Source organism: Bos taurus, chromosome 28 (genome assembly GCF_002263795.3).
Source record: "Bos taurus isolate L1 Dominette 01449 registration number 42190680 breed Hereford chromosome 28, ARS-UCD2.0, whole genome shotgun sequence".
Classification (NCBI taxonomy): Eukaryota; Metazoa; Chordata; class Mammalia; order Artiodactyla; family Bovidae; genus Bos; species Bos taurus.
The window spans coordinates 45,485,200-45,557,288 of record NC_037355.1 but is presented as its reverse complement, the minus strand read 5'-3'; the positions used below and the strand labels follow the sequence as shown (position 1 = coordinate 45,557,288).

The window sequence follows — 72,089 nt, the reverse complement described above, 5'->3', positions numbered from 1 at the left end:
TGCTGCTCTCTGGACCTGCCATGGGGGCAGCTCAGATTCCAACTTGGTCCTACTCCTGTGTGTTCTTGCTGCCAATGCCCACAGTTATCAGAGCTATCCTTTTTTATTTTTTTGTGGGAGCTCTCAATGACCTTTTACATATTCCATAGACATAGAATCTGCTTAGTTGATCGTGTGGATTTAATCTGCAGCTTGTACAGCTGGTGGGAAAGTTTTGGGTCTTCTTCCTTAGCCACACTGCCCCTGGGTTTCAATTGTGGTTTTATTTCCACCTCTGCTTGTGGGTTGTCCACTGGGGTTTGCTCCTGAGGCTGCCCTGGAAGGCTTGGTTTGCCCCTGTGAGGGCCAGGTGTGGAGGTGGTGCAGCTGCCTGGGTCGCAGGGGTTCTGGCAGCACCAGGTACTCAGGGGGATTGGTGGCTAGGGCAGCAGGAAATATAGTGCTCCAGAAGGGTATGACAACCAGTATTGGCCGGTACGCTCCAGTATTCTTGCCTGGAGAAGCCCTCTCCCTGACAGAGAAGGCTGGCAGGCCACAGTCTATAGGATTGCAAAGAGTCGGACACGACTGAAGCGACCCTGCGCACACAGATGCAAGACGTTTTTGCCTGCGTCATCTCTGCCCCAGTGAGAGTCGAGCATGAAGGCGGCACAGCTTCTTGGCTTGCAGGGACCCTGGCGGTGCCAAGTGTGCAGGGACAGGGACTGCCTCTGCAGCAGGACTTATGCCCTATCGGAGTCTTTTTTCAAGCCTCTTGAGGCTGACGATCAGAAGGCCTCGTTGGCCAATCTTTCTCTGAAGCTTCTCCTATTCAGGCACTTAGAGCATTCCCTTGCCTGGGGCCCTTCTTCCTTAGTTTAAACAGTGTTGCGATGAGCATTCTTTTACATGTCTTTACGCACTTAGGCTAGTGGTTCTGTAGAAAAAAATCCTAGAAGGAAATTTTCTGGGTTGAATAGTACGTGTTTTTATAATATTAATAGATATTTAACATTATTCTTCAAAATGCCACACATATTTGGACTCTAACCAGTGCTGAATCATATTTTTTCCTGTTAATAAATCTATGACAATCAGTATCTCTTATTTTCCAAGTCAGTACTGTCAGAAGAAATATAAGGCAAGCCACATATATAATTTAAAGTTTTTTAGAAGCCACACTGAAAATAGTAAAAGGAAATGGGTGAAATCCATTTTAATAATAGCTATTATTTAACCTAATATATCTAAAATACTATCATTTTAACATATAACCAATATAAAAATGATTAAAGATATACTTTACATTTTTGCCACTAAGTATTTTAAATTCAGTGTGTTTTTTACACTTAGCACAGACCTCAATTTGGGTCAATTACATGCTGCAAGACACCACAGTGAACAGCAAAGCTCTAAACTGTCTTTGAGTCATTTGCCTGCTTTTTCATTGGGCTGGTTTTCTTTGCTTGTTGATTTCTAAGCAATTACACTTTTTTACACAAATTGGCTTTCACTTTCTTTTTGCACACATTCCTTTTTTTTTTTTTTTTTTTTAATTATTTACTTATTTTCAGCTGTACTGGGTCTTCATTACCGTGCGGGCTTTTCTTTAGTTATGTTGAGCTGGGGCTCCTCTCTAGATGCGGTGCTCAGGCTTCTCGCTGCAGTGGTTTCTCTTGTGAGATCAGTGGTTGCTACTCTCAGGCTCGAGAGCACAGACTCTGTAGCTGTGGTGCACAGGCTTAGTTTCTCTGCAGTCTGTGGGATCTTTGGATCAGGGAAGATTTCTGGATCATGTCTCCTGCATTGGCAGGCAGACTCTTTACCATTGAGCCACCAGGAAGTTCCCGACTTTCACTTTTGATCTTGTTTACAATCCACTGAAATACCAGTGGATTGACTGGTGAATGATTTTAATTTGTATGTAGACAAATTTAGTCTTCCTTTTAGCTTCTCGGTTTGCTTTCATACTCTAAAACCATCAAAACTGCATTTATGCTTTCATTTTTTCCTTTAAACTATTTGCTTCTCTTAAATATTATTATTACTATTATTCTGAAGAGCACATCATCACCTTTATTACTGATTAAAATCTGGTTGGAGGATGTAGCTTTAGGTCTGTTAGCCAAGGGAGCTTCTAATTCTGAAGTTCGGAATCTAACATTTTCCCCCCAGTCCCAGACAGAACTGCCCTCGAATGTGCTTCCCTAACCTCGAGTGAGCATCAGAATCACCAGGAGGGCTTGTGAAAACATGGACTGTTGGGCCTCAGCCTGAGAATTTCGGATTGAGTAGGTGTGAGATGAAGACCTCAAATTTGCATTCTCAAATGTTGCAGACGCTGCTGGTTTGGAGATCCCATTTGGAAAACCGCTGGGTCATGTCATAGAGGAACATGGAAAGGTGTGCTTTCTGTGGGGAGCCTTGCTCCCAAGATAGAAAACGCAGAGCTGAACAGTTTGGGAAACTTCTTCCCAAGTTTCCATCTCCCATATGGTGTGAGTAAAGATGGAGAGAGACCCAGTTCTCCCACAGAAAAAGGAAACTTTGGGAATCAGGAAGAAAGTTTACTAACACAGATATTCTACTTTTCAAACATATCTGTGTCTCAACATTAGCAGTTCTGTATTCTGGCTGCACATTGGAACCAGCTTGGGAAACTCCAAAAATAACATATCTGGCCCTCACCCCTAGAGGTTCTAATTCCTGGTCTGGAGAGGCCCTACCCAGTAATATTTTAAAAATCTCCCTGGATTGCAGTGTTCAGTCAAAGTTGAGACTCGTAACTCTGTAACTTTGCAAGTCCAGGCATCACCTGGTATTAATAGCTTGTTAGAAATGAATCTCTGGTCTCACGTAGGCCTGCTGCTGCTGCTAAGTCGCTTCAGTCGTGTCCGACTCTGTGCGACCCCATGGACTGCAGCCCACCAGGCCCCTCCATCCGTGGGATTTTCCAGGCAAGAGTACTGGAGTGGGTTGCCACACGTAGGCATACTGCATCAGAATCTGCATTGTGATCCACAGACCACAGGAGTTAGATGATAGCAGAACTTTGACATTTAGGAGAATTTACTTGGCTTTTAGGGTTGTGCTGTGGGACTGACAGGTGTTGGCAGTCACCTTTTTCTCTGTGGATGGCTTACCTCCCTCCGAGTTTCCTGTGTGCATGCTCTCTTCTCTGTCCACACCCATCCATTTTTTTTTTTTTTTTTTTACTGTGGTGACAGATACATAACATAAAATCGATCATTTTAAACCATTTTAAGTGCACAATTCAGTGGCATTAAGTGGCATACAACATTTACAAAGTTGTATAACCATCACCACTATCCATTTTCAGGACTTTTAAAGTATTTTGTTTTAAGGAATGAAGTAAAAATCCACTTTCACATTACTAGTCACCTGTCAAAATGCCAGTTATTGAATACACCATATTTTCTTTCATTGTTTTCAGTGGTACTTTGTCATTTATTAAATTCATATGTGTATTTGGATCTATTTCTGGCTTCGCAAACTTGTAACTATTATAGCTTTAGAATAAATTTTATTGAAATGTATGAAATCATCAATATTCAAACATTTCTTGATGTAAAATGGCAGTTTAATGTGGTCCAACTTAATATCAGGTAGGTTGAGTTCTGTACATTTCTCTTTTGCTACTCCATCACTCTTTTTTAAACAGTATTTTTTCCTGGTTATTCTCAATTGTTTTTCACTGACAGATTTACTCTTTGTCAGATTCGTGCTGTTACGGGTCTAATTGTGTCGCCCCAAGGTCCACTTGTTGAGCTCTGACTCTGTAAGACTGTATTTGGAGATAGGGCATGTAAGGAGGCACTTTAGGTTAAATGAGGTCATAAGAGGTCTTCGTCCTTTATAAGAAGAGAGAGACACTGGGAGGACATGTATTCAGGAGGAAGGTCAAGTGAAGGACACAATCAGGTGGCCATCAGCAGGTCAAGGAGGGACGTTTCACAAGGAACCAGCCCTGCCAGTGCCTTGATTTTGGACCTCCAGCTCCTCAGAACTGTGAGAAACTGATGTTTGATGTTTAAACTACCTTAACAAAGTCTATGGTATTTATTACGGCAGTCCAAGCAGACTAAGGTGCCCCTCTTCCAAGTATTTTTGTCATTTTTATTGGTATCATGTTAATGTCTAGATCAATTTAGGGAGAATTTAGACCTTAAATGTTTAGTTTTCCTAGAAAAAGACATGGTTTTCTATTTAATCAGATTTTCTTTCATGTTATTCGTTAAAGTTTTATGTATCAAAGATGTGCATATTTGTGCTAACTGATTTCTAGGGCTTCTCCTTTTTGGCGTGCGTTATTGTTGCTATTTTAAATGGATTTTTTCCCTACTATGTTTTGTTTATTTAAAAATTGTTTAAATACTTTTTAAAAAAGAGTGAGATAGTTCAAAGGTCTTGCCTTTCTTTTAGCTGCTTGTTTTGTATTTCTACCAAACACACTGCCTATTAGCCCCTGACTTTTTGCGTGTAAGTATTATCCGTTGACTTTTTGATGTGGAGGCTGAGATGCTAGCCATTTCTTTACTCCTCCTCTTGGATGAACTCATACTTCCCTTCATGTCTCTTCCAAATGTACTTACAGTATGTTATCTTTGGATTAATACCCAGTGTCTATATTGTTTGGGCTATGTAAACATTACTCACAATTGAGCCATTTTATAAATTAAGATGAATTTATTTTCCCTCTTGCACTGTTTTTCCCTGTAGTTAAAAACTATTTTGTTTGTTTGATTAGTTTTCTCTGGTATCACTAATACCACCCCACACTCTTCCTTAGATGTGTGTGTCTCCTCTGAATATGCTCTTACAAATTAGGGATTTCTCCATGAAGTTTTCTAGAGAATGCTGTTCCTGAAGCAGTAGGAGCTGCTCTGGTCTAGAAAGACGGCCTTTTCGGTGTGCTGGCATCACCATCTTGAAATTCCTCTCGCCTTCCTCTTGCTTTGAGTCTCCTGTGATCCATATTTTGCCTCTTCCTCTCTTTCGGCTTATTGCTTCATTTGAGGTGGCTCATCCTAGGAGCTTCCTGAAGGCGGCTGTGTGGGAGACACCTAGAGGTGCAGGAGGCCTGGCAGCATGGTTGTAGGCCAAGAGGGATTGTGCAGGGCAGGGAAAGGATCCACTGAAAACACCAACAGCAGTATATGACCAAGAAGAGGAGTGTGGGCTCTGCAATTCCACCCTTTCCAATGGTGGTGGCTGGGACGTGTTCCTTGATCTCTCTGTCTCTCTTTCATTATCTATAAAGTGGGAATTGTAATGCTACCTACCTCATAGCTCCTGGCAATTAATAAATGCAATATAAATATTGGCTGTTATTCTCAACCTTGGCTGTGTGCACATACCTAAGAATGGGACACAAATATGCTTATTAACAAGCTGGCTTAATTGCAGGGTGATTTGGCTGGTCCATTTTGATAGTCTTTCCTTTGGGGCTGGTAGACTAGCCAGAGAAGGCTCTGTGACCTTCTGTCTGCGGGCAGAAAGCCCTGGCTGCCAGAAAAAGGCAAGAGAGAGAAGAAGCCTGGGTCAAGCCTGGGTCTCAGCATTTGGTATTTAAAGTTTACTTAATCTCCTTGTTTTCAGTATGAGAAACTCACCTCTAGCTCTACATACTGTCTCCTGGCCTACACATCTTGTGTTATCCTCTCTAGGGCATATATGTCTTAATGCCTGCTGGGTTGGGGAGGACAGCTACTGTCACTTTTAATGAGAGATGAGATCTGTGGGGAGATGGGGACTAACTTTCTTTAAATAGACTTTCGATCAGTTCTCTTGTTGTTAGCCTATCATCACCCCACTTCACTGTCTTCTCTGGTGCTTTAATTCCTGAGCCTGTTTGGAGTTCAATGGTGTAAATCAGGTGGCATATTTCCAATCCCATGGCTGGCTTAAAAGTCACTTTTCTCAGATTCAAAAGTTAGTTACCAGTTAGTATCACCCTTTAGTTGGTAAAATATCATTGTTTTTGCCTTTTTTCCCTATTCTCTTTGTATTCATGGGTTTATGACATTAAAAGAAACCCCACTTTTAGTGCTGTTGCATAGATATTTCAAGAGGAAGTGTAGCTGGTGCCTGTTGAGTGCTTTGTCTCCTCAGCTTAGGGAGTCCATCTGATTTCCATCTCCCTGCCGTGGCTGGAGAGGCCACTAGTAAGCTGGGACAGTCGTAGGAAGCACCTCATTTCTTCCCTGTCTCTCAGGGACCACAGCCCTCCACCACCTGTTATATAGTGTCTTGGAAGTTATTGTTCCATTTTTTGTTGTTGTTGGTTCAGACAAGAGGTCAAGTCAAAGTCTTGTTACTCCCTGTTTGTCATAAGTGGAAGTCTACTTGTAACATGTAGATAATAATGGTGATTTTTTCATAGGAGTAGAAGGTGCTAATAATTGTAAAGGGCTTAGAGTAGAGCCTGACACATGGTAATTAGTATGAGATCACTGCTAATACTACTGCTGATACTATTACTGTTAGTAATATTAGATTCTTAGACAGGATCTGGCAGTTAGTATATACTCAATTAATACCTGGAGAAGGCCATGGCAACCCACTCCAGTGCTCTTACCTGGAGAATCCCAGGGACGGGGGAGGCTGGTGGGCTGCCGTCTCTGGGGTCACACAGAGTCGGACACGACTGAAGCGACTTAGCAGCAGCAGCAGCAGTTAATATCATTTCTCCTCCTCTTTCTGCTGTACTATTGCTCTGGCTGCTATGTCGTTACTACTGTAACTCATCATTACTACAATCTAACAAAATTGCCTTAGGAGAAAAAAATCTCGCTGGCATGAAAAGAACCTGACCAGTTTCTAGAGATTGTAATTAAGAGCTTACCTGAGAAGTGGGGGGAGCATGAACCCTCTAATCTGAGCCTAGATTCACTTGCCTAGGGAAAATCCCTGTATTGTATGGTCATGATTTTTACATTGGTCTGGGAGATATCTTTTCCTGAAAGTTATAAAACTGTTAACAAATTCAACTTCTTTGCTGTGTAGTCTCCTGAACCAAGTTTATGCCTTCCCTCTCTCTTCCATTACTTCATGAGTGTCTTAGAAAAGAGTGGGATAGGGAAGAGAGCTGGCTTCCATCTACTGCCCAGGGTATAACAGAAATGCTTTGTTGCTGTTGTTTACTCACTCAGTTGCCTCTGACTCTTTGGGATCCCATGGATGGCAGCACACCAGACTTCCCTGTCCTTCATTATCTCCTGGACTTTGCTCAAACTCATGTCCATTGAGTTGGTGATGCCATCCAACCATCTCATCCTCTGTTGTCCCCTTCTCCTCTTGCCCTCAATCTTTCAGGGTCTTTTCCAATGAGTCAGCTCTTTGTATCAGGTGGCCAAAGTTTTGGAGCTTCAGTTTCAGTCCTTCCAATGAATATTCAGAGTTGATTTCCTTTAGGACTGACTGGTTTGATTTCCTGCTTGTCCAAGGGATTCCGCTTTTAGATGTTAAAATGACTGTTTCACTCAACTTTTGAACAATAATTTTATCAACTATAAAATGGAGATAATAGAACCCATCTTGCAGAGTGCTTATAAAAATGAATTTTAGAAATATGTATATCAGAGAGTGTTTTGCCTATGTTCTCCTCTAAGAGTTTTATAGTTTCTGGTCTTATATTTAGATCTTTAATCCATTTTGGGTTTATTTTTGTGTATGGTGTTAGAAAGTGTTCTAGTTTCATTCTTTTACAAGTGGTTGACCAGTTTTCCCAGCACCACTTGTTAAAGAGATTGTCTTTTCTCCATTCTATATTTTTGCCTCCTTTGTCAAAGATAAGGTATCCATATGTGTGTGGATTTATCTCTGGGCTTTCTATTTTGTTCCATTGATCTATATTTCTGTCTTTGTGCCAGTACCATACTGTCTTGATGACTGTGGCTTTGTAGTAGAGCCTGAAATCAGGCAGGTTGATTCCTCCAGTTCCATTCTTCTTTCTCAAGATTGCTTTGGCTATTTGAGGTTTTTTGTATTTCCATACAAATCATGAAATTATTTGTTCTAGCTCTGTGAAAAATACTGTTGGTAGCTTGATAGGGATTGCATTGAATCTACAGATTGCTTTGGGTAGTATACTCATTTTCACTATATTGATTCTTCCGATCCATGAACATGGTATATTTCTCCATCTATTAGTGTCCTCTTTGATTTCTTTCATCAGTGTTTTATAGTTTTCTATATATAGGTCTTTAGTTTCTTTAGGTAGATATTTTCCTAAGTATTTTATTCTTTTCATTGCAATGGTGAATGGAATTGTTTCCTCAATTTCTCTTTCTATTTTCTTATTGTTAGTGTATAGGAATGCAAGGGATTTCTGTGTGTTGATTTTATATCCTGCAACTTTACTATATTCATTGATTAACTCTAGTAATTTTCTGGTGGAGTCTTTAGGGTTTTCTATGTAGAGGATCATGTCATCTGCAAACAGTGAGAGTTTTACTTCTTCTTTTTCAATTTGGATTCCTTTTATTTCTTTTTCTGCTCTGATTGCTGTGGCCAAAACTTCCAAAACTATGTTGAATAGTAGTGGTGAAAGTGGGCACCCTTGTCTTGTTCTTGACTTTAGGGGAAATGCTTTGAATTTTTCACCATTGCAGATAATGTTTGCTGTGGGTTTGTCATATATAGCTTTTATTATGTTGAAGTATGTTCCTTCTATTCCTGCTTTCTGGAGAGTTTTTATCATAAATGGATGTTGAGTTTTATCAAAGGCTTTGTCTGCATCTATTGAGATAATCATATGGCTTTTATTTTTCAATTTGTTAATGTGGTGTATTACATTGATTGATTTGCAGATATTGAAGAATCCTTGCATCCCTGGGAAAAAGCCCACTTGGTCATGGTGTATGAATGGGAGAAAATAATAGCAAATGAAGCAACTGACAAACAACTAATCTCAAAAATATACAAGCAACTCCTGCAGCTCAATTCCAGAAAAATAAACGACCCAATCAAAAAATGGGCCAAAGAACTAAATAGACATTTCTCCAAAGAAGACATATAGATGGCTAACAAACACACGAAAAGATGCTCGACATCACTCATTATCAGAGAAATGCAAATCAAAATCATAATGAGGTACAATTTCACGCCAGTCAGAATGGCTGTGATCCAAAAGTCTACAAACAGTAAATGCTGGAGAGGGTGTGGAGAAAAGGGAACCCTCTTACACTGTTGGTGGGAATGCAAACTAGTACAGCCACTATGGAGAACAGTGTGGAAATTCCTTAAAAAACTGGAAATAGAACTGCCGTATGACCCAGAAATCCCACTGCTGGGCATACACACTGAGGAAACCAGAATTGAAAGAGACACATGTACCCCAATGTTCATCGCAGCACTGTTTATAATAACCTAGATGTCCGTCAGCAGATGAATGGATAAGAAAACTGTGGTACATATACACAATGGAATATTACTCAGCCATTAAAAAGAGTACATTTGAATCAGTTCTAATGAGGCGGATGAAACTGCAGCCTATTATACAGACTGAAGTAAGCCAGAAAGAAAAACACCAATACAGTATACTAATGCATATATATGGAATTTAGAAAGATGGTAATGATAACCCTGTATACGAGACAGCAAAAGAGACACAGATGTATAGAACAGTCTTTTGGACTCTGTGGGAGAGGTGGGGGGGGGATGATTTGGGAGAATGGCGTTAAAACATGTATAATATCATATAAGAAATAAAAAAAAGAAATAGGTAAGGTGTCTTGGTATTTGATTTCATCTATAGGTAAATTTTCTCTGCTGTTACTATGTTCACAGAAGTCCTACAGTGTAGCTAGTATCACTGTTTTCTTTTCACTGATGGATAAAATGCTGCTTACATAAGACAACTGATGGAGCCAGTAGAGACCCACAGTAAATGTCAAGCTCAGCCTGCAATGCCATTTACCTGTTCATCCATTAGGGATGTATTGAAGTCCTCCTGTATTCTAGGCATACAGGATATGGGTAGTGCTCTCAGGTACAAAGTAGTACTAAGTACAGACAAGTAAATTTATAAGTGCAGTAAAGTGTCACAGGGACACTGACAAGAACATGTATGGAAGGGAATGATTTTACATAGTTTTAGAAAAGAGGGGGCTGCCACTAAACACTTCACTTGGACTAAATCTTGAGATATGCTAGCATTTGCCCAAGGGAAAGGATAGGGAGAAGTGTATTCTGAGCAGAGAGAGTAGCATGAATAAAGGCAAGAAGCACAAGACTGTTAGCTCGTCAGTATGTACAGAACGTAAGATGCCCTGGGGCTTGATGAGAACAAGGTCTGGAGTAGGAGGCTCATGATGCCAAGAAAGCAGCTGGAATTTTAACTTGTAGGCCATGCAAAGCCACTGAAGGATTTCAAATTGGAAAGTACCTAAACCAGTTATGCAGCAATATTTTAAGCCAAAATAGTATAAATTAACATGTTCCCATGGTAACAAGTCAAATAGCACATACTTAGGAATAAAGGACTCAGTTCCATGGTGCAGGTAGTTGATAGAGGTTTCATGCTGTCTTTTCTACAAGTGGGATTCTCTCCTGATGAGGCCAGTGTGGCTGGATACTCTCAGTTTGTGACAGGGAACTGGCAGTGAGCAGATGTCACTGAAGAATTGACACTTTTGAACTGTGGTGCTGGAGAAGACTCTTGAGGGTCCCCTGGACAGCAAGGAGATCAAACCAGCCAATCCTAAAGGAAATCAACCCTGAATATTCATTGGAAGGACTGATGCTGAAGCTGAAACTCCAATACTTTGGCCAACTGATGTGAAGCGTCAACTCATTGGAAAAGACCCTGATGCTGGAAAAGATTAAGGACAGGAGGAGAAGGGGGCAATAGATGATGAGATTATTGGATGGCATCACCAAATCAATGGATATGAGTTTGAGCAAACTCCAGGAGATGGTGAGGGACAGGGAAGCCTGGCATCCTGCAGTCCATGGGGTCACAAACAGTTGGACTGACTGAGCGACTGAACAACATGTGTAAGTTCATAGCGTGAGAGTAGAAGCTGGGCGTAGATTTTCCAGATCCTGAATGAAGAGAAGCTCAGTCTTCATCCTCACTGCAGTGGCCTCAAGCTCACTTTCTTTAAAAAAAACACCCTCAATCAACTCCTGAGACATTGAAACCCGAAATAAGAATTCTCTGAGGGCTGTGCAATGGGGTGAATCTTTCTTTATCATGATTTATCTGTTAACCTTCTCTTACTCACTTTTTAAGTCAAAAAATTGTTGAAATGTCCTTTTCACTAATGGCCTTTCTTTTCACTATTTTATTAATATTTTTAATAATTTTATTTATTTATTTACTTTTGGCTTTACATGTCTTCATTGCTTTGAAGGTTTTTCTTTAGTTGCAGCAAGCAGGGGCTACTCTTCATTCCAGTGCGTGGGCTCCTCACTGTGGTGTCTTCTCTTGTTGCAGAGCATGGGCTCTAGGTACACAGGCTTGAGTAGTTGAGGCTCCTGCGCTCTAGAGCACAGGCTCAGTAACTGTGGGGCACAGGCTTAGTTGTTCCATGGCATATGGGGTCATGTGGGATCTCCTGGACCAGGGATCAAAGCCATGTCTCCTGCATTGGCAGGCAGATTCACTACTACTGAGCCATCAGGGAAGCCCTCTCCTCACTATTTTAAGCTCATACTGTTTTTATACTGATTATACATTAATATTTATTTTACCCTCTTGAACTAGAATCCTAGTTTTTCTTTTTAAAGTTCATTTTGTCATTAGGTGGGGGTAATTGGAAGACTGTGACCTGATTGTAGGGAGACCTATCCAGAGAGCACTCTTCTCCTGGCCCATGTGAGGTGGTAGGGGCCTGCATCAAGGCGGGCAGTGGGTGTGGAAAGAAGGGAAGAATCTGGGGATGTCGCTGAGTAGGTCTGACAGGTGAGGCATGGGAAACAAGGGAAAAGTAGGAGTGTAAGTTAACCACCAGATTTTAGACATGGCTGGGGCTTCCCTGGTAGCTCAGCTGGTAAAGAATCCACCTGCAATGCAGGAGACCCTGGTTTGATTTCTGGGTTGGGAAGATCCCCTGGAGAAGGGAAAGGCTACTCACTCCAGCATTCTTTGGCTTCCCTGGTGGCTCAGCCAGTAAAGAATCCGCCTGCAATGCAGGAGACCTGGGTTGGGAAGATCCCCTAGAGGAGGGCATGGCAACCCATTTGAGTTTTCTTGCCTGGAGAAGCCCAAGAATAATGGAGTAGGTAGCCTATCCCTTCTCCAGTGGATCTTCCTGACCCAGAAATCAAATCAGCATCTCCTGCATTGCTGTTCTTTACCAACTGAGCTATCAGGGCCAGCGGTGTGATGGATAATGCATCTGACTACAGATCAGAGTAACCTGGCGGGCTACAATCTATGGGTTGCAGAGTCAGACACAACTGAATGACTAAACACAGCACAGACTTTGCCACAAATTTGTGGCAAAACACAAGGAGAACTGAATTTGGAGCAGAATATTAGGAGGTACAGTGTGGACAGTTTGACTTTGTAGCACAACTAAGACATCCCAGTTGTAGTGTCTCTATAGAACTGGTGCTCAGGAAGGGTGGACAGGAAAAAAACATAGCCTCATGAGTCATCAGCATATGACTTTTGATGTAGTGTGTCGGAGGCATTCCCAAGACCACCCTCAGGCTCAACAGAAAAGCTCACTAGAAGGACTCACAGAACTCAGAACAGCTGTTATGCTCATGTGAAAGTGATAGTTGCTCAGCTGTGTCCAACTCTTTGCAACCCCATGGACTATACAGTCCATGGAATTCTCCAGGCCAGAATACTGGAGTGGGGACCTTTCCCTTCTCCAGGGGAACTTCCCAACCCAGGGATCAAACCCAGGTCTCCTGCATTGCAGGCAGATTCTTTACCAGCTGAGCCACAAGGGAAGCCCAAGAATACTGAAGTGGGCAGCCCATCCCTTCTCCAGGGGATCTTCCTGACCCAGGAATCAAACCAGGGTCTCCTGCATTGCCGTTCTTTACCAACTGAGCTATCAGGGCCAGTGGCACAATGGATAATGCATCTGACTACAGATCAGAAGATTCCAGGTCATACTCATGCTTAGGGTTTATGACAATGAAAGGAGGAGACAACGTCAGCAAAGCTCAGAACTTGCGAGGGCAGAGTCCAGGCAGGAGCTTTGAGTTGTCCTTCCAGTGCATCTGTGCAGGTGGGACTTACTTATCCCAGCAGTGATGTGTGACAACACCTGTGGATGGTTGCCAACCAGGGAGTCTCACCAGAGCCGTAATGTTCAGGGATTTGGGGGAATTGGTCAGATTAAATATGGGATGGCCACATGACTTACCTCAGCTACTTAGTCTCCAGCCCCTTCAGAGTTCATATTGATACTGCGTAGCCCAAAAAGCCTACCACACATCATATTGTGAGCATAAACTATCTGGCATGGCCCATAAAAACAAACACTGTCATCAGACAGGATATTCCAAGGGCTCAGAAGTTATTTTCTAGGAGGCAGGCAAAGGTCAGAGCTTTCTTTGGAAGGTGCACAGTTTGAAGATACCAGACCTGCTGAGTCAGCACTTTCCTGCGCATGGGGGCTTGGATGGAGTCACTGGGATGGCTGTGGAGTGTGGAGACAGAAGACTGAAGTGGGCATGACTGCCTAGGTGTGCAGCCTCCCAGGGAGGACCTCACCAAGGGGCCCTGGGAAGAGTGTCAGAGAGGTAGGCGGACAGCCTCTAAGCAGTATTGTGCCAGAAGCTACTGGAGCAGGAGTTACCAAGGCAACCCTAACACATGTGACAGGGAACTCAGGCAAGAGGATGACTAGAAAGTGCATCCTCTGGATTTAGCAATTAAGATGTTGGTGCCATTTTTAACAGACTGTTTCCATGGGAGTGGTTGGCACTGGAAGTCTGACTGTCATCAGCTGGAAATGTTAGGAAACGAAGATAAGGAACACAGACAAATATGTTTAGTTGCTTGATTAGGAAGGGAAGGAGAGTGATAAGGTGGCAGCTAGAAGGGAATAACAAGTCAAGAAATGAATTGATCTAATCATGGGAAACGGGAAGACTTGAGCATGTTTATAGATGGTGGGAAAGAAGCTGAACATAAGAGTGAGTATGAGAGAAAGACGGAGAGAGATGACTTAGAAACATAGGCGAAAGAAGGCATGGCATATGGAAGGGGTGTACTCGGGGTATTAGGAGAGTGCTAAGGGGGGTCCGCTTTAGGGGAAGGGAGAGGGAGCTGGTTGCCAGACCTAGCTGAGGCACTTAGGAAGTTATCGACTGATCTATGGCATTGTAAAGTTTAGGCTGGAGAGTGGAGTCCAGAGTTAGTGCCGTAGAGTAGCTATGTGGGAATGAGGAAGAGAGAAGAGTATAAAGATGGCAGATGATGGAAGAAGAGCTGGTGGGAGTCTAACTGGGCTGCTCTGTGCCACTGCTGCCTTGGCACCCATTCTGTTTAACCCCGTGAGACCAGAGGGTGAAGTTCAGTGACATCCATGGATTAACAGAGTATTAGGTGCTGCAGTGTGTCATCCATAGGCTGCTCTCTCATTTAGACAAATCCTCTGCCTTACCTGATGGAGAAGAGGGTGGCTTGGTTTTCTAGAAGCTAATGGTAGTGTCTTCTTTCACGTATAATAAGGCAGTGAGGTTGGCTTAATGCATAACCATCAGAAGGACTAAAACCGACAGGTTTAAACACCATGGGAATACATGAGATGATCACCTTTGGGGTCAGCTTTGGAGACACCAGGTCTATTTCTCTGCTCTCTCAGCTTGGTCATCCCATATGTGTGTGTGGGATTAATTCTCTTTAAATTTGTTTTAAATTAAAAGTTGTGGTAAAATACACAAAACATAAAAGTGAACATCTTAGCCATTTTCAAGTGTGCAGTTCAGTGGCATTAAATGCCTTCACTTTGCTGTGCAGCCACTGCTCCCTTCTCCAGAATGCTTCTCATCTGTACAGCTGACGCTCTTTGCCCACTAAGTAACTTCCCGCTCCTCCTTCCCCGCAGCCCCTGGCAACCACCATTCTGCTTTTCTGTCTCTCTGAATTTTACTACTCTGGGAACTTTATAAGTGCAGTTATACAGTATTAGTCTTATTGTGACTGACTTATTTCACTTACCGTAATGTCCTCAAGGTTCGTCCATGTTGTAGCATGCGTCAGGATTTCCTTCCTTCTGAATGCTGAATAATATTTTGCTGTATTTATAGGCCACATATTATTTATTCATCCCCTGATGGACACTTAGGTTGCTTCAACCTTTTGGCTTTTGTGATTTATATTTTGTGAATAAAGCAGCTCTGTACATGGGTGTACATGTATTTTTTCGATTCCTTGCTTTCATTCCTTTTGATGTATATCTAGAGGTGGAGTTGCTGGGTCAGATGGTAATCGCATGTTTAAGTTTTCGAGGAATTGCAAGACTTTTTCAAAGCTGCTGTGCCTTTTTACTTTCCCACCAACTCTGGGCTTAAGTCTGGCTTGAGTGACTTTCCTCCTGATGCAAAAAAAAACCCCAGCTTACTTCTCCATGCTACAATGTCAGAGGAAAGGTGGAAAACTCCAGCATTCTAAACAGTAGCCGTGAGACATACCCTGCTTGGGTGCTTGTCACATGACTAACCCTGAGCCAATGACGGGTGAAGGGAACGGGGTGAACTGGTGAGCTTCAGACAACCTGGCACACCCTGCATTGGAGGAAGGGTCATTGTCCCCATAAGTACGTATGCTCCATGGAGCTTAAAGTGAGGACCTCTGATACAAAGAACTCAGGCCTTAGAGAAAGGCATTTTCACATATCTATGTGTGAAGGGCCATGCTCCTGAAATCTGAATTCTTTCTACCCTGCTGTATTACTTTTGTCTCCTTGCTTCACTGAGGCACAGACATTTCTTTGACATTTGGAGCAGTGGCTTCATGAAGCAGGACTGTTAGGAAAAAGGCTAGCTTGTTTTAACACACAGTTTTCTTTTATTAGCTTTACAAGGGAAGGGGAACTTTTGCCAAGCGTCAAGACTTTTCTTCACAGCTTGTCATCTACAATGGGAGAAGACAGTTTGGCCAGGCCCCCTTAGTCTCAGAAGAAAGATCTGCACTCAGTCCTTGGAATCCTGTTTGTTTACTGCTGGTGAACACCAGCTTCCTGCCTCTGGGCCAGAGTCGCCCCTTTTACGAGAGGCTCAGGCTGGGCGGCACTGGCCACCTCCCCGCGGTCACTGGATGATTTAAGATCCCATCAGAACAGAAAGTGCAGATGCCAGGTCTACATTCAAACAAAGATTCAAAGGGAAAGGCCTTGGAAACAAATACGCTTGGCTCTGTCAGAAGCAAAATGTCAGCTGGTTGCAGCCAAGTTCTGAGACCATTTTAAAGGTTTCATTGTTAATCAGGACCAACTCTGTGAAAATGAATTTTCTTGTGAAAAGTCAGATGCTACAGCTACTCCCTCAGCCGTGGTGAAGGGGCATATGGAGCCCACACATGGAATGAGGAGTGGGTCCCACTTAGAGCACTCAGTCTCCCTGGGGGCTCTGGTTACCAGCTTGGTAACTTTCACCTGCTTCAGAGTCTGGGGCTCGTCCAAGGTGGGGTGTCCTGAGAGTTACCTCACAAACATACCCATGAGGATCCCTGTCTCCCACCTGGGCTGGGGCAGCCAAGTCTGCTCATTGCCTCTGGTGCCCACTCCCCCTCCAATGCCCAGGCTTTTCACCAGCATCCTTCCTGCCTGTATGGGAGCATCTGCCAGACTGACTCAGTTTGAGAGGGGCCAGGACAGACCCTCCCTCTTGTCTTCTTTGGTCCCATATTCCCAGGCTTCCTAGCTATCAACTCAAGTAATCCCAACCAATGGCCCTAAATAGCCCTGAAGGAGGCTCCTGCTAAGACTCCAAAGATAGCCGAGCGGGTGTCCTTATCCTGGCCCAGGGCTAGAGGCATTGGACCTGCCTTCTGTGGGGCGCCCAGGATGCTTTGACCTGTAGGCTGCTGTCCCTGCAGCCTTGGCTTTGAATGGCTCCGAGCAGGCGGGCCTTTCTTCACTGGGGCCCCCCAAGGCAGCAGAGAAAGTGCCCCGATCCCGTTTCCCACCCTCTAACACACGGGGACTTTGACTTCCCTGGGTGTTCCAGGCCCTTCTTGTTTCAGCAGGAGGATCCTGTGTGTTTGATCTAAATCTGGTCTCCTGCTGCAAAGACCCAAACAATCTGAGTCAAAGCAGTATTAACAGGAAACCTGTCTCTTAAGGCCAAGAATGCAACCAAAATAGCTCCAAGTCTTTAATTCTGATAGCACCATTTGGGGAAGGCCTTTACCTGAGAGAAACAATAAGTGGAACTCTTGCCCCCAAATATTCTGGCCTGCAGGGCATTACGAACCGGGGAGCCTAGGGCTGCAGGACTGCAGAGAGCATCGGGGAGGTGGGACCCTCAACGCACAGGGGAGCACGGAGATCGGGGCATTTCCCGAGAGCCATGCAAGCAGAAGGTGCCTTTTCACTGAGGGAACTGGCCAAGTATTTCTGTTTGGTGGAGATGGCTGAAGATTTTAGAAGGAAAAAAACACAAATCCTGCTTTTTAAAAGGCACTTTCGTTTTCATTGTGAAATATTTGTGAACTCAGAACACCACAGGAGAAAAGGAAAATCACCCATGATCTTACAAAATGGAAACAACCGCAGCAAAAGTTTTCTGGGAACTTTAATGTTTCTTTTGCTTATATGTGCGTGCACATGTGCACACCCATGCACACATTTTAATGGTTTGTGTGCCCTTTTTTAGTCTCTTGGCCACCGATTTCCCCCTCCCTACATGCAGTCAGTGCTGCCAGCGTCCAGACACACTCTCCGCACGTGCAGGCGTTTACTAATGTGTTTACGTGTTTACGTTTTCACGTGCAAGTGGTGGCATAGCGCAGTGCTTTTGTGGGCCTCCTTCCTTTTTTTAACTTGACAATGTATCTTGGGAAGTTTTCCATATCAGAACATACAGGTCTATTTAGTTCATTTAAAAAGTTTCATAACATTCCACCATATGATCGCACCATGATTTACCCAATCCCCTATGTGAGCATTTAGATTGTTTATAGACTTTTGATGTTAAAAATACCATGTCTTCCTCAGAGTGGCATAATTGGGTCAGAGGATTCACATGTTGAGAGCCTGTTGCTGGACTGCTCTCCACTAGCCTCAGTCTGCACTCCCATTTATCAGATATACCAGGGTATTGATTTCCCCACACATGGGTCAAGAACCCGCTTGCTTGCCAATGCACAAGAGGTAAGAAATGCAGGCTTGATCCCTGGGTTGAGAAGATCCCCTGGGGGAAGACATGGCAGCCTACTCCAGTATTCCTGCCTAGAGAGTCCCGTGGACAGAGGAGCCTGCTGGGCTACAGTCTACTGGGTTGCAAAGGGTTGGACACGACTGAGTGACTCAGCATGTAGCATGCACCCATTACTCACACAGATTGCTATTACAATTTAAAAAATTTTACCAATCTCAGAAGTGAAAAATATATCACTTATAGCTTTACTTTGCATTCTTTTCAAGAATGAGATTAAAACTACTCTCCCATATTTAAGAGAGTTTGCACTTTGTTTCAGTAGAACACCCGTGTGACTTGCCTGCTTTTCTACTGGCTCATGGTCTCTCTCTTTGTATTCTTCTTTTGTGAAAATAAGGTTTTTATTTTCAGGCCACTTACTCCTCTACTTCTTAGCTCAACAAGAATGGAAGCTAAGAGCTGCTCACAATACAGTTTCTTTTCCTTCTTTTTTAATTCCCTGCCTCACAGGCTGTCTGTTTCCTGAAAATATGGCTTATCTATGCAATTCCTCAGAGAAGGTAATGGCACCCCACTCCAGTACTGTCGCCTGGAAAATCCCATGGACGGAGGAGCCTGATAGGCTGCAGTCCATGGGGTCAAGAAGAGTCGAACATGACTGAGAGACTTCACTTTCACTTTTCACTTTCATGCATTGGAGAAGGAAATGGCAACCCACTCCAGTGTTCTTGCCTGGAGAATCCCAGGGACGGGGGAGCCTGGTGGGCTGCCGTCTATGGGGTCGCACAGAGTCGGACATGACTGACGTGACTTAGCATGCAATTCCTCATTCAGCCTGGTCTCTGATGTTCCCTCCTGCTGACCAGTCAAGGCCTGAAATGGATCCTATCGACAATGACACACCCAACTCCCTCGGAGGTAACTGAGAGCTGCTAGATCCTGCATCTCAATTTCTACCAGTCCCCTGGGAGAACTCTGCTTCTGCAAATTTTTGTTTTTAAAGATATGTAGCTTCAGACATTTTATTTTTGCATTGATCATTTTGGAACTTAAATGCTCCAGAAGACCTTATTTTGTGCTTCATGATTTCAGAATTTTCCCTACTCCTTTTTCCTGTAACACGTTCTTTAGATTATTTTTGAATCAGGATATGGAGGTTTTTCATTCTCTTGTCCAGTTGCCCTGGCTACTACCTCCAACACAGTGAATAGTTGTTCAGAAGCTGTAGTGTCTGACTATGACCCCATGAACCGCAGCATGCCGGGCTTCCCTGTTCTCACTTGGTCACGATGAATTACTTTTTAATATTGTACTGTGTGCTCATATTTTAGTGAATATTTTAATATCAGTATTCGTATGTGAAATTGGCTTACAATTTTCTTTTTGGGGCACTGTTTATCAGATATTGATATCTGAATGACATTTTCCACATAAAAAGAATTTAGAAATTGCAATTCTTTTCCCATGTTCTGTGACAGTCTAAGTAGCTATGAGGTTGCCTGACTTGAACAAATTGCAGAATTCCCCTGTGACACCATCAGGGTATGGTAAATTATTTGGTGAGAACATTTTTGCAATTTTTTCTTTAACTTCTATAGTAATTTATCTTTTCAAATTTTTTTTTTATTTCTAAAGGTTCAGATTTGGTCAATTTTATTTTCCTAAAAGTTATGCATTTTAGTTAGGTTGTCAAATTTATTTGTGTAAAGTTAGCGATGTTAAGATATTAAAATTATCCATTTCAGTGAGAACTGCTCCCTTATCTCATTTTGTTTGTGTCTGTGCTGTCTTTTTTTTTTCTTGCAGTGTGTCTCTACTTTGTGGATTCCTCCCCCACCCCACCAAAGCAATAGCTTTTTGATACATTTGTTAGCTTTATTGCTTTTCACTTTTCTAACTCAATGCTCTTTACCCTTATTAATTTATGTCTTCTGCTGTATTGCGTTAGTTTTCTATTTTTTATTGGTATAGATATTTAATACTGTGATGTTTTTCTCCCTGCGCGCAGCTTAGCCATGTTCCACAGTCCGCAGCATGTGGCGCCTCTCTCTCCTTTCATCTTCCGTGACTCCTGCTTGGCAGACTCGCTGTGTCGTCAGGTGCGTAAATATTCATAGCGTGTCTTCATTATGAGTTATAGCCTTTAGCATTAAAAACTGTTTTTCTTTGTTCCATTTATTGCTTTTTGGAGAGAATTCTACTTTGTCTGGTATCAAGATATGCCTAGTATGAATTTTCTCATGCTTTAACTTTTATCCTTTCTGAACCTCTTTGCTTACTTGTCTTTCTTGTCTAAGAGCAGAGAGTTGGATACTGCTTTGTAAGTCAACTTGATAAAGCTTTGTTTTTTACAGATGGATTTAGCTCTTTCTTTTTTCTTGATACAAATGACATGTTCAATTTCAGTTTTACCATGCCGTGGTCAAATTTCTCTTTTACTTACTCTTTTATCTTGTTTTGGCTTTACTATTCAGGAAGATTTGTGTGTTCTAATAATTACCTCTATGCTAATTAATGCTTTATATAAAATTCCTAGTCCTCTTTTTCTTTAGATACTATCTGTTGGTGTTCTACTTTGAACAATACGGAAATTATAGAAGCCATTTCTCCTCCCTCCCTTTTTCTAAGTTTTGAATTTTAGGCACAAGTTTTATCTTATTGCTAATCTTTTTATTCTTCAATTAACTTATACTTCTTTTACTTGACTGGCCAGCCTCAAGTGATATCTTTTTACTCTCGGGTAACAGACAATCAGCGACTTTTTACTTTACAATTACTTTGTTATCTCCTCATCTATTCTTTGATGAAGACTGTGTTCAAGTACTTTGCTCCTTTTCTTCTAAAACTGAATTTTTGTTTCCTTATTTTTCAGTTTGCAGAGCTCTTAATATAAGTTCATTAAAAAAACTGGGATTTGCAAATATTTAATGTTTTCGTCCTCTGAACAGTGTCTTTTGAAGAGCAGTTCTTAATGGGCTTCCCTGGTGGCTCAGAGGTTAAAGCGTTTGCCTCCAATGTGGGAGACCCAGGTTCGATCCCTGGGTAGGGAAGATCCCCTGGAGAAGGAAATGGTAACTCACTCCAGTATTCTTGCCTGGAGAATCCCATGGACGGAGAAGCCTGGTAGGCTATAGTCCACGGAGTTGCAAAGAGTCGGACATGGCTGAGCGACTTCACCTTCACCTTCGCCTTCTTAATTCTGATGAGGTCAAATTAATCAGTTTTTTCCCTTCCTAGATCATGGTAAGAAATCTTTGTTTAAGCCAGAATCACAAAGATTTTCTCTTATATTTTCTTCTAGAAGTTTTATGAGCCATTTTGAGTGCAAAGAATGGGTCAAAGTTATTTTTTACATCTGGCTATCTAATTGCTTCCATCTTATTTGCTAAGTTAGCTGTCTTTTATCTGTTGTATCGTCTGTGCGCTCGTTCAGTCGCTCAGTTGTGTCTGACTATTTGTGACCCCATGAACTGCAGCACACCAGGCTTTCCTGTCCTTCACCATCTCCCAGAGTTTGATCAAACTCTTGTCTATTGAGTCAGTGATGCCATCCAACCATTTCATCCTCTGTTGTCCCCTTCTCCTCCTGCCTTCAATCTTTCTCAGCATTGGGATCTTTTCCAATGAGTTGGCTCTTCGAATCAGGTGGCCCAAATATTGGAGCTTCAGCTTCAGCATCAGTTCTTCTAATGAATATTTAGGGTGGATTTCCTTTATGATTGATTGGTTTGATCTCCTTGCTGTCCAAGGGACTTTTAAGAACCTTCTCCAGCACCCCAGTTTGAAGGCATCAATTCTTTGTTGTGCAGTCTTTTTTATTGTCCAGCTCTCACATTTGTTTATGACTACTGGAAAAACCATTGGGGAAGGCAATGGCACCCCACTCCAGTACTCTTGCCTGGAAAATCCCATGGATGGAGGAGCCTGGTGGGCTGCAGTCCATGGGATCGCTAAGAGTCGGACACGACTCAGCGACTTCACTTTGACTTTCCACTTTCCTGCATTGGAGAAGGAAATGGCAACCCACTCCAGTGTTCTTGTCTGGAGAATCCCAGGGATGGGGGAGCCTCGTGGGCTGCCGTCTATGGGGTCGCACAGAGTTGGACACGACTGAATCGACTTAGCAGCAGCAGCAGCAGCAACTGGAAAAACCATAGCTTTGACTATAAGGACCTTTATCAGCAAAGTAATGTCTCTGCTTTTAATACACTGTCTAGGTTAGTCTTTGCTTTTCTTTTAAAAGCAAAGACAAGTGTCTTTTAATGTATTTATAGACCTTGGTCAACTTTTGGTCCCCTTTTTTATCTTTGTATCAATATAGCACTGTCTTGACTATTTTAACTACAATGAGATGAATCAGGCCCTTTGTCTTCAAAGTTGTTTTGAATACTATATGTCCTTTTAATTTCCATATGAATTTTACAGTGACCTTGCCAATGTCTTCAAAAAAAGTTAACAAGGGCTTTGACTGGAATGATGTGCTATATCTATAGATCAATTTGGGAACAACTAGTATCTTAATATTGAATCTTCATGTGCCTGTTATATTTCTCCATTTATTTACATCTATAAGTTTCACATCTTTCTCATCTATTTCTAAATATTTCATAACTTTATACTAGTGTAAATGTTTTTGTTTTTTAATTCAAGTTCTGCTTTTCCATTGCTAGTATATAGAACTGTAATTGGTGTTCTATACTGACCTTAAATTCTAAAATCCTAGTTCTAGGAAGTTTGTTTTGTAGATCCATAGTAATTCCTGGGGGTGTATGAGCATATGAATGTTTTCCACGAATCAGGTCAGTTTTATTCTTTATTTGCAATCTGGATGCCTTTTTTTTTTTCCTCTTCCATGACTTACTGCACTGACTGGACGTCCTTGGCACGTTTCCAAAGTTGGGGGAAAGTATTTAGTCTTTCACTAATAAGTATGATGTTGGTTATACCAGTAATAGATTTCACCAACCTTCTGGATTTGAAGTTTTATTTGTGGGAAAGTTTTAAACTACAAGTTCAATTTCTTTATAAATATAGGCTTTTTTTTTCAGGTTATCTGTTTTTTCTCTTGAGTTAATTGTGTTCGTATATATCATCCATTTCATTGAAGTTATCAAATTTATTGGCATAAAATTGCCCATAATATCCCCTATTATTTCTTTAATATCTGTAGACTCTGTAATGATTCCAGCCCTATCATTTATTTCTTTTTTTTAGTAGTCTGTCTACAAGTTTATAAATTTCATTGCTTTTTTCAAAAATTTTTGTTTCATTACATTTTCTTCACCATTTTTATGTTTTCTATTTTATTGTCTTTTGCTATCTTTATTATTTCTTTTCTTTTGCTTACTTTGTGTTTAATTTGTTCTTCTTTTTCTAATTTCTAAAGATGAAGCCTCAGATAATTGATTAGAAACTTTTCTTTTTTTCAAATACAGGCATTTATTGCTATAAATTATATGCTGCTTTAGTGGCATCCAGAAGTTGTGATATATTATGTTTTCATTTTCATTCAGCTTAAAATGTTTTCTAATTTTCCTTTGGTTTTTGTATCTGATTGGTTATTTAGAAAGTAACTTAATTTCTAAATATTTGAGAAATTTCCAGAGATCTTTCTGTTCTTGACTTCTAGTTTAATTCCATTATGGTTAGAGAACATATTTGATGTAATTAAATCTTTTAAAATTTATAAAAATATTTAATCAATTAAATTAATTTAAATTTATTAATTTATTTTTTGGTCCAGAATCTGCTCTTTCATGACGATTATTTCATGTGAACTTGAAAAGAATGTGTGTTCTGCTGTTTTTGGGTGGGCTAGTAATGTCAATTTTAGATTCACATATAAGATTTATCATGTGATACTTGTCTTTCTCCATCTGACTTATTTCACCTTGATTTCTTTTCCCTTTTCAGTAGCTTGATAGTTTTGTCTGGATAACAAAATGATTCTTCTAAATTTTATGCTCCTTTTTCAGTTTTAACTACTGTGTTCAGACTGACCTCTCTTGCTTTCTAAGTTAGTATATGTTGGGCATTCTTTGTTTATTGGTTATCAGTGTTATCAGAAGTCTCATTATCTCATGCAGGTCATGGGTAAGTGGCTTATTCGTGCCTACATCTGATTTAGGACCACTTACTTTGGTAGACGCTGCCTGTGGGCTCTGGTTCTGCTGTCCCAGTTGCTCTGTGTATGAGACGGGGGCTCTTAGGAGGTCAAGCCATGCAGTTGTCGTCACTGCTGTTTTCCCAGGATCCTCCTGGTATATATTGAAATCTTGGATGTGTTTGTTTGCGTTTTTGTTTGCTTGTTTTGGTTTTGGTCTTTGGTTGTCGACAGTTACAGAGTCCTGGGTTCTTCCTCCCTTTTCCCAGTTTGAGCCCCACAGCTGCTGAGCCCCTAATGTTCCTGCTCATCCATCTTCCTTATTCACGTTCATAGAGAATTCCTTATCCCTCGGTGTTACTGATGGTATTATTCATGGTCTTATTTCCTCACTCTTATGTTTGGTCTGTTTAATTTTAAGGAAGTTGGAAGATTAAAAAAAAACCTATTGGCCTCTGTGGTTAGTCATATCAAAAGAAGTTCATGGCTTTAAACAAAATTTTGCCAAAATGTTATTCCATACACATTACTATGTTGTTATGCAACTTCCTCTTTTATACTTAAATTTTTTTGAAACCTACCCATGATAAGACAAACATGCAAATCTGTATATATAAACTTCTTTAAATGCTGTGTGATATTTTTCTGTTGTATTAATACAGCACACTTAATTTACCAGCTTTCTTGTTCATTTGCATTTCAGCTCTTCCAAGTATTTCACTATAACAAAAAAGACTGAAACAAAAATTCTGATATATTTCTCTTTGAAATCATGTCTGAGAGTTGCTATAGAATTTATAAAAGATTATCATCAATCTTTTAAAATTTAATAATATGAAAAAGTTTTATAAATGAAATATGGTATACAAATGTTAGATACTTTAATCATGTTAGATTCTGTCCTTTTCCTATCTTTTCAAAAGCTGTCTTATGTTTTGATATTCACTCTTTTGGATAGGAAAGACCCGTTTTATTTTTTAAAAATTAAAGCTTATTAAAGTAAACATCTCCTTTCCCTTTGCAGCTTCCTTGAATCTGCTGCCTTTTCCCTTCATGGCTCAACAGACCATTAAGAAACACACACAACAGAGAACCTTGTGTGAAAATCCCTGTTAGTAGGTTTCTATGGTGATTACCCTTGTAGTTTGTTCTAAATCAAATAATCTAAAAAGAAAGAGAAGGTGTATACTGCATTCCTTTACAGGGGTTTCCATGTCCTGGAGGTTTAACTGATCCAAGCAATTCCATCCAAGCCACTTAGCCTGAACTGAAATAAAGGTTCTTAGTTGCATAATATTTTATTAACAAACAAGTGAGTCTGATTCTTTGGCCTGGAGGCCTGTGCTTTTCATTTGGGTGGATTAATTTAGGAAACTTGAGCTCAATTCCTTGAATTTCCTGTGTATTCTTTTGTGGAGGAAAGCGGTGATCCTAGTATTCTTAGATATAGTCCAGGCAGCTGGGACTACCCCAAAATAGAGCAGGTAAAATTTCTATTTTTACCCAAGTCAGTGTTTGACAAGTACATTTATTTGTTCGCATGTCTGACAGAACTTTGTGGGGCACCTTCTGGGTGACAGGCTGACGGGAGCTAAGGATGCAATGGTGATAGTGATACTGATTACGGTGGTGTGTGTAGCTGTGTTTTCTTAATGGCTGGAGGGTACTTTCCATTGTACGAAAGCATTGTGTTTAATTTATCGATTTCCCTGTTCACTCACATTTAGATTCTTTCCCAATGTTTATTAATTATTCTAGTGACTTTCATATATTGACTGCTTTCGTCTTCACAATAGCCCTATGAGATTGGCAATTTTGTTATTATCCTGGTTTTACAGATGAGGAGATGAACACAGGGACTTCAAGTGATTTTCTTTGTAGTGCTAGTAAGTTGCAAACCTGGGATCCCACCCTAGGCGGTCTGGCTCCAAAGACCAAGAACCTGCCTCAGAAGTATTCACTGTCCTAAGGATTCACAGGCTAGCAGCTTGACATGTAAATAAATAAATTATAGTAAAAAGTAGTAAGAAGCAATAGAAGAACATTTAAAGTACAGATGTGGCAGAGGAGAGGGGACTGGCTAAGCTTTAGGAAGTTGGAGGAAGTCTATCAAAGGAGATTTACTGTCTTGAAGGATACACAGCCTGAACTGATTCTTCGAGAAGGCCATTTGCACACATTCAGGCACAGTGCGGGGTCCTGAATGACGGGGTGGTCCAGTGGACAAGGCTGCTCCCTGAAGTGAATCCACTGGGGGTCAGAACTTCAGAAGTTCAGGCCCTCTTCTGGGTCTCAGTGGCTTTTGGCAAGTCACTAACTCTCCTGATGTGGTTGTCACTTAACAACTTCACATAGTTGGTTTTAGTCTCAAAGGGAATGATTAATCAGAAGCTCTTTGTAAATGGCTAAGTGCTAGGCAACTGTAAAGGGCTTTGCTGCTGCTGCTGCTAAGTCGCTTCAGTCGTGTCCGACTCTGTGCAACCCCATAGACGGCAGCCCACCAGGCTCCCCTGTCCCTGGGATTCTCCAGGCAAGAACACTGGAGTGGGTTGCCATTTCCTTCTCCAGTTCATGAAAGTGAAAAGTGAAAGTGAAGTCGCTCAGTCATGTCCGACTCCTTGCGACCCCATGGACTGCAGCCCACCAGGCTCCTCCATCCATGGGATTTTCCAGGCAAGAGTACTGGAGTGGGGTGCCATTGTGTTCCTTAGAAGTGGAAGCAGTGACAGATTTTATTTTCTTGGGCTCCAAAATCACTGGGGAGGGTGACTTCAGCCATGAAATTAAAAACCCTTGCTCCCTGAAAGTAAAGCAAGACAAACCTAGACGGCATATTAAAAAGCAGAGACATCACTTTGCTGACAAAGGTCTGTATAGTAAAAGCTATGGTTTTCCAGTATTCATGTACAGATGTGAGAGTTGAACCATAAAGAAGGCTGAGTGGCAAAGAATTGATGATTTCGAACTGTGGTGCTGGAGAAGACTCTTGAGAGTCCCTTGAACTGCAAGAAGATCAAACTAGTCAATTCTAAAGGAAATCAACCCTCAATATTCACTGGAAGGGCTCAAGTGGAAGATGTGGCAGTGATATACACTGAGAAGGCGCAGCAACGACACCTCTTTGAATAATGATGTTCCATCAAGTTAATGGTGACCTTCATGACCCACCATGGCTCCCAAGCTTAGCAGGCCACTGCTGTCTGGGTTGTCTCCGCATGACCACACAGTGGATACTTAGGTCTGGAGACAACACAGTCTGCTTCCTTCTGAAGCTTCTAATGAAAGAATTTTCCCCGCAGATTTTTGTGTGTCCTTCTCTGGCGGCTCTGAAGCTACTGTAGATGTACATACTCCCTCTCAGGAAGCTTCACCATGATGATCGGCTTAAAAAACCTACTGCCTTTAACTCTGGTAGCCCTAGGTTTCATCTGACAAAAGCTTTAAGGCTTGTTACAGCTTTATAACATATCCCAGATCTTGAGGGTCTGAGTTCCTCACTTGCTTTCTAGAAATTTCCACTTAATTGACCCTCTGGTTACTTTAAAGCTACCCACTTAGAATTTCTGTGTCTCTGTCCAAGTTATTTTAGCGTATTGTTCCAAATTATATGTTTTGAAATTGGTTTTACACAGATTGACTAATTCATTTAATGGACATAAATGATTATAAGCCCTCAATTCTTTGCATCTGCCTTAATAGAAGGCATAGTTGAAGGCTAAAGCTACCATTTCAATAGTACATACCAAGGTGCCTCGAGAGGACGAACAGGTATTGACACATACGAGAGCACTCCACGGTAGATCGGTCTCAGTTACACTTTGCTTATATTCTTCTCAGCTTACGGCCCTCCGGCGACCCCCTTCACATTCACAGCCCACACTGCACGTTGCCCTCATCTCCTGCTCTCCTCTCCGTTACTCTGTCTAGCAGACAGGCCCCGCGCCTGTTCCTCCTTCCAGGCCCTTCTCGCACACCTTCGCAACAGTGTTCCTTCGGCCTGACTGCTTTACCTCGGGTGTCCACGGGGTGGCGCACTCACCACCTCGGGTCTTTGTCGAGAAGCCACCTTTTCAAGGCTTTGTCTGTCATCACGATGTAAAAACGCAACAACTTCCCAGAATCAAGGAAGGTGATTCCTTCTGCTGCTCTAGCTTTTCTCCATAATCGTTACCCCATTGGACATACTCTCTAATTGCTTATTGTATGTTCCGCCCCACCAGAATGTCCTTTAGAGGACAAGATTTTTATCTAGCTTGTATCTCTGGCTCCTGAGTGAGTACTTGGTGTGAACGGATGTGGTGTGAACTACCTTTTAGTGAATGGATGGACATTATACCCTCTTGCTCAATTAAGAATTTCATTTGAAGGCATTTTTCCTTTCATAACATCTCTTCAAGTAAAAATAAAAAGCTCTAACAGAATACAACACAAAGATTCCATTTTCTACAGATATATTTTCAAACTGTTTTCTGCTTTTGTTTTTTGAAAAACATGTTTTTCTGCAGTAAAACTAAAACATTGTGAGAAATTTAAAAAGGTACAACCAATTTAAATGACAAATAATCCCGCAAAGTTAACCCCTGAGCATTTTGATGTATTTCCTTCCAGACTTTTACATAAGCACATAGCTGTGCTCGCACACTTTGTAAAAGAATACATACTTTTGTGTATTTGCGTATATGTGTAGTTGAGATTATACTGTTTAGTTTTATCATATACTGTGCCAGGAGCACATGATGTATAAAACATTTATGTTCAGAGGTATCTTAATACTGGCCACCTGCTGCGAAGAGCCGACTCATTAGAAAAGATCCTGATGCTGGGAGAGATTGAAGGCAGGAGGAGAAGGGGACGACAGAGGACGAGCTGTTTGGGTGGCATCACTGACTCAGTGGACGTGAGTTTGAGCAAGCTCCTGGAGATGGTGAAGGACAGGGAAGCCTGGCGTGCTGCAGTCCGTGTGGTCACAGAAGTAGGACGCGACTGACTGACTGAACGACAGCAACATCTTAATATTGTCTCATGCGTGCTGTCGTATCAGTTTGTGTAATTTGTCTGCGACTGTGGACATTAAGAAATATTTTTTCATTTCTATTCGAGTGAAAATTTCATTCCTGTCATCTACTTGGTTTGCTGATTTCTAACACCTCTTTTCTCTCTTCCAGTTGTTCTGGCTTGTTCTGCTCGTCTGGTTTATCTGCAGTCTTCTCCACCGTTTAGCCTTCTGTCCTCGTGATTTCTGAAGGCCATTTTCTCTAAGTGGCTCAGTGTCATGGCGTGTTTGCCTTTAATTCCGTAACTGTATCTACGTCTTGCCTTTTTGTATTTCCTAAATTATTTCCTTTTTACACGATGCATTTTATAGGATCTTTACTGTGGTCATTTGGGCAACCGCAGTATGAGTCATCTGCAGTCGCTTCCTCTCCTCACCCCTCGCAGCTCCATCCTGGCTTTCTGGGAAACCCCTTCTTTTAAAGAAAGTCCTCAGGACACTGGTGACTTTCTCTGGTGACTGGCTGAGTCTCAATGCCCTCTGCAATCTCCTTCTGGCCACCTGTTCCTGAGGAGAGGAATATTCTGAATTCTGGAGTCTTCTACGTGCCCAGCCTCTGCCATGGGGGATGCAAGAGTGTCACCTTCTCACCCACTTCAGTGTGAGGGGCCGAGAGAGTGAAAGCCCGCTGTCCCGGGGAAGCTGCTCTGCGGAGCATTTGTAGCCAGAGTGCTGGCAACCTTTCTCCCTCAACCTCTGTCTCTATACTTTCAAGCTTGCTACTGACTTCTTTTTGAGGCCGGGTGATAATTTTAAGTCCCCTCTGTCCCTGGATCAGATCCAAGGAAGTGCTGACTGAACCTGGGGTTATTCCCACAGACCTCAGTGCCAGAGATCTGAGATCCTTTTGCATGAAACAGATCTTCATTAAAGAAGAGGACTGTTTCTTAACAGTGTGGAGAGGGGGCTTCCCTGGTGGCTCAGTGGCTGATGCAGGAGGCACAGATTGCATCCCTGATCTGGGAAGATCCCACTTGCCTCAGAGCCGCTAAGCCTGTGTGCCACCATTACTGAGCCTGTGTTTTGAGCCCGGGAGCCACAGCTATCGAGCCCTTGCGCCACAACTGCTGAAGGCCACGCGCCCTGAGCTTGTGCTGCACAAGAGAAGCCACTGCAGCAGGAATCCCCGCCACAGCTAGAGGAAAGCCACGTGGCAGTAAAGACCAGCAACAAGAATCCCCACCACAGCTAGAGGAAAGGCACGTGGCAGTAAAGACCAGCAGCAGGAATCCCCGCCACAGCTAGAGGAAAGGCACGTGGCAGTAAAGACCAGCAGCAAGAATCCCCACCACAGCTAGAGGAAAGGCACGTGGCAGTAAAGACCAGCAACAAGAATCCCCTGCCACAGCTAGAGGAAAGGCACGTGGCAGTAAAGACCAGCAGCAGGAATCCCCACCACAGCTAGAGGAAAGGCACGTGGCAGTAAAGACCAGCAGCAGGAATCCCCACCACAGCTAGAGGAAAGGCACGTGGCAGTAAAGACCAGCAGCAGGAATCCCCTACCACAGCTAGAGGAAAGCCACGTGGCAGTAAAGACCAGCAACAAGAATCCCCACCACAGCTAGAGGAAAGCCACGTGGCAGTAAAGACCAGCAGCAAGAATCCCCCACCACAGCTAGAGGAAAGGCACGTGGCAGTAAAGACCAGCAACAAGAATCCCCTGCCACAGCTAGAGGAAAGGCACGTGGCAGTAAAGACCAGCAGCAGGAACTCCCCACCACAGCTAGAGGAAAGGCACGTGGCAGTAAAGACCAGCAGCAAGAATCCCCTGCCACAGCTAGAGGAAAGGCACGTGGCAGTAAAGACCAGCAGCAGGAATCCCCTACCACAGCTAGAGGAAAGGCACGTGGCAGTAAAGACCAGCAGCAAGAATCCCCTACCACAGCTAGAGGAAAGGCACGTGGCAGTAAAGACCAGCAGCAGGAATCCCCTGCCACAGCTAGAGGAAAGGCACGTGGCAGTAAAGACCAGCAGCAGGAATCCCCTGCCACAGCTAGAGGAAAGGCACGTGGCAGTAAAGACCAGCAACAAGAATCCCCACCACAGCTAGAGGAAAGGCACGTGGCAGTAAAGACCAGCAGCAGGAATCCCCTGCCACAGCTAGAGGAAAGGCACGTGGCAGTAAAGACCAGCAGCAAGAATCCCCTGCCACAGCTAGAGGAAAGGCACGTGGCAGTAAAGACCAGCAACAAGAATCCCCACCACAGCTAGAGGAAAGGCACGTGGCAGTAAAGACCAGCAACAAGAATCCCCTGCCACAGCTAGAGGAAAGGCACGTGGCAGTAAAGACCAGCAGCAAGAATCCCCTGCCACAGCTAGAGGAAAGGCACGTGGCAGTAAAGACCAGCAGCAAGAATCCCCACCACAGCTAGAGGAAAGGCACGTGGCAGTAAAGACCAGCAGCAAGAATCCCCTGCCACAGCTAGAGGAAAGGCACGTGGCAGTAAAGACCAGCAACAAGAATCCCCACCACAGCTAGAGGAAAGGCACGTGGCAGTAAAGACCAGCAACAAGAATCCCCACCACAGCTAGAGGAAAGGCACGTGGCAGTAAAGACCAGCAACAAGAATCCCCTGCCACAGCTAGAGGAAAGGCACGTGGCAGTAAAGACCAGCAGCAAGAATCCCCTGCCACAGCTAGAGGAAAGGCACGTGGCAGTAAAGACCAGCAGCAAGAATCCCCGCCACAGCTAGAGGAAAGCCACGTGGCAGTAAAGACCAGCAGCAGGAATCCCCTGCCACAGCTAGAGGAAAGGCACGTGGCAGTAAAGACCAGCAGCAAGAATCCCCTGCCACAGCTAGAGGAAAGCCACGTGGCAGTAAAGACCAGCAGCAAGAATCCCCTGCCACAGCTAGAGGAAAGGCACGTGGCAGTAAAGACCAGCAGCAAGAATCCCCTGCCACAGCTAGAGGAAAGCCACGTGGCAGTAAAGACCAGCAGCAGGAATCCCCTGCCACAGCTAGAGGAAAGGCACGTGGCAGTAAAGACCAGCAGCAGGAATCCCCTGCCACAGCTAGAGGAAAGGCACGTGGCAGTAAAGACCAGCAGCAGGAATCCCCTGCCACAGCTAGAGGAAAGGCACGTGGCAGTAAAGACCAGCAGCAGGAATCCCCTGCCACAGCTAGAGGAAAGGCACGTGGCAGTAAAGACCAGCAGCAGGAATCCCCACCACAGCTAGAGGAAAGGCACGTGGCAGTAAAGACCAGCAGCAGGAATCCCCTACCACAGCTAGAGGAAAGCCACGTGGCAGTAAAGACCAGCAACAAGAATCCCCACCACAGCTAGAGGAAAGCCACGTGGCAGTAAAGACCAGCAGCAAGAATCCCCCACCACAGCTAGAGGAAAGGCACGTGGCAGTAAAGACCAGCAACAAGAATCCCCTGCCACAGCTAGAGGAAAGGCACGTGGCAGTAAAGACCAGCAGCAGGAACTCCCCACCACAGCTAGAGGAAAGGCACGTGGCAGTAAAGACCAGCAACAGGAATCCCCTACCACAGCTAGAGGAAAGGCACGTGGCAGTAAAGACCAGCAGCAGGAATCCCCTACCACAGCTAGAGGAAAGGCACGTGGCAGTAAAGACCAGCAGCAAGAATCCCCTACCACAGCTAGAGGAAAGGCACGTGGCAGTAAAGACCAGCAACAAGAATCCCCGCCACAGCTAGAGGAAAGGCACGTGGCAGTAAAGACCAGCAGCAAGAATCCCCGCCACAGCTAGAGGAAAGGCACGTGGCAGTAAAGACCAGCAACAAGAATCCCCACCACAGCTAGAGGAAAGGCACGTGGCAGTAAAGACCAGCAACAAGAATCCCCTGCCACAGCTAGAGGAAAGGCACGTGGCAGTAAAGACCAGCAACAAGAATCCCCTGCCACAGCTAGAGGAAAGGCACGTGGCAGTAAAGACCAGCAGCAAGAATCCCCTGCCACAGCTAGAGGAAAGGCACGTGGCAGTAAAGACCAGCAACAAGAATCCCCTGCCACAGCTAGAGGAAAGCCACGTGGCAGTAAAGACCAGCAGCAAGAATCCCCACCACAGCTAGAGGAAAGGCACGTGGCAGTAAAGACCAGCAACAAGAATCCCCTGCCACAGCTAGAGGAAAGGCACGTGGCAGTAAAGACCAGCAGCAAGAATCCCCCACCACAGCTAGAGGAAAGGCACGTGGCAGTAAAGACCAGCAGCAAGAATCCCCTGCCACAGCTAGAGGAAAGCCACGTGGCAGTAAAGACCAGCAGCAAGAATCCCCTACCACAGCTAGAGGAAAGCCACGTGGCAGTAAAGACCAGCAACAAGAATCCCCTGCCACAGCTAGAGGAAAGCCACGTGGCAGTAAAGACCAGCAACAAGAATCCCCTACCACAGCTAGAGGAAAGGCACGTGGCAGTAAAGACCAGCAGCAAGAATCCCCTGCCACAGCTAGAGGAAAGGCACGTGGCAGTAAAGACCAGCAGCAGAATCCCCCTGCCACAGCTAGAGGAAAGGCACGTGGCAGTAAAGACCAGCAGCAAGAATCCCCTGCCACAGCTAGAGGAAAGGCACGTGGCAGTAAAGACCAGCAGCAAGAATCCCCTGCCACAGCTAGAGGAAAGGCACGTGGCAGTAAAGACCAGCAGCAGGAATCCCCTGCCACAGCTAGAGGAAAGGCACGTGGCAGTAAAGACCAGCAGCAGGAATCCCCTGCCACAGCTAGAGGAAAGGCACGTGGCAGTAAAGACCAGCAGCAAGAATCCCCTGCCACAGCTAGAGGAAAGCCACGTGGCAGTAAAGACCAGCAGCAAGAATCCCCCACCACAGCTAGAGGAAAGGCACGTGGCAGTAAAGACCAGCAGCAAGAATCCCCTGCCACAGCTAGAGGAAAGGCACGTGGCAGTAAAGACCAGCAGCAAGAATCCCCTGCCACAGCTAGAGGAAAGGCACGTGGCAGTAAAGACCAGCAGCAAGAATCCCCTGCCACAGCTAGAGGAAAGGCACGTGGCAGTAAAGACCAGCAGCAAGAATCCCCGCCACAGCTAGAGGAAAGGCACGTGGCAGTAAAGACCAGCAGCAAGAATCCCCTGCCACAGCTAGAGGAAAGGCACGTGGCAGTAAAGACCAGCAGCAAGAATCCCCACCACAGCTAGAGGAAAGGCACGTGGCAGTAAAGACCAGCAGCAGGAATCCCCTGCCACAGCTAGAGGAAAGGCACGTGGCAGTAAAGACCAGCAGCAAGAATCCCCACCACAGCTAGAGGAAAGGCACGTGGCAGTAAAGACCAGCAGCAAGAATCCCCCACCACAGCTAGAGGAAAGACACGTGGCAGTAAAGACCAGCAACAAGAACTCCCCTACCACAGCTAGAGGAAAGCCACGTGGCAGTAAAGACCAGCAACAAGAATCCCCTGCCACAGCTAGAGGAAAGCCACGTGGCAGTAAAGACCAGCAGCAAGAATCCCCACCACAGCTAGAGGAAAGGCACGTGGCAGTAAAGACCAGCAACAAGAATCCCCACCACAGCTAGAGGAAAGGCACGTGGCAGTAAAGACCAGCAGCAAGAATCCCCACCACAGCTAGAGGAAAGGCACGTGGCAGTAAAGACCAGCAACAAGAATCCCCTGCCACAGCTAGAGGAAAGGCACGTGGCAGTAAAGACCAGCAACAAGAATCCCCTGCCACAGCTAGAGGAAAGGCACGTGGCAGTAAAGACCAGCAGCAAGAATCCCCCACCACAGCTAGAGGAAAGGCACGTGGCAGTAAAGACCAGCAACAAGAATCCCCTGCCACAGCTAGAGGAAAGGCACGTGGCAGTAAAGACCAGCATAGCCGAAAATAAACAAGTAGACAAATCAATTAAATTTAATGAGAAGTGTGACACGGCTGTCGATGGGATGCTGTTTCTCGCATCTCAAGGGGTAACAGAAGATGAGCGTGCCTGTGGGGTGGCCACAGTTGTAGCTCCTGCATCGCACGAGTGCCCTTCCCATCAGCTCCTCTCTCTGCCCTCTCCAGGCCAGGAGGTGTGGCTGCTCTTGGGTGAACATTTTCTCTTCTCTCTGAGCCGACAGCTTGGATCTCTGATGCCTCCACTGCTCAACCTCATGGCCTTCTGGGCTGTCCATGCGACTCTTCCCGTGCTGCCAGTTCACGTGATAGGCACCTCCCTCTATGTGCCCGGGAAAGCCTGCTGTACAATGATCCTCAGAAATTTGCTCGATAGATTCCTCTTTCCCAGAAAAGTTGATCTGAAAGACTTCCCGTCATCTGGACACACGGAGCCCAGTGGGGCTGGGGCCTCCCAGGTCCCACAGATCCAATGGGACAGAGCCAATGCCTAATTCTGCTTCTCGTGTTCACATCACAGAGCATATTCTACTTGTCTGATTAGATAAACTCTCCAAGATAAAGCGTCCGATATCTTGGCAAGAGACATGAATTTTGGAAAACACTTTTCCTCGAATTTAAAGTTTTAAGCCTTCTTTTCTCTCCAGCTTTGTGGAAGGAAATACCTTTGGCAAAGGTCGGGTGGGCTGGCACCTGTGTCTGCTCAGCCTCGGGGAGAACTGGCTCATGCAGTAAGAACCAGCTTCTTCCAGATCTGATTAGAAGTCGCACTGATTATATGATCTACAGTCAAACGTAACACCCTCTGGCCAGCGTGCATTCTAACTACTTGGCTGTTTGGTCCCCTTGCAATCCTACTTTAATTGTGAATCTCTATGCCGTGAGCTGGGTGGTTACCTGAGAAGATCTATCTTGTGTGGACTGGCAGGGTCTTCCTGGAGCCCGTGGGTCACCCCTCTAGGTGCTGTAGGGGGTTGAGGTTGATTTCAAAGACTTGCTACAGTTTCTAAGTGAAATTTATTGCCATAACATCACTCTCGTTAATTTGACCTCTGATGTGCTTTCTTGAGTGGGAGGGAAGGGTCAGACTGCTTCAGTGTGTGCCAGGAAAACTGCCTTTATCCTTGGGCACCCTCAGAGAGCACTGCACACATGCCAGGGCTCTAAACACGCAAATCCTGTCTGTCTTCCATTTTGTAAATAGCAAATCCACATGAGGTTGTGTGATGAAGAAGCAAAGTGCCTCTTCCATGTTGTTAAATAGCCCTGAAGTGCATTTACAACTTGAAGCGTGAGAGATTCAGCAGCTGGGGGCCGAGGCCAAATGGTCTTCCCGGTGGCAGGATTAGGTGTCATTGCAAATCTCACACCTCTGACAGTCCCACCCATGTGGGATGAGGGCTACACAGGTAGCTATTTAATTTCTAGTCTGTATATAGTATGGCCGTAATACGAAACCTTCAGTTCAGTTCACTTCAGTTCAGTCGCTCAGTCGTGTCTGACTCTTCGTGACCCCATGAATCGCACCACGCCAGGCCTCCCTGTCCATCACCAACTCCCGGAGTTCACTCAGACTCACGTCCATCGAGTCAGTGATGCCATTCAGCCATCTCATCCTCTGTCGTCCCCTTCTCCTCCTGCCCCCAATCCCTCCCAGCATCAGAGTCTTTTCCAATGAGTCAACTCTTCGCATGAGGTGGCCAAAGTACTGGAGTTTCAGCTTCAGCATCAGTCCTTCCAAAGAAATCCCAGGGCAGATCTCCTTCAGAATGGACTGATTGGAAGAGTCTTCTCCAACACCACAGTTCAAAAGCATCAGTTCTTCAGCGCTCAGCCTTCTTCACAGTCCAACTCTCACGTCCATACATGACCACAAGAAAAACCATAGCCTTGACTAGATGGACCTTTATTGGCAAAGTAATGTCTCTGCTTTTGAATATGCTGTCTAGGTTGGTCATAACTTTCCTTCCAAGGAGTAAGCGTCTTTTAATTTCATGGCTGCAGTCATCATCTGCAGTGATTTTGGAGCCCCAAAACATAAAGTCTGACACTGTTTCCACTGTTTCCCCATCTATTTCCCATGAAGTGATGGGACCAGATGCCATGATCTTAGTTTTCTGAATGTTGAGCTTGAAGCCAACTTTTTCACTCTCCTCTTTCACCTTCATCAAGAGGCTCTTTAGTTCCTCTTCACTTTCTGCCATAAGGATGGTGTCATCTGCATATCTGAGGTGATTGATATTTCTCCCAGCAATCTAGATTCCAGCTTGTGTTTCTTCCAGTCCAGCGTTTCTCATGATGTGCTCTGCATATAATTTAAATAAGCAGGGTGATAATATACAGCCTTGATGTACTCCTATTTCTATTTGGAACCAGTCTGTTATTCCATGTCCAGTTCTAACTGTTGCTTCCTGACCTGCATACAGATTTCTCAAGAGGCAGGTCAGGTGGTCTGGTATTCCCATCTCTTTCAGAATTTTCCACAGTTTACTGTGATCCACACAGTCAAAGGCTTTGGCATAGTCAATAAAGCAGAAATAGATGTTTTTCTGGAACTCTCTTGCTTTTTCGATGATCCAGCGGATGTTGGCAATTTGATCTCTGGTTCCTCTGCCTTTTCTAAAACCAGCTTGAACATCAGGAAGTTCATGGTTCACATATTGCTGAAGCCTGGCTTGGAGAATTTTGAGCATTACTTTACTAGCATGTGAGATGAGTGCAATTGTGTGGTCGTTTGAGCATTCTTTGGCATTGCCTTTCTTTGGGATTGGAATGAAAACTGACCTTTTCCAGTCCTGTGGCCACTGCTGAGTTTTCCAAATTTGCTGGCATATTGAGTGCAGAACTTTCGCAGCATCATCTTTCAGGATTTGAAACCTTACTGAGCCTATTTAAAAGCATGCTTTTGGAGCTATTTTAAGACATGAGAAGATGTTTATGGTGATACTAAGTTTTAAAAAATGGTAGTATTAAAACTTCTTATTTTGTATGATATCAGTTTTGTTATTTGTATATATGTCCCTGCTAAAATGCTATAGGTGATATCTTTGAGTGAATCCATTATAGGTACTTTCTAATATTTTTCATATGCGTACAATGTGTATGAATTATTTTTACAATAAGAAAAGACATGCTATTGAAATAGCATAAGATTTTAAAAATCTTTATTTTTTAAAATAAAAAATAGACATAGAATGATATAATGAACCCCCATTCATGGACCATCATTCAGCTTCAAAAATTACCAATGATTGGCTACTTTTGTTTCATTGATACTCTTATCTACTCAACTTGCCCACTTTATTATTTTTTAATTAATAGACTTCTAATTTTTTTAGAGTTGTTTTAGGTTCATAAAAAGTTAAGCAGAGAATTATGTAGAGTTCCCACATCTCCTTCCTACCCAGTGTCTCCCATTATTAACATCTTGCGTTAGTGTGGTTGGTACATTTGTTACAATTGATGAAACAGTATTGAGAAGTTACTAACTGAAGTCTATAGCTTGTATTAGGGTTCAGTCTGTTTTGTACAGTTCTATGAGCATAACTTCTTATTCTACAATTTATAGAGTCAGTTATTCCCAAGACCATGAACATCTGGGCCAAATCTATTTGAAGTTTCTAAACTGCCTTCTAATTATTTAGTCCAGGAACCAGTGAAGTGATGAAAAAGTCTTTGGAACCAACTGAAAATTATAAAGTTGAGAAAACAGAAGACCCTACTAAAAATCACTGAGTGGAGTGGGGTTGTGCTCAGGCGTGTCTGACTCTTTTCGATCCCATGGAAACTGTAGTCCACCAGGCTCTTCCATCTGTGGAATTTGGTGCATAAAAGCAACCTTAGTGCAAGTCATCTTCGCCCAGTGTGGGCGGAGCTGTGGGCTGGGGAAGAGCCTGAGTCCTGCCCTGGTCAGTTTGGCCTGGAGGGCACAGGACTGGCTCTTCAGGGAGCAGTAGCTTATTGAAGCACTGTTGAGGAGGCAGGAGTGGGAAGGAGCCCATAAAACTTTCCACTAGCCTAACTAAAGTTAGACCCTACAAGAGAAGTAAAAAAATACAAAAGTAATGCTTGTGGCAGCCTAATAAATAGAGGATTTCTCAGTGGTGGAATGCGGGTGGGGCGTGTGCCCGGCCATAACCTCGCGGCTGCCCTCAGCTCTTCCCAGACACCTACCAGGTGCTAGTTAGTCACATCCTCCCGTGCTGGGGTCCAGGTAAGGGGTTGCGGAGCAGAGATCATTTCCCCCAGGACCTGTGCAACAAGTCAAGAGTTTAATGCCTCATCCTCCCACCAAGCATTAATAGACTTTGGGATCAATAAGTGTTGACTCAGACCCAAAATCTGTCATGCCAGTTGGTGTAGAGACCACTTCGACTGCTTGATATTCAGCAATATCACCGACTGGCTTTTATTCAGACCCAGGCATGCCAGCACTGGGCTGGGCTGCAGATCTAGTGGGAACAAAACAGACCGAGTCTGTGCCTCATGGCGCTGGTCTCTCACTGTGGACACTGGGGCTCATAAGGGCACTGAGGTCTGCTCCACCTTTATTTTTTCTCCTGGGACCCAGCCTGCCTGCACTCCACCCGATGTGTAACCAGAGTGGGGCAAATCCTTTCATAGACATGCGTAGTCTGCGTTTCCTGACAGTACAGCAGGCCTGAAACCAAAGGCTAAGTGTCCGATTCACCGAATATTCTGCTTATCGTGATGGTGCGGTCCAGCCCATCCTGAGCGGGTGCAGTTACAGAAAGGGCGTGCTGACTGCTCTTTCCAAAACCAGTCACTTCTCACCCAGAGGTGCATACCTGCATACTTCTCCAGGAGAAGCATCAAACTCTCAACTCAGGACCACCTTGACTTCTCAAGATACTTTTCAAGTTAATCTGACAAAACCTACGTATAAAAGCAACTAGTAACTCTGAAAGAGAAAAATAGAAGGGACTAGGTATGCATGATTTAAACATATATTTATGTTTCTGCAGAAAATGGTACCTGGTAAGAGTTCTAGATACAGCCTTACCTCCTTTTCCATAAAGAAACAAAAAAACTGGATACTGTAGAGAATATTTCTGTAAGGTATTACACTTGGTACTTCCAACAGCATGAGGGTTGGCAGTGTAACTGGCCCTATTTTACAGAGTGGGACATCGAGCCCCTTGGGACGTACGTGACTGACATATATTACCAGTCAGCAAGGGGCAAGATGGGCTTCCCTGGTGGCTCAGTGGTAAAGAATCCACCTGCAATGAGACTCAGGAGACACAGGTTCGATTCCTGGGTCGGGTAAATCCCCTGGAGGAGAAAGTGGTAACCCATTCCAGTATTCTTGCCGGGGGATACCACCAAACATACGTGCAAGGGGCAAGATGGGTGTTTTCCCAGCCTCCCTTCCATCCCAGATTAGTTGTTCAAACACTGACAGTCACGAATACAACAGTAGAAAATGTTCCTCTTCCAACTAGTCAAGTCACCTTAGATATTGATATGAATTATTAACTATACGGTTTACTTAGCAATACAAATAAAATTAAAAAAATACACCTTAAAATTAAGAATAAAAAACCAATACATTAAAATGTTACTATACTGAACAAAACTTAGGTAACTGGGAGAGCATTTTGGAAATCACTAGAGAAATTGTGCCCACTATTTGAAAATAAGACAGAACTTTGGGACAAAATTACACTCAGTAAATTTTCTTACTCAAATGGCATGTACATTTCTCTTTCACCAACTCTGCTTTATCATAAATTATGTGAGAACCTATTTTAATGTGTTTTGCTTTAGTTGAGAAGGGAGTGACAGCGATCTTTCGATCCTGTTTGCCTCCTCGGTGGAAAACTGTCGTTAGGAGCAGTTCCAGAGGCAGATGTGCAGGCCTACAGCCTTTCAGAGACGCCGCGGAGGACCTGGAGAGCTGCTGGCAGGCACCTTCATTGAGGCAGCTCTGTCGCATCAGGGCACCTTCCCTTTGCAGTTCATGACTCGGCACCAGATCTCTTTGAAAACTTGCTCTGATTTCCGGAAGAAGCTTTCTATGCTGCAGTATCTCCATTGAGCCACTGACATGGGCCAGAAAATTGCTTTTTAAGTGGTCAGGTGAGGCTGGCAGGTACTTTCAGATCACCAGTGCAGTACAAGGAGCCTAGAAGGATCATGCTGCTGCTGCTGCTGCTAAGTCGCTTCAGTCGTGTCCGACTCTGTGCTGCTGGCAAATTTGGTGTTCTTTCTAGATGCCCCTGGAGAAGGAAATGGCAACTCCCTCCAGTACTCTTGCTTAGAAAATTCCATGGATGGAGGACCCTGGTAGGCTACAGTCCATGGGGTCGCAAAGAGTCAGACACAACTGAACGACTTCACTCTATCTCTCTTCACTCTAGATGCCCGAGACCTAGGGATGGGGTCATGGTCAGGGATGCTGATTGGAAACCATTTCTTCCTGACTGTGGACATTTCAATCTTTCTGCACTCCACATTTCTACTACATTGGTCTATTTTTTGAGCATTGCCTATTTTACTTCCATGCAAATGTTTTCCTACAGTCCACCGTCTCACTGCTGAGAAATAGCTCTAATCCCACCTCCCCCAGGAGCTTTTCCAGATCTTGTCAGTCACCAACCCCTCCCCATAGTTTTGTTCACATCCTGGTGGGCCTTGTGTCTTGGGCTTGCTTTCTCACTGGACTGTGAGCTCTTAGAAGGAAGGCCTCGTTCTTATCCGTCTCTGACTCCCTCCTCCCCATCCCCAGCCTCTACTTTTGGCTCAGTGTGTGGACCTTGAAGGGGCTTCATTGTGCTTGAACAGAAGTAAAGGACATTTGAGATTTTCTCCATCATGTGCTTGATGTTTTCTCTGTCCCATAAACAAGTGGAAATTGGCTTGGGACCTCTGCAGTGGTCCGTGGCCCTTATAAAATCCAAAGGGGAGAGAACCTTGGTTAAAAGAAGAAATGGAGAAAGATCAACTTCTAATTTTCTTTGCCTAAGGTCAGATTATTACTTCTCTGAATTGCTCCAACTTGCTGAAATGGAAACTTCCTTTAATTTGGAATAGATAAGAGTAATTTTGGACAGATAAGATAAGAGCTCTGGGAAGCTATCATTGCTCACTGGTTTGACAGAGATACTGCTACAAAATGATTATGCAAGGCTTTTTTCTGTCTATTTTGAACTATTTTTAAAAAATCTAGGTTATTGATTTAAAAACAGTGGATCAAGATTTCCCTCTGGCACTACTGGGACCCGGAGTGTGCCCAGGGGCCTCTGGTGCTCCAGACAGCCTAGCATTCAGTGGACACAGTGACTCACCGTCTCTTTGGATTCATCTGTTATTACTTGATTACTTGATGGAAATATTGGAGAGAATGAAGTTGTAAACTAGGATGAGGACTTGTAAAGGAGTCACAGACTTACTCAGCCCCCAGGATCCTTCTGTAACGCGTCAAGAGGACTGCGTGTTTCACAGCAGCACGTCATGCTCCTGAGACAGGCCTTGTCATTGCTCTGACTGGGGAGGCATCGCGGCATATCCTATAGTTCCCATGAAAGGCCAAACACAGCCTGTCATGGACAGCCTATGTGCTAGGGACTGTTGAGTTTGGGGATGCAGACACAGAGGAGCTTAGGACACAGGGAGCAAAACGAAGGCATAGGGAGATTCCTGCGCCGTTTCCTTCTGCTTCAGGGCACAGCACAGCCCCCAGAGTGTGCCACCACAGCCTGTCCTTCACCCAGGGGAAGGACGTGCAACCTCTGCTGTCTGCCTGATTTTCCCTCCTCACACCACTTACTCTCCATCATTCCCTTATCCCTCTCGACACATGCAGCACTGTGCCCCGACCCCCTCCTTTATTTTGGAGGTGCTCATTTGGGGAATAAAAAGGAGAGGGAATGACTATGGATGAGACATGGGGTAGAAAGTCTCAGAAAATGAAGCTATCTTTGAGGTCATAAAGGAGGGCTACTCCGCACAGGTAAGGACTCCCGACCAGCTGACTGCAGCGCCACGGTCAGACAGGAGCAGGGACTGCGCTGCTTTCCACTGCTGTGCAGGGGCGAGTTTGAACAAGGTATAGCAAGGTCACGTTCAGCTGTATAAGGTTGGTATTTGAAAGGGGATTGTGTTTAGGAATAGGACTCTTTATGCTCTGGTGGTGAGGGAGGCTGAACTGGGAATGAGGTCCAGTGCAAAATCTTTGTGTGACCTTAGATGTGTTATTGAACTCAAGTCTGTGCCCAACACCCAGCGAGACCAAATAATACCAAAATGTCAGAGTTTGGAGCAGAGAAAATTTTACTGCAGGGCCACGCAAGGAAATGGGTGGCTCATGCAGCAAAGCCCTTTTATAAGAAGGCGAGGAAGAGATGTGGTTAGCTGTTGCAAACTTCTTGGTGTCAGACCCTCTGTTTTTTGAGGTCAGGTCATGATATTCCTGTAAACCTCACCAAAACAAATATTATTCTCAGTTCTGGTAAGAAAGGCCAAGTCCCAAGGCTTGGCTTTCACCCTCTGAGGTCCAGGCCTTGACTAAGGGAGGGAGGTGCCCGTGCAGAACAGTTAGCCTGCCTGAGAGGATTGGTCCACCACCCAGTCTGGGTCCTCCCACCAGTGCTAAGTCCGGCCGAAGAGTCAGATCTTAGATGGGGTGCCTGCAGGGCTAGCAGAGAAGGCAACGGCACCCCACTCCAGTACTCTCGCCTGGAAAATCCCATGGATGGAGGAGCCTGGTAGGCTGCAGTCCATGGGGTCGCGAAGAGTCAGACACGACTGAGCGACTTCACTTTCACTTTTCACTTCCATGCATTGGAGAAGGAAATGGCAACCCACTCCAGTGTTCTTGCCTGGAGAATCCCAGGGACGGGAGAGCCTGGTGGGCTGCGGTCTATGGGGTCGCACAGAGTCGGACACGACTGAAGCGACTTAGCAGCAGCAGCAGGGCAAGATCCCACAGACCCTACCCAGCTGTCATAACTGAGGGAGCCAGGCACCCAGGACCCAGCGGCCCTTAGGTTTTTCATTTCAACTGGAGATAATCACTTGTACCAATAGAAGCACATGTTGTAGCAAATACCAATCAAGTGAATTCCTAGCTCACAACAATTGCCCTTTTTGGAGAATGGCCCCGGCCACAGAGGGGGACCTGAAGGAATGAGGTGCAGTGTCCTGGCAACTTAACCCTGACCTCTGGTCACCTCCTAGGGGTAGCCTGCTGACCTAAGCTGGACCAATTTTTGAAACTTGAACAGAGAGACTGACACTGTTTGAAGCTGTTATTTTAATGGCAGTATCCATATAGTCCAGTTGCTGAGACCTTCATGGATGGCAACCCATGGAGACTGCCTTGCCGTTAGGTCACAGAAGTGGGGATGGTGGGGGGATGCTCCCTGCTGCATCGAGTCCTGGGCCTGGCCAGTGGGCGGATGTGGCAGAGACACAGCCAGCTCTGTGTTCAGCTCTGCAGGACACAGCCCTTGGCCTGACCCAGCCCCCAGGGCATCTGGCGGCCCCACGGCCCCAGGGCCTGAAGGGCCCTGGGAGAAATTGCAACCCACCTCTCACCACACCCTCTGCTGGGGGAACCACTGCGAGCCTGACTACTGGCAGAGCAGAACCCCTAGCTGCTGTGCTAAGTGTCTCGCGATAAGTGTCTGGCACTCAGGGTCATCACTTAGGGCTGCACCCGCCCCACCCCCATCACACGCAGGTCACTTGCTAGCTGCCAGCTCTCCCCCTCAGATGGCAATCAGGGGACGCTGAGACACGGAACTGTGTCTGCCTCTGTTTCCAACAAACTCGTGATCTTTCGTCTCTCTCTGCCCTCAAAAGAAAAAAAAGAAAGTCCAGGTAAATATTATTAATTCTTTCCTTAAAAAAGAGTCAATATAAAATTAAAGCAATAAAAGGAGACTGAATTTTGGTAACACAGTTGAAGTAATTGGTGGCACTCACAGCAAGGAGAGAAAGGATTTAGTTGATTTTCTGTGGCTTTTGGTTGTTTGCTAGTCTTATGGTGATGGAAGTTGCACATTTTTTTTTAAAGGATCCAAGAAGCTGCTGGACTTTTGGTTCTCCCAGCAGCAACCTGTCACAAACCAAGGATCTGATGAATCTTCAAATCACACCATGATTCCAGTGGGATATATTTTTGAAAGATGTTTTGTAGTTAGTCATGAGTGTGGCAAAAACTGAAACTTATATATTCAGTAAGAACGGCATGTTTGTCTCCAAGAGACAAAGATGTGTGGTACCACCTTCTGCTGAAAGCATTGGTTTCCCTGTTGAACCTTGCACAGAATTATAGTGATTTTGACTCAGTTCAAATTTCTTTTATTCTCCAAAGAATTTAATGAAGCCATCTCATCAAAGGAACCCACCCTGGAATTTACAGGAAGAAATAGTTTCTTAATGTAATTTTCCCAAATGCAGCAGTGTATTGTATAGGACAGATGAATTCTGAGAGTTCATACTGGTATACTCTGGATTTCCCAGAGACTTGGGTAATCAGTCAGCTGGATCAAATCCAGGAAATACTGATGAGTGAGCTTGATGCAGAAGTTAGGGACCAATTTCATGCAAAAGATGGTGCAAAGATGTCATGCATGAAAGCGGAGTTTGTGCTAGGTTCTGTCACTGGTATCACACTGTTCAGTCCTTGTGGGGATTCAGTGAGTGGCATGAAGTCATAGGGAACTTATTGGACTGTTCACGCCATTCCCATAACCAGAATTTTCTCATAGTAGCTTTGACACAAACTTTAGCTAGAACTCTTATAATGACCTGTTTAGGAAAGTTGTGAGTGTTTAAGCCAGGAACATTTTTGACCACCTTGTTTGTAAATCAGAGTTTTAAATGTCCCACACTGCTTTCCTTGCCCCAGAAGATTGAAGTTTAAATGCCTTGATTGACAGAGGGGTTCTATATTTAGTGATTACAATTTTATTTTTACCAATTTGGCTCAGAAATGATAGTAACAGAAGAACTGACTTAGAAAAATGAAGAAAAAATACAAAACACATATAGAAGGAAATGATGGCTCCTGTCTATATATTGATACTGAGGTCCATGCTTTCCACAACCACCACCTCAAGATGCAGAAAGCCCTAGATGTGATGACAGTCTAATCATTTTGGGTTGTATGTATCATTATACTGGGAGTTAGATATCTAGCATGAATGTCCTCTTGTGTGTTTAGATATCCTATACCACTCTTGCTGTGAAACTGAAGTGCTTGTAGAAACAGCACTTTATGAAGCTTTATAACAGATATGAAAACAGTTCAGTTTGGCTTATGCACAGTGTAATATTTCTCCAGGAGTCATCCAAATCCCCATAGACCAAGCTTTGCCCACATTACGTGTTGGCCTCAACCTAACCATCTGGGACTGGTCTATTCAATTGCTGTCAGAATTTTACATTCTGCTTACTGCTACTTTCTGGAATATATTCTTTACTAACATTATTGAAACCAATTTCACTTCATACAGTTTTTGTTTTTTTTTTTTTTGCTATAGCAGTTAGCTTTCCTTCCATGAATCGAGTTCTCCTAAGAAGATGATTGCGGTTATTCCTTTTTTGTATTACTATTTTAACATTATTGCCCCCTGCATTCCTAGTCCTTTAATTGACTTTTCTTACCTGTGTGTCTCCCCTCCCCCCATCAAATAGAGCAATACACTGTCACACTGTGGGTTTATACTAATCTTATCCCCCATAGGGGAGCCTGGGGTAGATCTTGGACTTAATATTCATTTAAGGTTTAGAGAATTTGGCTTCCTTTTAATTGGCATGGGCTCCTTTGAAAGATAGTGACAAAATCAACTTACTTTGTTGATTTTCAGGATGGCCCACTGAGTATTATAGATTGAGAAGTGGGTGAACAGACAGGACTGTGCAGAGATCATATGATGTCTTGTGTTTCCAGTAAATGAGGTTCAGTTCAGTTCACTTCCTTTTCCTGGACTAGGCCTTTACTATTGTATAAAATAGTGGTGTGCAAGGATTTATTATCACTGAGCTTATTATCAGGGAGATTGAGTGTGAAGGTTGTGCTGGATTCAGCACATCAAGCTGGCTTGGGTCATTCACTTTGACTTTTACATTAGTAGCCATTTCCATGAAATTCCAGTGGTAATTTCCTGTAAACCTTGTTTTAAAGCAGAATCAGTGTCTTTTTCATCTTGCGACTTAAAATCCTATAATTTTGTGGTGCGTGTGGTGACATCCACATTCACCTGTTCCCCTCATTGTGTGCTCCCTTCACTGTGGCTTCACAGGATCGGGTGAATAGCTGCACAGGAAGGGAGAGCGCTGTTCATAAAGCACAGTGTACAGTGTTCCTGTATAGTCGACAGGAAATGCCTGGAAACACAGGCTTTCAAGAGTTAGCATCTTTTAGCTATATTGGCAAATACTGTGGGATTTAAGCAGCCAAGAGAACAGCAAAGTTGACCAAATTTTGTATTTCTTCTTGTATTTTTTTATTTTTGTGTTGATGCAGTGATGTCTGGTTTCTTCTGTATTTATAAATGAACCACATTTCATTGGTGTCTCTAAACATAAAATCTACTTTGCTTGAAATCAAGTGGTTGGAATATTGTTTTGACTTAAAGCATATTATTGATTGAAACCTTCATTTAAGAAGCTTTCAATCAATGTGATCAGTACTTGATTCTGTAATTAGCACAGCACCTAATGTTTTGGTGTCCTGGTTTTGAGGATCAGTGTTCAGAGTAGATTTTGTTTTTATACAGTATTTACTGGATATGATAACATTTGTTGGCTCAAAGTCTGTTTTTTCCTTCTTATCAATTTAAGAATTATATCCAATGTTGAAAAACTGTACACTCTGATACACACTGCAGCAAAGCCTGGAAAAGTGGTAACTGTAGATTACGTAGGGATATAAGTTAATCTTAGTATAATCGAAGAGAGAACATTTGGTGCCATAATTTCTGCCTTCACGGTGTTGGATTTAAACCAGTTGAAATGCATTTCTCTACAATGTAAGTATCGGTGAAAGTTTGCTCGATTAAAATGTGCCTACAAGTTTGTTTTCTTTACAGTGGATGCCCAGTCCTGTGCATCCATTGCCACCAGTTACCTATTAGCTATGGACACTTTCCCACCTAACTCCTGAGATAGTGCTTATTCTATTAGAGGAAGAAATGATCTGACGTGGGAGACACTGGTGGTAGAGGATGGGGAAGGGTGTGGTAGGAATCCAGAAGGTGGGCATGGTCTATAGGACCCAGACCTTGGAGAGTGGGCCCTGGAATCCTCAAGGCAGAAGACGCAGAGGTGGTGAAGGCAAACCTCACTTCCTGGTGTCTCTTTGTACCTGTCCTGTGAGCACTGCTCCAGGCTGGGCTCCGTGAGCAGGGCCTGCCTTCAAGGACTTGCCTTTCCTGCAGGGCCACTGGAGTGGACTTACGGCTCGTTTGTATTTGCAAAAGAGGAGTGTTCCCTGTGCCTGTGAATAGTGTTGGCTGCATTTACCTTTGGAAAGGGTCTATCCTGAGGGGACTTACCTTTCCTTTGTGAGAGGAGTCCAGAAGCAGAAGGAATAAGACTCCTCCTCACCCGAGTGTCCTCCTCAGGTCCCGTGGCTGTTGACCCCTGGGTGACAAGGGTGGATTTCCTCTGGAGCTTACAGGTGGGCAGGCAGCAGCACTGACGAGGCTGGTGGCAGTCAAGCCCTGAACTACAGGCAGGACTGAAAAGTGCAGCCCTGGCAATGGGCTTGGGATTCTGGTCTTCTGAGCATCCTCTCCCTGGACTAGAGAAAATCCTTGCAAAATAAACCATAGGCAGGTGATTCTAATAAAGTCTCTAGCATGATAAGTCATTTCTATATGCCTTAGCCTGGCCTCCTTATCTTTTGTATTATGCAAACAGGAATTTTAGACAGGCATACCTCTTTTATTACACTTCACTTTATTGGGCTTTACAGATTTTTTTTTTAAACAAATTGAAATTTTGTGGCAACCCTGTGTTGAGCAGATTTGAACAGCATTTTCTCACTTTGTGTCTCTGTGTCACGTTTTGGTAATTCTTGCAATATTTCAAATGTTTTCATTATTATTATATTTGTTTTGGTGATCAGTGATCTTTGATGTCATCATTGCAATTGTTTTGGAACTCCAGGGACCACACCCATGTAAGACAGTCAACTTACTTGATAAATGTTGTGTGTGTTCTGACTGCTCTACTGACAGATGTCTCCCTGTCTCTCTTCCTTGCCTCTGGCCTTCCTATTCCCCGAGACACATGGACCTTGAATTTAGGCCAGTTAACGACACTACAATAGACTCTGTGTTTGACTGAAACGAAGAGTCACATGTCTCTCATTTTAAATAAAAAGCTAGAAATGATTAAGCTTAGTGAGGAAAGCATGTCCAAAGCCAAGACAGACCCAAAACTAGGCCTCCTGTGACAGTCAGCCAAGTTGTAAATGCAAAGGAAAAGTTCGTGAAGGAAATGAACTCCAATGAACACATGAATGATAAGAAAGTGAAACAGCCTTATTACTGATCTGAAGAAAGTTTTAGTGTTCTGGATAGAAGATCAAACCAGCCACAACATTGCCTTAAGTGAAAGCTTAATTCAGAGCAAGGACCTCGTGCTCTCTTTTCTACACATGTGTGCTTTCTTGAGGAATCAGTGGGAGGGAGGGAGTATGCACAGAGCCTGCTCAGTCCCCTGCTGGCCTGTGCTCCTGCAGCACCAGCCTTGCTGACCACACCCTGGCTCACCCCTCAGGGAACCTGGGGAGGCCACCACACCAAGGCAGAGAAGGGCAGCATGGTTCCAGCCTGCCTTTCCTACGCAACCCACTTGTCTACTATCCTGCACACTCCCAAAGGGCTTCATTGTAATTGATGGATGCTTTGGTTTTCTTGGTGGCTCAGAGGTTAAAGCATCTGCCTGCAATGCGGAAGACCTGGGTTCGATCCCTGAGTCGGGAAGATCCCCTGGAGAAAGAAATGGCAACCCACTCCAGTATTCTTGCCTGGAGAATCCCATGGACGGAGGAGCCTGGTGGGCTACAGCCCATGGGGTCGCAAAGAGTCGGACACGACTGAGCGACTTCACTTTATTTCTTTCTTTGGTTTTCTTAGTCACTTTCATTTTCATCTCCATGAGTCATAATTCTCTTTAATTCTGTGAAGGCTGAGAGAGGTGAATAAGCTGAAGAAGAGAAGTTTGAAGCTAGCAGCGGCTGGTTCATGAGGTTTAAAGAAGGAAGTCACATCAAAGTGCATGTCTTTAAGAACATTTTTGGACTTCCCTGGTGTTGCAGTGGTTAAGACTCTGTGTTCCCAATGCAGGGGTTCCCGAGTTCTATCCCCAGTCAGGGAACTAAGATTTCCCCATGCCACAGTGCAGAAAAAAATTTGTGATTTATGGGAAGAGGTAAAAAATGTCAACATGAACAAGAGTTTGAAAGAAGTTGATTCCAACCTTCATGAATGACTACGAGGGGTTCAAGACTTCAGGGGAGGAAGTAGCTACAGAAGTGGTGGAAACAGCAAGAGATCTAGAATTAACAGTGGAACCTGAAGATGTGATTGAAATAGTGCAATCTCATGATACAACTATAACAAATGAGGAGTTGCTTCTTATGGATGAGGAAAGAAAGTGGCTTCCGGAGATGGAATGTACTCCTGGTGAAGAAGCTGTGAAGATTGTTGAAATGATAACAAAAGACTTAGAATATTACATAAACTTGGTAAAATAGTAGCAGAGTTTGAGAGGACTGACTTCAACTTGGAAAGAATTTCTATTGTGGGTAAATGTTGCCAAACCATTGCATGCCACAGAGAAATTGTTCATGAAAGGAAGAGTCAATTAATGTAGAAATTTCATTTTTGTCTTATTCTAATAAATTTTGAAAGTCACTCTAACCTTCAGCACCCACCACTCTGATGAGTCAGTATCTATCAACATCTAGGCAAGACCCTCCACCAGCAAAAAGATTACAATTTGCTGAAGGTTCAGATGGTCAACATTTTTTTAGCAATAAACTATCTTAAATTAAGGTATGTACAGTTTTAGGCATGTTATTGTCTACTTAATAGACTACAGTATAGGGTAAATATAACTTTTATATGCACCGAGAAACTAAAAAGTTTGTGTGACTTTATTGTGATATTGGCTTTATTCTGTGGTCTGGAATGGAACCTGCAAAATCTCCGATGTATGCCTGTATTGATTGTTATTTCTAATCTCTGATAGAACTTAGTATAATATTCTGTGCATTAATTCTGACTAATGAATTTATTTTTACCTTATTTTTGATGAAAACTGTTGCCCATGAGAGTATCTACTTAGGTTTTGAAAAAGACATTAGAGTTTTTTCTTCTACATATTATTTGATACATGTTTTATATACCATATATCAGTAAAGAAGCCTAATACAAAAATGAACACCTATGAACTTACCACATAACCTGAAAGGCTGCCTTTGTGTTCTTCCCAGCTCTTAATCCCTCCTTTCTTTCAAATCCTGAATTTTATTCTTAGTATATACCCATAAAGGCTTCCCTCGTGGCTCAGTGGTAAAGAATCTGCCTGCATTGTAGGGATTGCAGGAGACTTAGGTTCGATCCCTGGGTTGGGAAGAACCTCTGGCAGAGGGAATGGCAACCCACTCCAGCCTTCTTGCCTGGAGAATTCCATGCATAGAGGAGTCTGGTGGGCTACAGTCCATGGGGTTACAGAGTCAGACATGACTGAAGTGACTGAGCACGCATGCATATATCCATAATTGTCTCATATATGTCTGAATCTCCAAACAATATAATATTTGGATTCAGAAGATACTGGCTTTGTTTGGGAGAATGTGGTACAGTGATTAGAAATGATTTTAAAATCAAGCTGACTGGGTTGAGATCTCAGATGAACCATTTCCTAGCTATGTGGTCTTGAATGCATTATTTACCGTCTTTGAGCATCTACAAATGGGAGTAATTCTTCCCACCTCATCTCCCTCCTGAGGATTTAATGGGATAAGGAATGTGAAGGACCTTGTACTTTCCTTGTCTACCTCCTTCCTCCTTCTGCCTCAGACTCCCTGGGACTCCTGTGAAGCACACTCAGCCCTTCGCCACTGGCACCTACTCCAAGATACCAGCCTTAAAGCAACAGAGAATGAGAAACCCATGCAATGAACAAGAGTACCAGACGCTTTTACAGCCCTTCATCTGTCCACACAGGGAAGACAAATGAGGCAGCCAGCGGACGGTGGGTGCCATTACTGGGTCATTAATTACCAACTTGTTTGGCCTTGGCAGGAAATCATTCATCATTTTCCGATGAGTAGAGAACTGCAGAACCTTCTATCCGTCCTCCGTCGTTCTGAACCAGTGTGACAGATGCGATCGTCCTCGCCAGAGTTTTCCCTCCCACGGCGCCTTATCCAGATAAGTGAGTGGGATGATGCTGCCCTGTGGTCTGCTGGATGCAAGAGCCTGAACTCGGAAGGGGCCCGGGGCCAAAGACTTCCAGGGCTGGAGAACTATGCCAGAAACCCCAAAAGATAAATGAAGGCTTCTGGAACGAGATGAGACGATGAGTAAACTATTTGCTTTGAGAATGGACATGACGTTCCAGAGAAATCAACTTTAGCTGCCAAAGTAACCCTTTTAGAGTTCACAAGGAACCGCATCAGGGCTCCCACATGTGAGCTTGTGCTCAGGGCTGGCATATGAGGCTTCACAGCAATCAAGGGGTGCAGGGTTACTGAACTCCTGGAGCAAAGGAGGAGCCAGAGGCCCAGAAGGCAATAGTTAGTGTCCAGATAAAAATATTTAGGCAGAGGCTGATTTACATTTCAAACCAACATCTGTCTGATTCCAAAACTCAGGCGTGCTCTGTGACACCATCTTGTGTTCCTCAGCAGGCTGACAGGTCACCATGAAAAAGACAGATGCTGGCCAGTAGCGTCTTAACCACTGATTGCCCACTGCCTTTAAACACCCACAGCTTCTTTGGGCTGAATAGATAATGCATGATGCATCTTTGGCCTTGTTACGTATATCTAATCTTAGAGGCCCATTGTCTCTTCTTGAAATGATTTCAGATTGGCTAAGGTTTAGAGGCAATGACACATTCATTGTTGGAAGTGAGAGGGAAGTCCGCATTTTCCCCTGTACTGATGAGACAGAGAGACTGTCTCAACCTTTTCATCACCACAGGAGACTTTCAGGAGAAGCAAATGGCCGAAAGTTCTAAAAGCAAAGGGGAGGAGGTTTAGCAGAAAGAAGCAGGGGAAGGAGTCAATGTGGAATCTCCAATATAAGTTGATAGGTAAAGACCATGAGATACTAAGGAAATGAACAGAAAACATTGTTTTGAGCCCTTAGGTCTTAGCAGAAGAGAAGCCTCTACAGCCTGTAGCTGGGTGGTCAGGTGATTGGGCTTCTGTACGACCAAGCCTGTGCAAACTGAAGCGCCTGGTCGAGGATGCGGGGAGGGCAACATAGTGATTGAGGCTACAGTTGAGTTGCTTCCCCAACGAGAGACTTAGGGTTGGAGGTGGCTATTATTTTTGCCAATCCATTGTGCTTAGGGTGAGGGTCTCATGAACAATATTTAGGAAGTATCTTAAGTAGTCTTAGACTTATAACTAAAATTATTGTCACAGAATCATTTGTAAGTCGTATTCTCTGATAGAATTAAGAACCAAGTTATTGGTATCTGTAGAGAGTAGCTATTCAGATTAGAGAAACTAAGATTAAGTACTAAGCTATAATTTTTCTTGTTTCACTTATACCCCATCCATTCCATCCTTGCTTTAACTGTCCCCTCCCAATGAATCATTTAAAAGAAAACCCAGATATTACATTATTTCATTAATAAATGCTTAACTGTATAGTTCTAAGAGAAATGGGTTATTATTAAAAACATGCCAATTTTACCTTTATCACACTAAAAATACAAAAAATAATCCACTAATATCATCTTGTAGCCAGTCTATGGTTAAATTTCCCTGATTCTTTTTCAGTTAAAAAATGAATTAAAGTGGACTATACTTTCTCTCCCAACCAAAAGTTCCCTCTCCTTTTTTCCCTTGTTACTTATTTGTTGAAGACTTGGGTCATTTGTCCTGTAGAATTTTCCACATTCTGCATTAGTTGACTTTACTCTGTGGTGCTGCTCCTTTGTCTTGTCTTGTTTAAATTAGTAATTAGATCTAGAGGCTTATCAGATTTGGATTTTTTCTAAAACTATTTCACAGTTTGTGTCTTTCCTATTGCATTTCATCAGGAGCACTGGAAAGCTGGCATCTTTTTTTTCCCTTACAAGATGTGAAGATTCATCAGTGAATTCAGGCGATATCAGCCTGATCCACCCACTAAGAAGTTTCTCACCAACCTTGCACCCAATGGATTTGGCAGCTATTGATGACTTTCCAGACTCATTATTTTATTAGGGTTGCAAAGTGGGGATTCTCTGTAACAGTAATTCTCTCTGCATTTATCAGCTGTAATTATTTTATAAATAAGAACTTTTAATCATCAGTTGGATTTCCTAAAATATAGTTTATCCAGGAATGTCCAAATAAATGATTGATTCTTTCCAGTTATTTACTAGTTTTCCAGAAAATTCTTTGGTTTTCTAGCAATCTCCAATGTGAACATTGTGGCCTTTTTTTTGTTGTTTTTAAATCACTATTGACTCACAGATTTTAAATTCTTTGATATAGTTCAATTCACTGAAGGCATTGTACTTTTTGATGCTTAAATTGTCCCATCCTTGGCAATTCTTTCAAATTGGCTCCTGGGTCCTTTGACTTTTTTTTTTTTTTGTAGTTTTGGTTAACTTCTTTGCTTTCTTTGGGCTTCCCTGGTGGCTCAGAGGGTAAAGCGTCTGCCTACAATGCGGGAGACCTGGGTTCGATCCCTGGGTGGGGAAGATCCCCTGGAGAAGGAAATGGCACCCCTCTCCAGTACTCTTGCCTGGAAAACCCCATGGACTGAGAAGCCTGGTGGGCTACAGTCCATGGGGTCGCAAAGAGTCGGACACGACTGAGTGACTTCACTTCACTTCACATGGTTAACTTCTTTGCTTTCTGGTATGACAGTCTAGAATCATCTCAAACATTTCTGCAGGGACCTGAATACTAAGGTCTACATGCTTGGAGTGATTATTACTACTTGGTTTTCACTGCTTTAGGTATTTTCAGTGGAAATACATTTTTTTGCTGAGTTAAAAAGTACACACCTCTTTTTATTTGAGTAAGAAAACTACGCTCTGACCAGAATGTGCACAGGTTCATTTCTGGGCTTTGTACTCCGCTCCGCTGACCTATGTGTTTGTTTTGTGCTAACACCATACTGTTTGGTTACTAGAGCTATGGAGCGTAGTCTGAAGTCAGGGAGCGGGGTACCTACAGCTGTGTTCGTTTTTCTCGAGATGACTTTGATTATTCAAGGTCTTTTGTGGTTCCATATAAATTTTAGGATTATTTGTTCTAGTTCTATGAAAAATGTCATGGGTATTTTCATAAAGATTGAATTAAATCTGTAGATTGCTTTGGGTAGTATGGGCATTTTAGGAATACTTATTCTTCCAGTCAATGAACTTGAGATATTGTCCCATTTCTTTGTATCACCTTCACTTTCCTTCATTAGTGTCCTAGAGTTTTCAGGGTATAGGTCTTTCACCTTCTTGGTTAGTTTATCTTTAGATATTTTATTCTTTTTGATGCAATTTTATTTATTTATTATTTTTAAATGTCTTTTTATTTAAATTTTTTAATTTTTTAAAATTTACTTATGTTTACTTGAAGGATAATTGCTTCAGAGTATTGTGTTGGTTTCTACCAAACTACAGCTTGAATCAACCACAGGTTTATTCATGTTCCCTCCCACTTGAGCAATTGTTTTCTTGCTTTTTTCCGGTATTTCATTATTAATGTATAGAAAAGCAAGAGATTCCTGCATATTAATTTTGTAACCTGCAATTCTATGAATTAATTAATTATTTCTAATAGTTTTTTTCTGAAGATTTTAGAGTTTTTTAAATGTACTATCATGCCATCTGTGAATAATGACCATTTACCTTTTCCCTTTCAATTTGGATGCTTTTTGTTTCTTTTTCTTGTCTGATTGTTGAGACTAGGACTTCTAATACTATGTTAAATAGAAGTAGAGTGAACATACTTGTTCTTGATTTTAGAGGAAATGCCTTCAACCTTTCATCATTGAATGTGATGCTAGATGTGGGTTTGTTATAAAGCAAATGACTAATAGTGGAAATAAACATAATTAAAATTAATGATAAATAGTGTAAGGAAAAGAAGGAGCAGCCTGAAAGGGATTTTTAATAGATCAGAATGAGGGCAGAGAAAGCCTTTCTGAGGAAATGATCATCAGGTTGATGACTGAAGGAGGAGCTGGGGATGGGCCAGGCAAAGATGTGGAGGAAAAACATGGAAGGCAGGGTGAAAACAATGGAAAAAATGATGAGGCAGAAGAAGGGATAACTTTTCAAGTTGTGAGAGGATTGTGAGGCTAGATCTTGTGAGCAAAATGGAGGGTGGCAGGAGATATAAAGGGAGGTGTGTGTAAGGGGCAGCTGGCAGCTGTCTGGTGGGACTGGGGACTCAACCCTAAATTAAAGAGGATGCCACCAAGAGTTTAAGCAAGTGGTGTGATCCTGTTTATTCTTTAATATAGCATTCCAACTTCTGTGTCCGGTGTGAATTGGGGCGTGTAAGAGCAGAAGTACTAAGAGCAGCAGCAGAGATGACTGATTGCCTGTTCTCAGGAAATTCCTGACAGTGGCTCAACCTGAGGTGGTGCGGTGGAGGTGGGGGAGAAGAGGGTTGAGTCCACTGAGAGGCAGAATGGATCAGAATGATTGGATGGAAGGATTAGACTAGATGAGAAAGAAGAGGGAGGCCTCCAGGATAACTCCTAGGCCTTAAGCATAAGCAACTAGCTTACTAATGGTGACACTGAAGAGCGTTAGATTGAAGATGGGGGAGGCCATCACTTTGGGGCATTTTGATATGACTGTGAGAGATGGAATGCATGCATGCTCGTGCTCAGTCATGCCTGACTCTTTATGACCCCATGGATTGTAGCCTGCCAGTCTCCTCCATCCATGCAATTCTCTAGGCAAGAGGAGTGGGTTGCCATTTCTTCCTCCAGTGGATCTTCCTGACTCAGGGATCAAACCTGCGTGTCCTGTATCTCCTGTATTGGCAGATGTTTCTTTACCACTGAGCCGCCTGGGAAGCCAAAGATGGAGATATTGGGAAATGTATTTGAGTGCATGCCCTTGAACCTCTGGAGGTATCAATATAGAGGTTGTAGACACAAACAGGACAGGAGAAACTTACCCAGAGGAAGGGAACCAAGTGAGTAAAGAGGTTCTAGGACTTAATTTGAGGGACTCCAGCATCATCGGCTCAGGAGGAATAAAGTGCTGGCCAAGAAGATGGGATTATTTTTAGCAATAGCAAGAGTAAAAATTAATTTTTCTTGATTTATATTCATAACATTCCAGAACAAAAGAGATCCTAGAGATATGTAGCCTGCCTCCCCCATTTAATAGAAAAGAAAAGAAGTTGTAGAATTCAGAGATGATAGACTACTGCCTTCTAGCCCTGTAAAAATAGTGACTTCTGGAGTAACACTGATCACACCAAAGGAGAAAGTGATCAGTTTAGTTCTGCCCATAATTTGTAACTGATTCTATCAAGACATAATTCACACTTAATTTTTTTCCACCTCCAAGATTAGTGCTTGTCCTTAGGTAGAAAAATTAGCTTGCAGATGCAGAAAAGATGCAGAGTTAAAATTATACAGTTGCTCTTAGAAGTCCTTCTCTGAGGTGCAAGATGGTTCTCTCTTCCGTGTTCTGCTAGAAGCACTGTGGCTTCCTTTGAACATCACCACAATCTTCTGTGGAGCAACTTGCAGGTCTTTAGGGTCTGAGAACTGATGCTAGTGATCACAGGAGGCAGATGCAGCTGCACATGGCCATCATTAATGCTGTTTCCTCATTTTCTTCTTTCCCTCCCCCTAGGCTTATGGTGGACTTCCTTGGTGGCTCAGCGATAAAGAATCTGCCTGCTAATGTGTGAGACATGGGTTCAATCCCTGGGTCAGGAAGATTCCCTAGAGAAGGAAATGGCAACCCACTCCAGTATTCTTGCCTGGAAAGTTCCATGGACAGGAGCAAGCTACAGTCTATCGGGTCACAGAGCGATGGACACGACTTGGCGACTACACAACACCGACAAGGCATATGGTAGGGTTGCACTTCTTGGTTCCCTTGTGGTTAGGCGAGGCCATATGATTCCTTCTGCGGAATGAGTTATAAGTGGGAATAATGCGTCATCTCCAGACCAGAGCTTTTGATTGCTGATGTGAGGTCTCTGTAGTGTTCTTGCCCTCTGCTACAATGACTGGGATTCTGGAAATACTGGCTGCTTTATCACGCTGGATTGCTGAGTGACTCTGAGGAGCAGAGCCCCCTTGCTAATCTAAAATGGGCATGTGGCATAAGAAGACATAGATCTTTGTTATTTTAATCCACTGAGATTTGGAGATTGTGTGATATTGTAGCATAACTTTGTCTTATGCTGACTGATACCTGGCTATTCTCGTCTCTTTTCAGAGGCTTAATGGGCAACCTGTATATTTAGTTCTTCAAGGAAACACAGACAGCATTCCCCGGATGGGTTTGCTGCTCTGCTAGAGGCATCACAGCAGACGAATAGAACTGTACTGTCATTGCCCTACCTCCTCTTATGGTTTCCAGGGCATCCTTGCCGCCTTGTTCCCATTAGGTACCAGGGGAGCTCCCTTTTAAGTGGCCAGTAACAGAAAATTAGTACGACATTTTGGGTCAGATAGGAATGGGTTTCAGTTCTTGGCTCCAGATCTCTGAGATTCTGTTTTCCTTTTCTACATGCAGCACTGGGTTGCGGTGAGAGGGAGAGAAGCACTGGCTCTGAGGAAACCATATTCCTGAGTCACCTGTGGCCCGTGTCAGGCACCCCTGCTGCTGCTGCTGGTTGTGGTGTAGATGGGAGGATGGCAGGGAACAGCTGAGTGAGTGGAGAGGTGGCGGATCACACCCTGCTGCTCTCTTATGGGCTCCCCTCTTACCTTTTCCCACAGAGAATCATGTCTTTCTATTGCAGATTTTCTTCGTTCTGTCCTCTGTCTCTACTCTGGCGCACTCAGCTCTGGAGATAACCCAACCCCTTCCAGAGTAACATTTCTCATGATGATAGCTATTAATAATCATAAGTCAATTTTCCCCATTATAATTAGTTACCATTATTGTTACTGGTTGTTATGTATGATTACTATTTATATATTATAATTATGTCCTTATGCTCTGCAGGATTTGAAGTTCTTTTCATGGCCAGTCAGTTTAATATGTGGCTCCTACTACTGAAATTGTTCCTGGAGGAATCTGCAGGGCACAGACATTCCTGGGATTGGCTACGGGGTCCTTGTGAATGTGTCTGCTCCAAGTGCTGCACAAGCCTTGTGCTTTGTGGCTTGTCCTAGCTCTGTAATACAAGCATGAATTATGACCAACCTGCAGAGCAGAGCAGGTAGACAGCTAAGTGGAGCTCCGTATTTCAAACATGGATCACTGAGGCCACAATTTACAGGTAATAGGTCACGGGTGATAAGAAGGAAAGGGATGCCCAGGAGTCCCACTGAAGAAGGGGCGTTTCATCTGTCTGGGCTCTGAATGTTGATTAGTAGAGGCACCTGGGGGAAGGACATTCCTGACTGAGGTGACAGCTTTCACAAAGTGCATAGTGTGTTCAGGAAATGTTGTTTTGTCACTAAGTTGTATCCAACTCTTTGCAACCCATGGACTGTAGCCTGCCAGGCTCCTCTGTCCATGGGATTCTTCAGGCAAGAATACTGGAGTGGGTTGCCATTTCCTTCTCCAGGGATCTTCCTGACCCAGGGATTGAACCTGCCTCTCCTGCATTGGCGGGTGGATTCTTTACCACGAGCCACCGGGGAAATCCACTGTTCTGTACGTTCAGGAAATGGTGAACACTGAAAAGGTCCATAGACTGCATCTGACTCTCTCACCATAGACCCTGGCAGTCCACGGCGGGGGATGTCATAGCCATACTAAGTAAGATCTGTGATCCAGCTCTATCTGAACGACTATGCTGAAGTGAAAATTGAGCTATGGGCTCTATTTGCCACCTGTCCAGACAGTCATTGGAGAGAGCGTCATTGAACTCCTCAAGAGGAAAATGGACAGTGACCCAGAGGAGTTCACGTCCTGGGTCTGTGGGGAGGCCAAGCCTAGATACAGTTTTTCCTTGTATGAGTGAACATTAAAAAGAAGTTTCCATGGCATGATCCTGAAGCTCAAGGAGAATAGCATGTTATCTAGAGGACTTAGAGAAAGAGCAGATCTCTAAAATCACATATAAGAAAGAGAAAAATGTTTCAGAAAACATCTGTTTGGTATCCTTACAAAGGAAACAAGAAGACTTGATGTTTACGGAATGAGAGTAGAAAGCTTCAGGGAGAGCATATGGGTTATGGGGAGGGTAGAATCACACTTCAGGGGCCCTAAACGAAGTGCCTACTTGTATTTGCCTTGGTGCAGAGAGAAAGTGAAAGTGGAGACAAGAATACTGGAGTGGGTAGAAGATTCCCTTCTCCAGGGGATCTTCCCTACCCAGGCATCCAAACCAGGTCTCCCACTTTTCAGGCAGATTCTTTACTAGAGCTGCCAGGGAGGCCCAAGTGGTGGAGAGTGAAATCAAATGCAGTGGCAGGAATGGTTCCCTTCGTATCAAGAGAGGCCTTGACGGTGCCCCAAGAATACTGAATATAAACTACTTAGCACTGTGCTTAAATCTCTTGTTATCTCCATCTCCATTCTTAATCCATGCCTACCTCCTAAACCCTATGGAAACTCACCTGGAAAAAGGGAATGCCTAGAAATTCCAGCTTTTCCATTCTTTGATTGTAGCCTGAGAGATTCTAATAGGAAGCCAGTGGTCTCCGACAGATCCCTCACAATGCTGTGTGGACTTCCCTTTGTAGAGATAAACAAATAGAAAAAACACACTATACACTTGGTTTCATTTGGAATCAGAACAACAGACTGGCTTCAACAAAAAGTAGAAATCACCTAAAAATCTAGATTTGAACTCTCAGTAAAGTGTAAGAGTACATCAAGGCTGTATATTGTCACCCTGCTTATTTAACTTCTATGCAGAGTACATCATGAGAAACACTGGGCTGGAAGAAGCACAAGCTGGAATCAAGATTGCCGGGAGAAATATCAATAACCTCAGATATGCAGATGACACCACCCTTATGGCAGAAGTGAAGAGGAACTAAAAAGCCTCTTGATGAAAGTGAAAGAGGAGAGTGAAAAAGTTGGCTTAAAGCTCAACATTCAGAAAACGAAGATCATGGCATTTGGTCCCATCACTTCATGGGAAATAGATGGGGAAACAGTGTCAGACTTTATTTTTCTGGGCTCCAAAATCACTGCAGATGGTGATTGCAGCCATGAAATTAAAAGACACTTACTCCTTGGAAGGAAAGTTATGACCAACCTGGATAGCATATTCAAAAGCAGAGACATTACTTTGCCAATAAAGGTCTGTCTAGTCCAGGCTATGGTTTTTCCTGTGGTCATGTATGGATGTGAGAGTTGGACTGTGAAGAAGGCTGAGCGCCAAAGAATTGATGCTTTTGAACTGTGGTGTTGGAGAAGACTCTTGAGAGCCCCTTGGACTGCAAGGAGATCCAACCAGTCCATTCTGAAGGAGATCAGCCCTGGGTGTTCTTTGGAAGGAATGATGCTGAAGCTGAAACTCCAGTACTTTGGCCACCTCATGCGAAGAGTTGACTCATTGGAAAAGACTCTGATGCTGGGAGGGATTGGGGGCAGGAGGAGAAGGGGATGACAGAGGATGAGATGGCTGGATGGCATCACTGACTCGATGGACATGAGTCTGAGTGAACTCCAGGAGTTGGTGATGGACAGGGAGGCCTGGCATGCTGCGATTCATGGGGTCTCGAGTCAGACATGACTGAGCGACTGAACTGAACTAAACTGAACTGTGAATTTATGAAGGAGGAAAAACTGACAAGAAATGGATGAATTTAAAGTGAAAAAATAATTACCCCAAATGAAAATGGCACAGAAGCAATGATGAACAGATTAGGTACTGCAGAAACTTTCATGAGCAAGTAATTGGTTGGTAATTGCTATTTGGCTATTAAAGCAGAACATAAAAGTCCTCCCTCAGGAAAAGAAAATTTGTAGAGAGATAAGGATGATGAAGACAAAGATGAGAAGCTAAGGTCAGATTCACAGAAATCCATGTACTAAGGGTTACAGCAGGAAAGTCAGAGGTTGATGTTTTCCAATTGTGGTGCTTGTGAAAACTCTTTGTGCAGCAAGGAAATCAAAACAATCAATCCTAAAGGAAATCAACCTGAATATTTATTGGAAGGACTGATGCTGAAGCTGAAGTGCCAATACTTTGGCCACCTGATGTGAAGAGTCGACTCATTGGAAAAGACCCTGATGCTGGGAAAGACTGAGGGCCGGAGGAGAAGGGGGCGACAGAGGATGAGATGGTTGGATGGCATCATTGACTCAATGCGCATGAGTTTGAGCAAACTCTGGGAGACAGTGAAGGACAGGGAAGCCTGGTGTGCTGCAGTCCATGGGGTCGCAAAGAGTAGGACATGACTTAGTGACTGAACGGCAACAGCAACACACACAAAGTCGCAGAATTGTTACAGAACAGTTAGAGTTATAGACACGGTCACGTGGAAAGTTCTGAAGTGTTGTAAGTAGAGCAAAACTAGAATTAAATGACAGAAGGGTAAGTGGACACGTTGAAAGCTCAAAAATATTTTAAAAAACAACTCCTTATGCCATAGGGAAAATCAAAACTGCCATCACAGACTATGTAGAAAATAATATGTAGTTGAAACTTAAGGAACAGATCATCATTTTGCTGAAACTGTTCCAAACGCTGCTGCAAAAAGAAATAATTGCCAAATCCTTTTAATGGGATTTATAAGTCTGATAACATAGTACAAATAACCCTTCAAAATTAACCTGCAGAACAATCCTCAGGATGAATTATTCAGATATAGATAGATGTCAATTCTTTTCATTAATATGCAAATGTGCTATTATATAACTCTAGTCAGTATCCCAATGTGATTTTATTTCAATACCAAAAAATTCTAAAGTGTATCTGGAAGTGAAACATGCAAGGAAAGCCAAGAAAATTCTGGAAAAGGTGAAGGTAATTGTGTGGTAATTGCTTTATAGCTATTAAAGCACATCACAGTGTTTCAGTGATCCAGATAGCCTTGAACTAACCTCAGAGGAGACGGATCAATGGGGAGAGATGGAGCAGAAACATGCATCCAGAAACAGATGTACACAGGCAAGAAGCTTTCTGAAATAGTAAAAGTGGTACGGAAATCCGTGCCGCACAGGTTTATTGCTCAGTAAAAGATACATTAGCTCAACTGGCTGTATCTGGCAAAATACTAGCAGCAAAAATGAAAACAGTCGTAATACATTTAGATCCTTATCAGGTTAATTAAATATGAAACAATTAAAGCCAAAAATTATCAGAAGGAAATCCAAGAGAACAATTTTGTAATTTGGGGATTGGGGAAGCTTCTTGAGGATCTTAGAGTCAGAAAACTTAAAGGGAAAACGGAAAAATCTTCACATAAGACAGGAAAAAAAAGTGCCTGCAACAGAGAGAACAAAGCACTGTTAAGCCATCTCGCCACCGTGTGCTGGGTCATCTGCCCAAATGTGCGCGGTGCACCCGCCTCCCGCCACTGCCCTTCCACTCAGCTGGGACGGCAACTTCGTGCACCGCTCATGCATCTGACTGCCCTACTCCAGCTAACCTGCAACCATTCCTGCATGTTTTGCTATTGGTTGACTTTATGGTTCTCCCTGAATAATGCTCTATTGGCAAGAAGTTTTAAAGCAACAGAAAACCCAAGGTTTGATGGATTTACCATCCCCTTTATTTATGTAAAATGGCTTCCAGTAAGGAGTTCTGCTACAATTGGCTGCAAGTTTATTTAAGGTCCAGTGGAAGATGAAAATAAACAAGTATTAATCCTGAGAACTTTTTTGTGGAATTATGAAAACAGTCTGTTATAAAACACATCCAGATGTCAGCCAGGACTGAGTCAATTAGAATAATAGCTTCAAGTAAAATCAACAAAGGTCAGCCAGTCAGGCTGAGGGGTGAAATCTCCAGAACACCCAGTTCAAAGGGGCAGGGGAGGCTGCTGTTATGCCCCAGCCTTGAGCTTTGTCTGTGAAACATAATTATTTAAGTGATCTATGAAGAAGAAATTATGGATCCTGCTGATCAACATAACTTTTTAAAAAGATTAATTTTGTCACAGCTTAGAGTAGGCTTATAGAAGACCAGAATAAGAAAGAGTGTCATTTGAGAATGAGCAGAAACTTTGAAAGAACAAATGAAAAAAAAAAAACCCAACTTCCCCTATATGAAAATTATTAAAATTTTATATCAGTAAAAAAGTTTATGAAGATCTATGTAAAAATTTCCTATTGATACACTAGCCCTATTTTTCCAAAAACAGTGTGTAAGGATATTCATTGGAACATTTAATATTAAACCCGCTGTAGTCATCTAAATAGTGATCTAGGGAATATTGGTTAATAAATGATGGCATCACTGCATAGTATAACAAAATGCAAATTTTGAAAAGGGCAATCAACCTGTTTGTGAATTGCTAGGGAAATGCGTCTAACAGATGTGAAGTATGAGAGAGCAGGTACCAGAGTGCCACTCAGCCGTTTCTAATTAACCATCTACTGACTCGTGTTTCTTGCATTGTATGCAGGGAAAGTTCTAGATTCATTGTGATATATGGCAAGACCAATACAATATTGTAAAGTTAAATAAAATAAAATAAAATTAAAAAAAAAGAAAGTAGTGTTTGTAATGACTACCTCTGGAAATGCAGGGGTTGAGAGCAGAAGTTCTTTTCATTTTTGTATTATATTTTTTCTATAATGTTTAATATTTTACTTTGGGCATGTATTGCTTTTAGAAAAAATTTTAAAAGGTTAGTTAAGAGCAGCAGGAGAGGGAAAGAAAGAATGAGAGATCTATTGAAGTGGAAAGCTAACTAATGGAACATTGATGATCTAGTGCGTTCTTAAGAGGAAATAGTACAGCTGTGAAAATATTGGCAGCCTCTGAAAATGTTAGGAGTTAAAACAGTCACCGCAAGAGAAATAGTTTTACTCATTATGCTTTCTCCAGTGAATGAGTAATTGCCTAACAATGTTGTTGCATCGGTTCAGCACCTATTGAAGGTTCTGATAGCCAATAGCATCTCATATGCCTCAACCCAACATCAGTTTGAAATTTATTTTTTCTTTAAAAAAGTTGACTGATAATTTCTGTCCACGGAAAAGCTTGGAAGCATTAACATCCCTGTTACCTGTCTAGATGGCTTACTGGCTATAGTTGGAAAACTTTGGCTGTCAAAGATCCTGAGAATTTCAGGTGGAACATGGCGTTGCCCGATCACCTATCACAGGAGCCACTTCTGCCCTTTCAGAGGAGCTCGGAGCAGTACTGACGTCCTGTCTCTCTCCCTGATGCCTCTGCTGAAGCATGAGATGACCCCCAATCAGATCTGCTTTGCCAAGCAAAGCCACTGGTTGATGTTATGAAACAGAAGTCAGCCTACTGGTCATTGTGAGCACATGAGACCAAATTAAACATCTGATGGGTGTTTCACATATTTGAACACAGCATCTTCTAGAGCCAGAACCTCTTTGCCTTTGAGGGAACTCAGTAGTCACACAATGGGGGCCCATGATACATCAGACTAGTGCATTTTCCACTTCATTTGGCTCTTTATCACAATGACTATGTCTATTAAGGTTAAAATGTTTTCTCATTGATTTCCATATGACAATGATATTTGAAAACAAAAAATGCAACAAAAGAAACTTCATTTATACAAGTATATAGTAGAACAAGTGTGTGTGCACGCATGTGCACATGTGTGTGTGAATGTGTGAATACTCTTGCTTACATGTGTTCACTCATGGAGAGGAACAACAAGAAATGGAAGGGAATGGTTTGTTTCTTTTTGGAATTTAAGAAAAATACTCAAGGTAAATCGTTTCCTTCTAGTTTCTTCTTCAGATGGCTCAAAAATGAAAAAGAAAAGAAAGAAAGAAACAGAAAAAGCAAAAATTCCATAAACCTCAAGCACTCATTTTCCTGTGTTAAGGAGAGGTTCAAATACTGTCTAAATCCCATGTGGCCTAAAGGTTTTTACATTTTACGTAAGATGGTATTAACTCTAGGCTGTAAAAGTTAAGGAAATGTATAATAATTTCTAAGTAATCACTAAAAATGTAATGCAATGAGGTATGGCTAAAAAGCCAATAGGTGAATTAAAATGGAATTCCATATAATTCAAATAAACAGAGAATAGAGTTGAGGATAATTTATTTAAACCCTCTGGGGGCAAATAACAGACCTGAGATGAATGTCAAAAGAAGATTAAGCAGAAGATCAAAGAAAAACAAAAAGAAAATGGAAAACTTCTATACCTCCTTTCCTAAAATATTAAAGAATGCAGTTTGTAGAATACTGATTAAAATCCATCTGAAAAAACACTTGCTTAAGATATCTAAATATCTTGGTTAATAGGATAATTAAAAAGATAAATACTTATACCTTCAAGGAAATACAACCTTGAGCTCTGTAACCTAGAGATTAAAGAATGAAATGGAAAGAGAATTAATAAGTGAAGAATAACAATTATAACATTTTAGGACTATCGAATTTATTAAGATTGACATTGTAAAAAATGAAACTGTACATCAAACAAGATAATAAAAGTACTATGAAGAACTCTGTATCCACAAATTTGATAACCTGAATGAAATGGATAAATTCCTTAAAAAATACAACCTGCCAAAACTCACAGAAGAAGAAATGGATGATTTGAGTTAGGCCTGTACCTATTAAAGTTGAACAAAAAGTTAATAACCTTCTAAAACAGAAAGTACCAGACCCAGCTGGATTCATTGGTGAATTCACATCTGAGGAAGAAGTGATATCATTGTTTACAACCTCTTTCAGATGATTAAAACAGAGGGCACACTTCCTAACTCATTCTTTAAGTCTAGAATTACCCTAATACCAATGCCAGACAAAGACATTATAAGAGCAGAAAACTACAGACCAATATCTCTCATGAACATATATGCAGATAGTCTCAACAAAATATTAGCAAGTCAAATCCAAAAAAATACAGAAAGAATTATACCCCACAACTAAGTGGGACTTATTCCAGGTATGCAAGGCTGGTTCAACATCTGAAAATCAGTTAATGTAACCCATTGCATCAATAGAAAGAAAAATCACATGATCATGTCAATACATGCAGAAAAGTGTTTGACAAAATCCAACACCCATTTGTGATAAAAATTCTCAGTCAACATGGATTAGAGGGCAACTTTCTCAACTTGGTAAAGATTATCTATGAAAACGCTATAGCTAATATCATACTTAAGTGAGAAACTTGAAGCTTTCACATTAAGATTTCCATTTTCCTGTATAGGATCACAGCAATGTGATTACATAAAATTGTTTAGTTTCCTTTACGTTTCTCCTGTTTGATATAGATATCAGCCTTTGGTTCTATCACTAGCACTGCAAGTAAAAAGAAAAAAAATTAAAAAAAAAAAAGATCTAGCAGAAGGCAAGGGTGTCTCCTCTTATCCCTTTTCAACATTGTGCTGCAAGTTCTTGCTGTCGCAGGAAGAAAACAAAAGACAAGAAAAGCTATACAGATTAAGAAGGTAGATATAAAACTGTCTTTGTTGACAACTTGATTGTCTACATAGAACATTTGAAAGAATCCATGAAAAAGCTCCTGGTACTAATAAGAGATTATAGCAAGGTTGCAGGATATGAAGATAATATAAAAGCCTGTTGTTTTCTTATATACCACCAAGGAACAAGTGGAATTTGAAATTAAAAATGCCACTTGCATTAATACCCTCCAAATGAAATACCTTTGGTATAAATCTAAAAAGTATGTATAAGATCTATATGAGGAAAACCATAGAACTCTGATGAAGGAAATAAAGAACTAAATAAGTGGAGAGACAGGCGATGCTTATGGATAGGAGGATTCACTATTGTCAAGAAGTCAGTTCTTCCCAACATGATCTATAGATTCATTGGAGTATCAACAAAAATCCCAGCAAGATGTTACACAGAGAGCCAAAAGACCCAGAAAAGTCAACACAATACTGAAGAAGAACAAAGCAGGAGAGCTGACACGACGTGGCTTTCAGACCTGCTTACTCTGAATCTACAGTAATCAAGAGTGTGTGGTACTAGTGAGAGAACAGATAAGCAGACAGAGAGCCCAGAAATAAAGCCACGTAAATATAGTCAGAGGACAAGAGAAAATACCGTGGGGCAAAGATGGCCTCTGCAGCAAATGATGCTGGAAAAACTGGGCATCCAGAGACAGAGAAACAAACGCAACCAAACAAAAAGCCTGGACACAGACCTTGTCCCCCCACACAGATCACTGCGAAGTGCATCACAGACCTAAATGCAACATGTAAAACTACGTAAAATTCATAGACGATAACATAGAAGAAAACTTAGATTTTTTTTGGATCTGGTGACACTTTTTAAGATGCAATACTAAAGACATGATCCATGAAATATATTTGATAAGCTAGACTTCATCAAAATTAAAAACTTAAACTTTTCAAAAGACAAAAAAGGAAATTAAGAGAAGCCACAGACTAGGGGAAAATATTTGCAGAAGACACACCTGAGAAAGGATTGTCATCCAAAATATACAGAGAATTCTTAAAATTCAACAGTGAGAAAAAATAATCTGATTTTAAAAATGGGTCAAAGACCTTAAAAGATATCTCACTAGAGTGGATGTAAAGATAGAAAACAACCCTGTGAAAAGATGCTCCACATCATATGTCATAGGTTAATTAAAATCAAACAACAATGAAACACCACTGCATGCGCGTGTGCTCAGTTGCTGAGTCGTGTCCAACTCTTTTCTCTTGATCCCATCTAATGTAGCCCACTAGGCTCCTCTGTCCATGGGATTTTTCAGGCAAGAATACTGGAGTAGATTGCCATTTTCTGTTTCCGGGGACCTTCCCAACCTAGGGATTGAACCCCCGCTCTCTTGCGTCTCCTGAGTTGGCAGGTGGATTCTTTACCACTGAGCCACCTGGGAAGCCCGAGATACCTCTGCACACCTATTTAAATGGTCAAAATTAAGAACGCTGGTGACGGCAAATGGTGGCGAGGGTGTGGAGCCGCTGCAGCTCTCGTTCACTGCTGGTGGTGAGCAAAATGGCACAGCTGCGCTGGGACACAGTGTGGTGGTTTCTTGTAAAACCATTACTCTTCTCATATAACCCAACAATTGTACTTCTTGGTATTTACCCAAAGGAACTGAAGACATGTCAACATGAAACACAAAAATCTGTACGTGAATGTTTATATCAGCTTTGTTCATAATTGCCAAAACTTGGAAGCAAACGACGATGTCCTTCGGTAGGTGAATGGACCAGTAAACTGGTACATTGAGACCACGCTAAGTATTATCAAGCACTAAAAGGAAATGAGCTATCAAGCCATGAAAAGACATGGAGAAATGTTAAATGCGTATTACTAAGTGCAAGAAGCCAATCTGAAAAGGCTACATTCTATAATATTCCAACTATATGACGTATTGGAAAAGACAAAACTATGAAGACAATAAAAAGATCAATGATAGGGAGAGGGAAGGGGGAGGGATGAATAGATGGAACACAGAGGATTTTAGGGCATTGAAAATATTTTGTATGGTATATAGTGATACAATTGTACATTGGTTAAACCCATACGCGCTCAGATGGTAAAGAACCTGCCTGCAGTGCAGGAGACCTGTGTTCGATCCTGTCGGGAAGATCCCCTGGAGAAGGTAATGGCAACCCACTCCAGTATTCTTGCCTGGAGAATCTCATGGACAGAGGAGCCTGGTGGGCTACAGTCCATGCGGTTATGAAGAGTTGGACACAACTGAGCTACTAACACATTAAACGCATACACTGCACGATACAGAAAAGGAGTCCTAAGGCAAACTATGGACCCTGTGTGATTATGAGATGCCAGTGTAGGTTCATCCATTGTAACAGATAATTGCACCACTCTGGTGGTGGCTGCTGATAATGGGGGAAGTGTGCGTCTGGGCAGGGATATATGGGAAATCTCTGTACCTCCCTCTCAATTTTGTTGTACATCTAAAACTACTCTTAAAAAGTCTTTAAAGAAGAAAAAATTGGAACTGAAATATGGATGATATTTTAGAAATTACACAGGATATGAGGGTAAAGAGTAATTTGGAAATTTTTGTTAAGTACAAATGACAGGCAAATACATTCCTTCATACAAATTAGTTGATGTACTTGAAATACAAAAAAGAATACATCAACATGGAAAATTTTATCTAGGAAGGACTTTTTTTAAGGGTTTTAAAAAACTTTGTTGAAAAGACAAGAACTATACTATTAGATTGAGTGTTTATCACATCTTTCATAAAAAGTAATCATTAGCTAAGACATATTCTTTGAAAGTGACTACATTTTTTAAATAAATATAAATCCTATAAGCATCCAGGAAGAAGAAAATCATTTATAAGGGGAAAAGATAATTCTTGTCTCAAACTGTTCCAACTGTATTTAAGGAGGAAAATCCTACAGAGAGTGAGAGAGAAATATTGTAACCCATACATTCCATATATTCAGGTTGTTAGTCACTAGAAAATATATGAAAAGAAAATTTCAAATAAACAGAGAAAAAGCTAATTCCTATAGCATAATCTATGACCTTTTCTATACTAATAATATGGTAAGACTTTTAAAATATGGGTAAGTTCCATGTCTCATAAAATGAAAGTACCATATATAAGGATCTTTGAACAAAGATGTTTATTACAGCTTTGTTCATAGGGGCTAAACATTGGAAACAAACTGAACATTTTTCAATTAAGGAACAATTCTGTTTATATCATAAACTATTATGAAGCTGACAAAAGGAGAGTGAAAGAGAGAAAGAAGAAGGGAGGGTGCGGAGAAGGGGAAAGAAGAGAAAGAGTGGGAAAGAGGGCAAGGAGGAGGGAAATTAAACCAGAGGAATTTCCATCTGATACCACTGAGCAAAATGAAAAAATCACAAGTCATCTGATTCCATTTGAGCAATCGAACAATTGTTAGAGTCATATCTATTTATCTACCGTCCACGCTAGTGTTTAAGTATTGTAGCTTTATACTCTCAAACACCAAAGATGAGTATACATCTGTAAGTGGACATAATTGGTTGTAAGCCTGGACAGCTCGAGTGTGGGGACGTGAGCTTGGAGGCTGATGTAGCCGCAAGCAGGAAAGATAAGAGAAAAGGAAGAGAAAATTAAAAAGGAAAAAGACTAGTAAGAAAGCAAATAGTTATGTTTAGTGTATTTATACCAAATTTGAGCTCTTGGTTTTATACATCCATTTTCTTATTATTTTCTAATATATTAATTTCTATCATTACCTGTATCTCCTTACTTTCTTAACAATTTGAAAAATTTTTTATCTCTTGTGGGTATGTCACTTTGTCATGTGCATTAGACTTTCCCAAGTTTTTATAGTGACTTTTGATTTTGGTTATGATGATTTTGCAGAACTACTTACATTTTACATAATCAAATTTGTCTGTCTTTC

At 42.7% G+C, this 72,089-nt stretch overlaps 1 non-coding gene and 1 pseudogene across 1 annotated transcript; both read left to right on the top strand.

Annotated features, from left to right (window-relative positions):
- Positions 1–20,309: 20,309 nt before the first annotated feature.
- On the top strand, positions 20,310–46,365 carry LOC100140590 (S-adenosylmethionine decarboxylase proenzyme 1-like; annotated as a pseudogene).
- Positions 21,273–21,344, top strand: TRNAW-CCA (transfer RNA tryptophan (anticodon CCA)). The gene has a single exon. It is a non-coding gene; the product is annotated as a tRNA-Trp (tRNA).
- Positions 46,366–72,089: the final 25,724 nt, after the last annotated feature.